General features: G+C 40.9%; 1 protein-coding gene across 2 annotated transcripts; it reads right to left on the minus strand.

Annotated features, from left to right (window-relative positions):
• Window positions 1-31,992: 31,992 nt before the first annotated feature.
• Window positions 31,993-60,059, minus strand: wnt7bb (wingless-type MMTV integration site family, member 7Bb). 2 transcript variants are annotated; one of them, XM_026175307.2, is made up of 4 exons: window positions 59,467-60,059; window positions 52,181-52,407; window positions 36,723-36,994; window positions 31,993-33,604 (listed from the first exon to the last, which is right to left on the minus strand). In XM_026175307.2, exons 1-4 carry the CDS (start codon window positions 59,535-59,537, stop codon window positions 33,125-33,127), a joined length of 1,050 nt encoding a protein of 349 aa, XP_026031092.1. In that variant the 5' UTR covers window positions 59,538-60,059; the 3' UTR covers window positions 31,993-33,124. The 2 variants fall into 2 exon arrangements, with proteins under 2 accessions (XP_026031092.1, XP_026031091.1); XM_026175306.2 differs by lacking the exon at window positions 59,467-60,059 and adding an exon at window positions 56,721-57,116.
• Between the last annotated feature and the right edge of the window lie 7,187 nt (window positions 60,060-67,246).

Consider the following 67,246-nt stretch of genomic DNA (forward strand, 5'->3'; position numbering starts at 1 on the left):
ATTGCCTCTCCTAGAATCTAATCTCCCTTCAGCACTTGAGGCCATGCAGGAGAGTGGGAGGATAGCATGGGTCTGGGCGTGAGTCCGTGTGTCTATTTGTAAGAGAATGAGCAAGGACCAGATGATGCATGCTAACAAGTGCGGCCATGGAATATTAATCACAGTCCTTAGTTTCTCCAGTGCCTTGGCTGAGGACTGTATCAGCATTCATGACACGTCTACACTTGAACAGCAGCACACTAACCGCTACTTTAACTCATTTCATTAGTTTGTTTTTAAGGCGGTCCAAAAACAGTTCTTCTGGATTTGTTTCTCAAAGACAAATTTGTCATCAAGGATCTTGTTATCATATTTTTTGTCCATTATGACTATTGCTTAGTAGATAGACAATGAAACTTTAATCACACTCTATGTCTTCTTCTGACATATGGAACTGAGAATTAAGAGTATTCCCTGAAAACCCCTCTTTTGTCTAATCATTTCTTAATACATTTTAATGTGCGATAATGAATTACGAATTGGGGAATACGTTTCATCACAGTGTTTTTCTGAAAATGCTGCAATGAAATGTGAGTAAAACTGACTTTATTTGAATTCAGATTCATTATTTTTATTTACACCAAAAATGTGGCACATATCTTAAATGATTTTTTCCCATTGAGATTTTATGTGTTTCCAAAGTGTTCCTTTAATTTTTTTTTTTTTTTTTTTTTTAGCAGTGTATGAATTTTAAATGTCTCACAATGCATCAAACCAGTAACATATAAATGTTGGTATTACACATTCTTTCTCATAATAATAAGGTTCATCAAAGCCATTTCTTTAGTGCTTTTATGTAAGAATATGAATACACTAAGAATATATCTGTGACAGACCCAGTTGTGTCATCAGAGCTGTTGTGTCACTGTTAAAAGCTGGTGGATGTCAGTGCTGACATTTCCTTAGGTATACAGTACAGAACAAACTTTGCCCAAGGAAGAAGACTTACAAAACTCAACTACTACTTTCCAGTGTGTGGTTCTTCCAGCCAGGTGGACTGAGTGGTTACCTGGTGCACAGTGCACAAAAACACACATGCGCATACACGAACATAGACATGCACTTCATGCTTAATGGTTTCTGTGGAAAGCTGCCAAACTCACTGAAGATCTTCCCCTCTACTCTTCTGTATTTCATCTATCCCTCCCACTTTCTTGGCCTTTTCACTCTCTTCTATCCCATCTCTCTCCATCCCTCTCTCTCTCCTTCTAAGAGCATATGCCCTTAAACCCTCCCTCCTTCCTCAACAATCTGCCACTAAGTTCCTTATGAATGACACAACCCAAGACAGAGAAAACAGACATACAAGATGTTTGTGAAATGACACTCTGTCGCAGTATATGTTTTGCCCAACACAGAACAAGCCTGGAGACAAAGTACCATATTATCATCCTTCCTGTTGCATAAAAGCACTTCAAGAGGATCTCCTTTTTATTTAGTTTCCCTTTTCTGATTTAAACACAGAGGTCATGAGTAAGGTTATTGCAACAGGCTTGCACAAAAAGCAATTGGGGGTTGGGTGCTGGTTGGGAATGTGGGAGATTTCTTTAAATTGATAAAAGTTGGTTCTTGGGCCATTCTACCCACGCATCAGATGGATCAGTACTTTACTGTGCTACATTTTGTTTTTCTGCAAAGGCATGTTTTAAGATACAGAAGATAACATACTGACATGTGGTGGATGTGTGATTCAGCATACCAATACTGGCCTCCAGCAGCACAGATGAGCATTTAAAAATTAGTAGTATAATGTCAATATTTCCATTAGGCTTAGTGTCAGTGCAAACAGTTCTAGTCCTTTAATGCTCTGCTAAGTGCTTTTCAAACATAACATAATTTTGAACCAGAGCAGAAGCAACTGCACACAATTATACACAGATTCCACAAGCAGATGTTGTAAAGAAACCTTAAATTAACCATGAATGAAAATGTCTGAATCATGAGATATTGTCATTCGCAATTTGAGAGCATTGTATTCTTTAAAGCTTGATTGTGTTTCTGATCCAACAAAACATGCCCAGAGTCTTGATCACAAAGCACTCACCAAGACGGCACATCACTAAGTTCATTCAAAGTCAATTATTCTGAAAACTGGATCACTGTGCTTAAAGGATTCCGTTTTTATGAATTGCAACAGATAGGAAGCTTTTCATTCACTACCCAATCCTTTTGAGCTTTTTAGTTTCTGTGATTATTCATTCAATGCTTAGATCTGCAGATTATAGATCTTAGCTTCAGGGTTTTTCAAACCTCAGTGTACATTCATAGGTACCCCATAGTAAAAGTCAGCAGTTGTGTTTCTTCACACAGGAGTCAAAAGTCCATGACATGGAGCAGGTTTTTTTTTTCAGAGAGATCAATTACATGGACAACTGTGGATGATTCAGGATAAACTCAATTGGTTGGTTAGCTTGTTATGGATCAAGAAGTGGAAGGTCAGCAACATGGAATATTTCCTCTTCACATGGTAATGCGTGGATCTTGCCCTTGTATAGTATTGTATAGTTAGTAATTAGTACTCTTTTATCCCTTAATTTTACCCAAATTTAGCATTTGTTTATTTATTTGTAATTCCTAGTTTTATATCTCTTGGAGATATATTTTTATATACTTATAAATCCACCATAGGGGGCTTGGGGTGAAACAGCATTTCGGTACGCTGTATACTGTGTATGCTGTTGTATTGACAATAAAGCTCTTCAATCTTGAATCTTTTGTAATAGATTGTTATCAGACACAATTAAAATAGACCATATTATAAAACCTTTGATGACATCATTAATTTTTTCTTCAAGTGTAAAGTTGTTGCATGCCATTGTTGGCTTATGTCTATTGCTTAAGAATAATCTTGTTCAATATTCTTGGAAAAAAGAAATTCACCAGTCTCTTAGGGAGATATTTGCTGAAATAACATTTCTGGTAGAAAGTAATGGTGTGAGAACACAGTGATTAAAGTGTTTTTCCATATATTTCAGTTCCATTCAGTCGATTCTGATTGAGTGATTCAATGTATTGTTCCTTTCTTAGTTTTATTCTTTCAGCTGCTAATGTTTCTGTTTTTGTGTACTATTTGGTTATGCCTCTCCATGAATGGTGTAGTTTGCGTCTTATATCCTGTTATTGTGTGCTGGACTATCTCAGTGGTGTCTTGTCACAGCTTGAAACTTAGGACCAGTATTGTAGACTCCTGCCTCTGTGGATCTGGTGCTTGAGACCTGTTCTTGTCCTGTTATGATCAGGACATGATCTCATAGCATTTCATCACAATGAATGAAATGAGGCTAGCTCCTCATTTCATTCTGTATTGTGGCTCTGACACTCACAAATCTTTGCACTATCGCCTTTTGTTGCTTCTAGAGTCTCATTGTGCTAGACTTTGGATGGAAACACCCCTTGCATTACAAGGAGGTTGCCGGTTTTGACATCAGTGGGATCGGTTTCTTTATTTGGTCAGGTTTCCTTCCATCTGGGTATCTGATGACTGGTATGTTTACTGGATAGTGGCTTGCATCGTATTTCTATCACTCTGCGTGTAAGTGCCTCTTTTCTTATTCTGGAGCCATTTGGCCGTGGTCAATCTCCTTGCACTCTCATCATGGTCCCCAGTGGCCTGTAGGATCCCAAGGTAGTTGTAGCTGCCCCATGTGGCCTTAAGTTAAAACACTTCAGTACAGATCAAATTCCTTTGCCAACATTTGACCACACCACTACAAATGAGATCCTGAAACCCCTATCTGGTGAGGGTTAACAGCAAAAGGAACATTTTATCATCTTGCTATGCTTGGTGGTAACTTGTGCACTGGTCTTGGAGTTGTTTTCTATAGTAGCATCAAGTTCTTGATGAACCTTACAAGTACACCAATGGGCCTGTATATTACTTAATATTCTAGTATCCATGTGAGTGGAATCATATTGTAAGCTTTCTCATAGAGAATTCAAGAAGTTCTCAGGTTGGTATGTCAAAACATTTTATATTGTTCAGTCATCCTTATCTGTTCTGGTATTTGACTCTCTGCAGGTATTTTCTGTGGCCTTAAGAGCTTTTTCACGGATGTTCTTATAGAAAAGGCTGTAAGACTAGAGATGGACCGATCCGATATTACGTATCGGTATCGGTCCGATACTGACCTAAATTACTGGATCGGATATCGGAGAAAAATAAAAAATGTAATCCGATCCATTAAATATCACGAAAGCACCTCACAAAACTTGCAACACGCCGTAACTCACCTCAGAACGTTAGCACTCGGAGCAGTATGCATCACGTGATAGAGGGGCTGTGGCATGGCCTGTCGGTGGTCTGGATAGCATTTGGAGCTTCGCTAGCAACCCGGCATTTCATCTCCGACAAAGTTATCCCAGAGAGAAGTAAAGCAAGTGTGTAAGTCCATCTCTGAATGTTTGTAAAGCATTCCTGCGTTAAGCTTAACAAGCGACTGCCTCTCGCTCTCCGGCTGCTACTTCAATCATGAAACTGCTTAATGATCAGCTGATCGGCTTTTCTGTCGCGAGTCCGTGTCTCTAGTTTGCTTTTGGCCCACTTTGCACCAGAAAGAGGAAACCAGCGGCTGAACAACAGCAGCACGTTTAAGCTTGATAAGCTGTTGTTAGGATTTATTTAATATTACTTTCTACTCGATGATCTTTTTTTTACGTAGCTGACGCTGGTAACAGTGCAGGGGCGGATCTAGCAAAGTTTAGCCAGGGGGGCCGATAGGGCATGAACAGGGAAAAGGGGGCACAAAGACATACTTTTCTTTCTTACTCTCATTTAAAATGTCGAGCTTTTAATAAATAATTATCTGACACCCAAAGTTTTAATTTGATGTAAAATGAATAGAAGTCCATTACTGTATATAGTAACTATTAAGTCTAATATATATATATACCCTAGTAAGCTATAGTACTTTTTCCTTTGGGAAGGTACCATCTGTGCAGTCTGCAATTTTGTTGAAGAAAGATGTTGAATCTATTTAATATTTCTTGAAAAATAATTGATTTCTGTGCATTTTTTTTTTTACACTGCATCAAATTAAGGTTGATTACGTCGATTAAGCATCATGAGGTGGAGCGTGAGGGGTGGTTCCCTATTTTTTATTTATTTATTTTTGTTGTTGCTGGGAGTTGGAACCCTATTAGTTAGGTTGCTTAATATTTACGCTAAGTACTCTTTAAAATACCAGAATAGGGAGGATGGAGTAGGTTTAAGTTTATTAGATTGATCAGTGTTGCTGAACTATGAAATATTTTTTTTTTGCATACAGGTATAACAGAATAGCTTTAGTGTAGTTGTTGTTTTAAACTTGAGTATGAACTTATACAAAATGCAGCAAGATATTTTTAAAAAATAGTTTTGTTGATTAAAAAACACTATATCGGATTCATATCGGTATCTGCAGATATCCAAATTTATGATATCGGTATCGGACATAAAAAAGCGGTATCGTGCCATCTCCATGTAAGACTAATTAATTCTGGCACTGTATTTGTAAAATGTATACACAAGCACGAGGTTACAGTTCTACTAGCTATAACAACTTTGAATTTTAAATTTTTGGCATTTCAATTTAAGAAAAATATAAATCCTAAGAAGTTTGCTAAAAGCATTCAGATCTGGTGCTATTCCTGTTTTGTTTTTGTTTTTTACTTAGTGTTTATTACTCACTGGTTTTATCTTCCATCTCTTTTATTCAGCATATATTTCTATTTCGTCTTTGTTTTATCTTATATGTTCTGATGTGTGCATTATTATTATTGCTACTTTTGCCCACTAATTCGCATAAATAGTGAAAAAGTAAAGTATTGCTTGGTACCTAAAGAATTTTTTCCCTTTTTTGCAAATAGTATGTGAAAAGAATGTCTTGTAAATGTGTAAATGAATAGTGAGATCATGAATTTTATCTTTCGTTAAAAAGGAATAAAACAAATCTAGATTTATTATATCATAGCAGCCTTCAACATTTTTCAAACAAGATACAAGGGATATAACTCAGGTCTGTTTCTTGGTCAGTTCATGGATTTTTTTTTTCTTACCGATCTGTGTGGAATGGACACTTCTTCACCTTCACCCCCCTGTTTCATAGAGCCCCAGAACCCCAACAACACATAGGATTAATGCATATAATAAAGCATGTGGCTGAATGGGTTTTGTATAGAGCAGAAAAGAGGTAATGCTCTGTGTTTTCTAAATGGGGGAGCAGAGGGCCTTTCAGAGGGAAAACATGCTGATTACTGTATTGTAAAATGGCTTTTGATTCCCCTTGCCTGCTTTAATCCCAGGACACAACAGTAGCCCTGTCTCCCACCAATGCCAATTGAAACTCTAAGAAGACTTGCATTACCAGCAAGCAGGGTTTAATTGTGAACTCACTCAGTTATTAAAGAAGCCAGGGCCTACTGAATTGGAGACCGGTGGGCCAGTCCTTCACTGCTTTTGACTATTATGGCTCTTTCTTTCTAGACTGTGGTTCGCAGTTTGTTGTTTGCTGTGCATAGGCCCTGGATGAATACAGGCTCCTCACTATAGAAATCTTTCTTTTTCTTCCTCTAAGTTTTTCCTCCTCTTCTACTACTGGCTTCCAGGGAACGCAATTATAGTGTGGAATTTTATGGGAGGATAGAGCAGTAGTGGGGAGTGAAGGGTGAGCAGGCCAGTGAGGCTATTATCTGTCACATAGGGTTGATTGTCCCCCCTCACCCTCCCAGCAAACACAAAAGGAGTGGTCAGAGCTGAACTGGAGAGCGGCCCCATCTTAAGAATGGCAACAATCAGGGGTGGCTGGTTCCTGCTGGCTTTATGCCGGAGGATGTTCACCCTGCAAAAACGTTTGGTCTCAATAATGGCTTACTCCAAAACTTCACCTTGAAAAAATTCCTGAAGAACAGGAAATTGTCTGTCTATAATTGATAAACAATTTTCAACTGTTTAACTGTAAATTGTAAAATGAATGCCTTTCACTTTTGCAAGTTCATGGGGCCAAACGGGGATATTATTGATGTTGGGGTTAACTATTTGTTACTTTGTAATAAACTTAACTGATGATTGGCTCAATCAGGGGGCCATGATGACCTCAGTGGATTCCACAAGTACTCTAGATGCAAATTTGTTTTTTTAATCTTTTGATTTGTTGTTTGCTCTCTTGCTTGTTGTTCGCTTAAAGTTCCATTTGCAAATCTACAAATGAAACATGTGTTTGGTAAAACGTTTGGGAAACTCTAAAAATTTAGACATACAATAATGCTTTATTCAAGGTGTGATCAGCCATAGCTTGCGAGCTATAGCACAGTTTGAACCCCTTCCACATTGAAGCAGTAAAAGTGACATGAAGTCCATTTCACCCTCAAAAATAACAAGGGACAAACACAGGGGCTGTATGCAATGCTCAAAAGTTAAACAAAAATTAAACAGATTAAACAATTTAACAGAACTCCAATCCAGTTCAGTTTTACCTCAGCATTCCTTCCCATCCAGCCGGCTAGTTCTCCATCGGACAATAGTGGATTGAGGACACCCTGAGCAGGCCAGCCTCTCTGGGGCCTTTGCACTGTTTGCCAGCATGGGTAAATAGAGGTTTTTTAATATCCGCCAGGGGGTTGAGAGGTGGGAGAGGGGTCAGGGTATAGAGCTCACTGAACTGGCAGCCATACAGGCCATTGTTGGTGTTTGTTAACAGGTGTGTGTGCTTAAATGGGAGTCTTTCACTGGAGCTGCTACACGAGCCCGTGGGGCCCGACCACCTCTCACTCCCTCACAGTGTTCTCATCAATGACAGCTTTTCAGCGGCCCAGGGAAAAGGAGGAGGAGGAAAGGAGGATGATGAGGCTGGCTGAGAGATTAAAAGTGAGAGGAAAGACTGCACAAGAGTGCATAATTTTTAGAAGGTACATTACAATCTGGAAAACTGAATTTCAAGATGCATAGGAGGAATGGAAATACAGAGATGAATACATCATGATGCACTTGTACTCTTTTTTTGCAAATTCACAATATGCATACAATCCAGTGATACAACGGTTGATCGAGGAAAATTTACAGTGGCCTGAAAAAATATGTGGGCCCTTCGTTATTTTTTAGTTGTTGTTGTTGTTTAGCATATTTGTCACACTTAAACATTTCTGATCATCAAACAAACTCACAAAGATAACACAAGTAAATGCAAATGATGACTTGTATTTCCCAAGTTCAAGAAAATCAAGAAAATAGTTAAATAGAGCCTGTCTGACAAGGTGAAGTCGGCTAAAAGACTTCAAATAGCAAGACATCATACCGCAATCTAAAGAAACAGCTAAGAAACAAAGTCATTGACATCTATCAGCCTGGAAAGGGTTACAAAGTTGTTTCTAAAGCTTTGGAACTCCAGTGAACCATGGCGAGAACCACTATCCACAAGTGGAAAATGACTCCAAGAACCCGTCAATGACAAAAGAACCTCGAGCAACTTCTTAAGAACTGCAGGCCTTGCTTGCCTCAGTTAAGGTCAGTGTAAATGATTCAACAATAAGATAGAGCCTGGGAAAAAATGGCATCCATGGGAGCGTTCCAAGGAAAAAAACCCGCTGCTGACCAAAAAGAACACAAAGGCTCGTCTCACATTTGCCTATAAACATCTTGGGAAAATATTATGTCGACTGATGAGAGAAAAGCTGAATCTTTTGGAAGATTTTAGTTTGGAAGATTTACCACCCAGTCAACCATGGTGGTGGTAGCGTGATGGAATATCTGTCCATCGGTTTGTGCAATGGAACTCATGTACAATGGGGTTATGCAGCAAGACATTTATCTAAAACACACCAGGAAGTCCATATCTGGATGGCTTAGCAAACAAATAAAAACAAAAAGGTTCTGGCGTTGCCTCAACATCTGGACTTAAATCTATGGAATAAAACGTCCCGCTTTAGCTTAAATAGGTCATTTATGCTTGAAAAACCCCCAATGTGGCAGAATTAAGACAATTCTGCAAAGGAGGGTGGACTAAAATTCCTCCACTGTGATGTGAAGGATGGCACAATTATCAGGTTTAAGGTGGAATTACTTTTTTACCATAGGACCAGGTAGGTTTGGATAACTTTTTTCCCTTAATAAATTAAATCATCACTGAAAAACTGTATTTTGTATTTACTCGTTATTTTTGTCTTATATCAAGAATTAAGTTGGTAAGAAACAAATTCAAGAATAAATGAATTCTTTGTAAGAAATCTGGAAGGAAGTAAAGACTTTCTCACAACACTGTTCCTACATTTGTTTCTTGGCTATATTTGAAGTACAGATCTGTATTTGGGGTATTAGCTTAAAGCCAAGCACAAAATAGTTGCTTCAAATGTCCAAATTTTTACACAAAAAACAAACAAATGTACCAGTGGACATGTGATCCGGGTACATACTACATAGATAAAAATGCTCTTAGCAACTGATCCCCTGTTTGGGTCTTTATCAGCAAAACTCTCTCCTGTTTTCTTTCCTTACACTTCTTGTCTATCTGTAGGCTACTGTATGTCACCAATTAAATAACAGTCACAAGACAATCTTAAACATATCTCTTTCTAGGAGCAAACATACGTCTTAAAATGTTGTCTGTCCTGCAAACTCTAAGTTGTCTGTTTACAAAGGATTCCTTTGGGTCTTTACATTTCTCCTCGGTTGACACTGCAAAACTGTTTTACAGTTGGTTGGCCATCACATTTTCCTTCCCATGTCACCCCTGTCTGTGACACACCAAGGCTCAAGAAAAAAAGGTCAAGTCTTACGCATTTTCACCACGCGTGTATCAGGAAAAATCGTTATCCTGTGGCTGTGGAGGTCTAAAAACAGAGGGCAATGAGTCTCCCCCCGCTATATTGGGTTGTGTGCTGAGGATTACTGTGCTAAGAGTAAAAGAGAGCAAGAGAGAGAGAGAGCAAAGGAAAGCTGTGTGAATGATAACCTAGCCACACTGCTCCATGGAACCCTGCCCTATTAATAGTTTCCACCATGGGCAAGTGAGGAGGAGACTGCACGTAAAAGAAGGGAAATGAGGAGAGAGAGAAAAGAGTGGAAGCAGTAGAAGATGCTTCCTGTGTGGCTAGATGGGTGCTGGCCACACCACAGAGAAGGAACCTGCCTTGGGCACTGTGGAAGAACTGATGAAAGCTGCACTTTTCTCCTTTTGCAAATAAAAACAGATTTATTGTCTTGTCAACATACTGCAACTAGCAGGCTTTATTACTTAATGTCATTATGATAATACTTTTCAGTGAGCATGCCGAAAAAAGCAGTATTTTTGCGCAGGGAAGAAAGTTCCTTTTGACTAACACTTTTCTTTCAAGCATTATATTTGGACTGGCGACTTGAACTAATGATTGTTTTTTCTTCATTCTCAATTGGATCACACTACTTCGGACTGGTTTGGTCTGGCCTAGTCTGAGTAAACCTGATTGGTTTCCAGGTTCTGTATCTCACCACATGTCAATATAGGCCCAGTCTTTTAACATGGCCCTGAGGACTTCCAATCCCTCCTCAAAGTGCACTTTATGTGTGGAAATAAATCCACAAATATTCTGTTAGACGCTCAAATGTGTTAACAGATTACAAATAGATGACAGACTATTTTGTGGAGTCTCAGTATTGTGCTCTGCCAGCTGTCTTGAGCTGTCTTGACGAGATGATGAGATTTTGTTCTTTGTATTTGGTCTTTCATCTATTTCCTTTCTTTGTTGAGATGTAGGCTTCATTTAATGTATAGGACTGATCGAAAATGGCATAATTAGGTAGATTTATGGCACATTCAGTTTTCTGCTTATCATAACTGTGACACACTGTGCATGAATTACAGTGAGCTACACGGATAAATGAATCTTGGAACCAAGTACTCCTGTCCTCAGGTGGTGAAATATGACTTTAGTGCCCATGAACAAGATAAAAACAAACTGCAAGGCCTGCAACGCCCAAGTCACCACAGGCCTTGGCACTGTCAGGCTTCAGTGGTATAACAGCAGCATGCAGTAAAAGGCAGCTTCGCATTGCAGATTATACATGTTGGTGGAGCCCCGCTGATAGGACGGGTTAAGGGAGCAGTCCACTCTGTCCCTTGGGGAGATCCTTAGTCCAGGCAACAGTCAAGTATAGCAGTGTTTTCCTCTATAGGGTAGAGGAGCATAACATGTTAAATGCTTCAAAGTATATTTAGGGCGAGTCCGGTAAAGAGCCTCCCATGCTTGACTTAGCAAACCGCACACGTCTTTAACATATTTACCATAACTGGACAGAACAGATCTAATTCCAAAAAAATCTAGAGAAAATAAATATGATTACATTTTCTCTAAACTGCACTGCAGAAACTTCAAATTGTTTCGGTATAAGTAGAGTTAATACTGTCATTCAACTGTTAGAACAATGCAATATGTGAATTCATTGCTTAATAGAAATCTGACTATTTTGCACATGTGACTGTCACTCTAGCTGAGGAATGTATTCTCAGTTAATTTTGTCAGCTTTATTTTTTAATTGCATTGGTGTGCAAAACATATATTTCTTTGCTTTTTATGTTTCATGTTGCATTATGTTTTTTTTTATGAGTTGGTTATCGAACATAGTACTTTTTAGGGTACTGAATTACATCAGAACCACCAAGTACTAACTCACAGTAAATCAGAGTACATATGCATAAGAGTGAGAAAATCTGATGTCACTCCTGTGATGTGTTGAAGAACAACACACACGTGGAAAGCCAAAAGCAGTGTCAGGTGTGGTTACACTTGACTCAACCCATATGGAAAAGAAATAGAAAAAACTTATAAAAAACTTGCATAAGATGTGGCCTACTTCCAGTGTTGGGGAGTAACGGAATACATGTACCGCCGTTACGTATTTAAAATACAAAATATGAGTAACTGTATTCCGTTACAGTTACCGTTTAAAAAGGTGGTATTCAGAATACAGTTACTTTGTTGAAATAAATGGATTACACTGCGGTACTTTCCTGTTTCATTTTGTCGAGGGTCAGGACTGTTTGGGTTTTGTTTGACAGCTACGTTCTGTTGTTCCAGGCAGCAGCGTTACGGTTGCCATGGTTACAGGGCGACGCTCTCTCTCTCTCTCTCTCTCTCTGCGACTGTGTGTTTCCTGGGTGAGAGAGCGCCTTTTCGTTGTTGTTGTTGTTGTTGTGCTAAGCTAACAGGCAGAATGCTACAAGCATAGCTCTAAAGAATGTAGCCTCATGGGCAGTGTAGTTCGTGTTGCAGGGAGAATGGACTGCCATACACGTTATGGGTCTGTGAGCGCGAGGAGGGAGAAAAAGGGGAGTGGAAAGGTACGAGTTGTCATCGAGGAAAAACGGGAGCTGGAAACATGTAAATATAATAATAACCACTGCAGCCAAGAAGAGTGCCTGACGAGCCCAGTTGTAAGTAAGCTATTAAGACTCGACTGTACACCGTGTTCGTGTTTTCCTCCGAAAACAATAAGTTCCGTTGGAGCAGCCTTTCAACGCCTCTCTGTCTCTCACAAGAAAAGTTGACCCACACAACAAAGTAAAGCTATTTTTCGGCTACGAGCCGACAGCGACCCCGCCGTATTAGTCAGAGGTCCCTTTACTACAGTTCGGAGTCGCGGACCTTCAGTAATAGTAATAAATCATACAGCAATAGTACATTCACGTTGTTGTAAAAAGCATGATAATATATTAAGTAATCCAAAGTATTCAGAATACGTTACTGTCATTGAGTAACATAACGGAATACGTTACAGAATACATTTTGGGGCATGTATTCTGTATTCTGTAATGGAATACATTTTAAAAGTAACCTTCCCAACACTGCCTACTTCATATACTGAATCATATAAGGCTTATACGATTTACTCATGAAAGTGGCCACTTTCTCATTACTTTCATTATATTGTTTTAGTAAGTATCCAAAACATACAAGTTTAATTTATATAATTTTTCAAGGGATCTTATTTCTGTTTTCACTCTTGTATGCTTTTCATACAAGTTTCACACAAGACAGATACAAACTTTATAAGATTTATATATATCTTTTCCATATGGGAATCATTGCTCTCTCTGACATTTGTGGTGCAAAATGCAAAGCTGGTCATGCTGACACATAATCTGATTCTAATCAAACACAAAGGGTATCTAAAACTGGTGAAGTCAAATTTGCCAAAGGATCTGCAGCCCTTATTATGTCTGTTGCACGTGTGTGAATTTATGGATGATGTTGATGAAAAAGCTGTCAGAGAAACAAGGCATTCTTTTCACTGTGTTGGTTGATTTTTATAATTTTTAAACTGTCTGCACTAACTAAACTTTCTTATCACTGTACTATTTAGGATTTTTTTTTTTTTAAACAAAACTCAAAAACATTCACATTGACACACATCCATGAACCTCCTCTGCGGTCTTTGTATCTTCTTCCTACCTGGCAGCTCCAAATTAAACATCCTTTGTCCAATATACCCACTCCTCTACACATGTCCATTCATCTCAGCCTTGAGACAAAGTTCTCTCTTGAACTTTGTCCCCAAATCACTGAATCTTAACTGTCCCCATGCTTTACTCATTTCTGATCCTGTCCTTTCTGGTCACTTAACATCTCACAACATCTTCAGCTCTGCCACCTCCAGCTCATCCTCCTGTCTTTTTGTTAGTGCCACCTTCTTCTGGCAGGCGTATCTAAAGTTCCTACCTTCACCTCCACACTCTGGCCTTTTCTTCTCTTGTGCTGCCTCCTAACATGCCTTTTCCCTTGTCTTTAGCCATCAGTAAGAGTTCCTCTGGCATCCTGTTGGCCATCAGCACTGGGGGTGCTTTTTGTTATCCCAACCAATCCAATGTGGAAATCTCAGTTTTTTTAGGATCCAGATGCTGAATTTGACTAAGATTTTATGCCAGATGTTCTTCTTGACACAACCCTCCCCATTTATCCACTTGGGACGGGCACTAGTCGTACACTGACTCGTGGAATCCTGTGGCTAGGTTGTGGAAATGAATTCACATCTTTAGTTAATTCTTGACCATATTCTATTTCTGACACCACCATTTGCTTAAGGATGCATCAAGAGTTTAGAGCAGGACAGTAAAACATCCCAATTTGATGTTGCCCCACAACATGATGCGGTGGGATTTATGTGGCTTATGAACTAAAACTACTATGATGCACCTGGTTTAGAGCACTGAACCGAAAGTTACAGTTTCTGTGCATTGTACTTTAAAAAAAGTTAGTTATGATAAATAAGGGAGGCTGTGATACATAATAAATATCAGTGTCAGTCACTTTTAGTTTCACACAGCATATTTTCAACTGGATAGCAGTTCCATTTCTTAGGAAAGACAAGTCACATTATTTTTAAATTAGTCTCACATCATTTGTCAGTGAGCAAATCATTTGAACACAATAATATAATGACAGAGATTTGTTGGATGGAGTAGCCACATGGAAAGGGGTCATAAAGACCTTGCAGTGACCTCTGTTACTGGTCTCCATGTGCGTCCCAAACCTTCATATGTGGAAAACGTGCAACAATTTGTGATTCTGAATAACAAGTCTTTGAACTGCTGGTTGCTCTGATGCACATGCTGAAAACAAGTAGAGCTTCCAAAAAAGAGATGAGCAGTTGAGAAGTTGCGGGAAGTCTTCGTTTTTTCTGTGCGTTTTTCTAGAGCATCTGTCTTCCTGCTCTGACTCAAAGAGACAAGCTGGAGGCAGCGTTTTGCTGCCCTCCAAGGCCTTGTATGTGGGGAGTAAATCATCCGCACATTGCGTGAGACCATGCTGTTGTTCACTGGTGTCTGTGACAGGGCTCATCAACACAGCATTAATTAGGGATAAATACAAAGCATAAACAATAAACATCTGACCACAGAAGCCACAACTACCTCCCATACCATTTCAAAGCTTTGCCAAAAAAAGTAAATATAATAATCTTTTCAAGATTAGTTTCCTCCCACATAGCCAGCTAAGTGAACCCAGCTAAGTGAAATATATTATTCAGCTGATATTAGTTAAAATATGTCATTCCACAGGATCTAGGAAGCCGGACTAGATTGTGTTTTACGTGGCAGTTTTGCTGGATCTCACTATCTTGGCATATGTTGCGTCTAAAATAACCTTTTCTTGTGTGTTGTGAATCTGGACTATGTTGTTGTTTCCTGAAATCAACAGTGATTGTGTGATACTTGTATTCATCCTAATGGCCAAAAGCAGGGATCTCCCATGGTTTCAGAAATAAGATGTACGATATAGGAGTCTATGGGAAAACAACCCTGTGATCCACAGAGTGTATAGTTAGAGTTAAATAGATGATAAAGCAGGGTGTGCTGTAGGACATTATGGCGGGTTTAACAAAAGCATGACGTTGCTACTGAATGAACGTGCAGTGTTGTCTGTTAATTTAACCTTTACATGAACACCAAGATGGCAAAGGCCACAACAGTCAGCCAGGACTTCACTGGCAGCCATTCTGCAACTGCATATTAAATCAATGCACACTGCTCTAAATAAAACCATTTTGCCATGTCTGTGACTGGATGTAGATGGGTGGCCATTTCATTGGACAAGAAGTCCGTTTTATTGCTGGAAATTAAATAACATTTTCCTTCTAAAATGAGGGGTGAAAAATGACAGACTCTAGCATTACTTGCAGTGTAAAAATTGTTTATGGTGAAAATGCTGTCAACACCTGAAGGCTTCATACGAAACATCTACAGCCTTCACGGGACATTTCTGTGTTATTGACCAATTTAAAATACTGGTAAGAAAAGTAATCCAAAAAAATTGAAATGTTACTATTGGAATTAGTTTGGTTAGAGCTTGAAATTGTTACATTTCTTCTCACATTTTAGCCTACAATCTGTAACCTTTTATAATTCAAAAGAAACCTTCCCAAAGTTCTTTATGGAGAACTGTGTTTAAATAGTTCTGCCTCTGTGTGTGTGTGTGTGTGTGTGTGCGTGTGCGTGTGCGTGTGTGTGTGTGTGTGTGTGTGTGGTTGAATGGGAGTAAGTGAGTGCATGCAGAAGGGGGGATGGTTGAGGGGACAGCTGTAACGGAATCACTTCATAAGTGAAATACCACTCCCCGTACAATAGCCAGCCACAAACCAGAGCTGTGGTGCAAATGTTTTTCCAACATGGCATGGATTTATCCCTGCATACTGGGATTAAAAAATGCATTTTTCACTTACTTCAAATGAGCTACCAGAGAAGGTTATGACTGGTACACTCTGGCTTTGGGATCTCAGATACGTTTCATTCAAACAGTTTTGTACGATGTTTTTGTCCGTCTTTAAACAGTCCTGTGCTTCCAGTTGTATTGTTCAGATTTCTGGAGCTTCAGCTGATGATCACATATGTCTTCCCTGCTGTTTCACCTTTTCATTTTGGAGACACGTTTACTGAGACGGGCTTTAGAGTGCCCACGTCAATGAAGACAGTCTATTGAAGGCCAAATAAAGGGTGCTAAAATGCATTCGTTCTACATAGTTTCACATGCTGAGCGCTACTTTGCATCCATCGGCCTGGAGGGTTAAGATTCAATAGACCCTCACCCTGAATTTGTAGAATGGTCTTATTGAGGAGACCAAGGGGATGAACTACATTCCAGAGGCCTGTTGGGAGAAAACAAGATGGCCGTGTGTGACATGCGGCTTTGTTGGCGGGCAAGGGATGTCTCTCATGGCCATCAGGGTGTCAGAAAGAGTTACCTCTAATCGCTCCTGATAGGCAGAGAGGGCCCGGCCACAGCCACAGGGCCTCGTGATTCAAATCACAATCACTTACAAAAACGCACCATGACCACACATTGACAGATTAACATTCCGCATGTTTAACTCATATCTCAGGAGCTGTGAAAAAGCAGTGACAAACTCCCTCCCAGATTCCAGATCGCATTGTTCCAGCTTTTTTCCCTTGCACTCTCCATGATGTGAACCTGAGGGAACAGGAGCGTTGGAATTTCCAAGATGGAATTCCTCTGAATGTCCATTTGACCTGACTCAACACTTAGTGTCAGCATGGGGAACACAATCATTAACAACTGGACCATGGTGATTGCTGACTTGAATAGCTGTTGTGACCCAGGACTAATGACTGCAATGGGCACTTAAGGCAGGGAAATGCTACGACCATGACTCCACATTTGGTATTTTTTTCCAACTGTCATAGACTACTTAACGTATACGTTATCCCCGTGGTAGTGATTGTGTTTTTGAGTGCTTGAAGAGAAGGCAACTGATCTTCTTTAGGTTTGTGAAGATGTTTTGCCTAAAATGCTGGTTTAGCTCTAAAACAACTTATCAAGAGTCCAAGGTGATCAAGTCTAGCTTTAGATGAGAAGCCCTGGACCCTTACCCTGAATTTGTAGAATGGTTTTATTGTTTCCCTCAGTTGTTTTAGAACTGGGAGTCCCAGTTAAACTAGATTACCTAGGACTCTGGACCTTGATTACGTGGGCAGAGAGTTTTTAAGTAATTAAGTTAAATTTATTACCTGGGACTCTTCATCAGTTGTTTTAGAAGTCAAAAAACCTCTTCAATGAGAGGTGAAATATTTCCCCAAACCTAAAGTCCAGTTGTTTTCTTTTCAAGCTCTAAAGACCTTCAGTAACCTGGTAGACTCTAAGTCTTCATAGTCACAGTCAAAGTTGTATGAATTGTGCTTGTTACTGAGATCTATAGTTTGTTGTTGTCTGGTTTAATTGTGACACAAGTGCATCTAGAGACAAATAATATCTTCAGGGGTTGGTTGGTATTGTAAGAGGTCGAACCACCATATTCCTTCTGTTTCAGTGTACCTTGACACAGGCAGTATCAGGCATTGACTATAGTCTATTTCCTAATTTGATGTTTTCAAAAGGGTGGCAAAAAGTGCTGTCTAAATTAAAATATAAGAAAAAACTCAGATAGATGTTCAGCTGGGTTGAGATCTGGGGACTTTAAGGGCCATAGCACAATTCACATCACTTTTGCATATATAAAACTACTTCATGACTCCTTGTGCCCCGTGGATAGTAGGATTGTCCTTCCAGAAGAGACCATTCCAGTCAAAATAGATTTTATTCTTCATAGGATAAACGTAATCAATGAACAACTTTGTCATGATTTATTATAAACCTTCCCTGGTAATGGCCAAAAACAAACAACCAGAACTTACCTGTACAATTCTCTGTAATGTGTAACTAACAAAGAGATAATATCCAAAAGTTCTGGGAAACAACTTTCCCTTTTGCTAGAAAGTCAAAGAATCGTGTTTGGCAGACGTTTTTGTAGGATGGCCACAAGATGGACAGGTTACACTGGCACAACTTTGATTTTGGCATTACATATTTTAATGGTTAAAATATGAATGGTCTTTTAAACAATGTCATTTATTGTCACATTGTTAGCTTTGTGGTGGCACGGTCAGATCATATCATCTATTGATGTTTTGAATCTATCTATCTATTGTCCATCCATTCTCTTCCGATTCTCTTTATCTGGGTCGCAGTGGAGCAAACTGAACTGAACTGATATCTTTAAATTGAAAATCAGTATAACCTATTGAATTTAAAAACTAACTAATTATCACTAACTAGTGATAATCTGTCAAATGATAGATTAATGCTTCTTTGAATGTTTATTTTATTTTTACCTTTTTTGCCTGTGGAAAGGGGTCTGTAAAACATCTATTAAAACAGGTTTATACAGCAACTAATTATATATCAACCACTAAAAGCATTCCTTAGGAATGTCCAAATATAAAATATATGGCAACTGGAAAATCTTCAAATGAATAGTCCAGCTAAGACATTAGTAATATTTATTCAGTCCAAAAGCACTTCGTTAGCTAATAAGTGTTTTTCTTTGTAATGACGGATTCAACTTGTGATATATTTTTATTATAAATTTAAACAGATCAAAGTTGCACTGATATCAAATCACACCAAAGTGTCACTGTTACACAGTACACAATGATACACAAGTGTCAGTATGGTTTAAATGCAAGCAGGTAAACACTCAAATCTGCAATTACCTAACACAAGTGATCATAAACCAGCATCTGGTGCAGTATAGCGCACGTGCCTGCCAACACTGTGAGGCCTCCCCTTGCCACTCTGACCGCACATGGCTCTCCTAGCTCCTTTGGCACAGAACCATAGTAGTATGCCGTATCACTTTTCCACGTGATATATCTACCACTGTCCTCCTGTGCAATCCACAAGGTCTTTATGTGGGTTGGGAGTGATGGAGGGTTAGTTCTAAACTCTTTCCACGAGATTCGCGGTGGTGCACCTGTTTATCGAAAGCTAGGGAAAATGTCAGAGCTGCTGTGGCAGATGATTCCTAGTCTTTTTGAGTCAGAGCAAAGTGTCAGTGAGCATCTCAGACATCTCATTGCTTCGCCAAAATTGTAGAGTGGAGTTTTGCTCTCCACACGAAAACATGCCACGTTGGTTTCATTTGATATCTGATCACAGATTATGTTCCCCAGTCATAATTAGGAAATATTTCTTTCGGACATTTTGTGCCAGCAACATTATATTATGGTTAAAGGAAACCATTCATGCAATGTTGAAACGGCAGAGCTGAAAAAATATGTCACATTTGAAAAATGTATTCAAGTGTTCAGTCTTATTGGAGGCCTTTTTTTTTTTCTCTGAGCAGCCAAATGAGTTTAACCAACACTTGTCAACAGCCAAACCATCAAATAACTGACATGCAACATATTTTAAACCAAAGAGTGAGCAAGCTACCGCAACAGCCCTGACAAAACCAAGCTCTTCAGGCAGGGGGCTGTAAATGAATCCAAATAAGACCCAGCGCCACCCTGTAACAACTTTTCAGTGCAGGGGAGGAGGAACCTGTGAAAGAGGCAACCATAGGCCAGAAAGGAGTCTCTCACGGTCACTGCTTATAAATGTACCAACCCTTTAGACCGGCCTGCTTCTGCCCTACTCTTACTCACTCTCTCTTTTTCTGCTCTCATCCAGTATTATCACTTTTTTATCATCTATAATATGTCTTGCTTGATGTTACACAGATATTTTTATTACCTTGTGTTACTTTATGGTAAATGGCCTGTATTTATATAGCACTTTACTAGTCCCTAAGGACCCCAAAGCGCTTTACATATCCAGTCATCCACCCATTCACACACACATTCACACACTGGTGATGGCAAGCTGCATTGTAGCCACAGCCACCCTGGGGCGCACTGACAGATGTGTGACTGCCGGACACTGGCGCCACTGGACCCTCTGACCAACACCAGTAGGCAACGGGTGAAGTGTCTTGCCCAAGGACCCAACGACCGAGACTGTCCAAGCCGGGGCTCGAACCGGCAACCTTCCGATTACAAGGCAAACTCCCAACTCTTGAGCCACGATCGCCCATTATGCTCATATTCTGTGTTTGCATTATGCATAAATATGTGCATGTAAAACAGCTCAAGTGACAGTTCTGATTTAAATAATTCTAGATCTTTGCTCATAATTTCAGTAATAACACTCTACTTAATGATAAATGTCTTTAATGTCTTTAAATGCAGCAACACCTTGAACAGATATTAGACTTTAATCAACAATAAACAGTTAAAATACCTTATGTCACTGTTTGCTGTACAAGTTCACTGCAAGTTCAGTATAATCTGTAATCAGTAACTCTGTTGGCACTATAATTGAGTTAGAAAAGAAGGCCACCGCTCTCATGTCTTCATTAATATGTAGTCACCAACACTAACTCATATGTTTGTGTACTGTTTTATGGATTTTGCCTTTGTTTTAATATGGTCTACTCCCATCTTATCTTAAGAGTAGTTGAGTTGGCAGCAAGACGTCAATCTGATTGTGTTGTCGCTAAAGCTTGCCACTAACCTTTTTTGACATATTCAAGTGGGTAGTCATGAAAATGCTGGACATGGAATAAGTCACAACCTTAAATATCAGTGAATAATTATTAACAACACTCACAGAGAAAATAATTAACTGATTATTGACAACTCACGTTGCAGAACAATATATATACCTGTAAGATTAGGAAGGATGAATTGATTTTAGAAAGTGGTAGAAATAAGACCAAAACATGTTTTAAAAACTTTAATAGGACCTTAGCTCTATATCTAATTTACCTAAGCTAGGACACTTTCGTTCAGTACTACTGTGAAGAACTCTTAGCAAACCTAAACCTAAAAGTCTACAACAAGCAACACATAGTCCGATAGAGCAGTCGGCGACACACTGGAAATCCCAAATGCCCGGGAGAGCCAGCAAGTGCTACATACGACTGAATTTTCATTAGCTAGCTGGTTGATGTTGGAGTACAGATTTTTCCCTGGGGGAGGGTGGCTGTCAGGAGGTTAACAACCAGTCTGTGTGACTGGAACTTTAGATGGAAATCTGTTCCCATGACAGGGCTTTCCTTTTGAGACATTGATATGAATGTAGTTATTTCATATAACTCAAGGTATTCAGAAATGTAAATGTCAGCTTTTCTTCCACTTTGCCTTTCATGTCCCAAGAGAGGATGCATGGTGCTGGCACAAAAATAACTCCAACTGCAATACATTAATTTCTAAGAGCCATGAGAGTGGGCTGCACAGTCTCACTAGCCAGGAAAAAATTGTGCCTCATATGCCATAGAATCAGACCCAAAAAATACCCATACCCTGCTCCCATCCTTCAACGAATACACACAGACACACATGCATTTATTGTGTTTATGATATACTTGTTTTACTGTATTGCCATTTTGTTAAAAATATTTCCATGATATGTAAAATCATAGCTGCGAAGAGAAAATACCCCCCCCCCCCCCCCCCACCACCACCACCACCACCACCACATATTTAGATAACTAAAGTTGTAAACTTTAACCATCTTTGGGTTAAGCTTGTGTTAAGCCTGAGTCCTCTGCCACTATGTCAGCACTTTTTAATAAAAAATTAATTGATCTGAGGTCACATAACATGTGGAAAGATTTCAATGCAACATGGAAAGCATGGAATGAGGCACAGTGGTTCTTTCGTTGCATTTGGCTGATCCCTTAGTATTTCATAAACCTGCATTCATCGGCTTCATTTTCATGACTTTGATAAGTAATTCTTTCATGCCATGTCTTGGCATTGTGGTTGTCCAATTCTGCCATCATGGGGCCTGTAAAGTCCCCGTGACAGTGTGTTTAAGTTTACAGATAGTTTGCTACATCCAGCCTCTAATCTGCAAGATTTACTGCATACCTTATTCACCCCCTGTAATTATCAAACTTCCTAATAACTCACCTCATACATGTAGAACAGCTTCTAACCCCACATATCAGGACACAACAGGACCTACTGAGATGTCAGTTTCAAACTGAAAACATGAGGACGTTGCCATAGTGACAGTCACCACTTAAGCCAACTCTGGTTTAAGATGTGTTCACTACTCTTTTGCCAAATCTGAAGATCTTACGGAGGGAACTTCGAGTAGTATATTTAAGGAAAGAGAAAAGAAGGGATATGACTCAAGAACAGGATTACTGTGGGTCACAAATCACTGTTTGTTTAGCTGTGAAGTTACTCAGGCTGTGCATAAAAGATTAATAGAAAAAAAAAATTCAAAAGATAAACACACATGTAAAGGAAGCCCAGACATCTTCTGTCAGAATTAGCCAATCCTGACGTGACCACTGGAAGGTCGGGTCATCCACTCGGCTGTGATTCACCAATGCTATCATGGACCCCGACAACCACAGTACGTCAACCAGTAGTCTGAGGGAAGGCTTTGGGGTCAACTTTCTGCTAATGGCTCAGCGCAGCAGCACAAGTGTCTGGTCAGACCTGCTAGTCAGGCACCACACCCTGCCAACAACCACCATCTGACAGCTGCCGTTGGCTCGACAACCTGTGCGCTTGGGAAAAGTCCACTGAAGGCCAAGCAGACATTATGGACATGAGAGGACAGGAGCACGTTTGGTGTCTGTGCACCCCATCACTTCAGCTGCATGTAAAGCAGGTCATATTCTTTAATGGTCCGAGTGATGAGAGGTGTAACTGCAGGTTGCAGGCCAGAGAACTGGCAGGGATTTAAAATGGATTTTACTGCTGCTCCAAGACCTAATAGCACTTCCCAATGAGGTCTAATGCGTTTATGTATTTGCGGATCACATTTTACTGCAATTCAGCTCAATAAAACAGAAAAATATCAGGGTAGAAGTTTTCTTTGGAAGGATGATATGCAGGTCTAAATGCAGAAACCATGACACTTAAAATTAGAACCATATTAATTTTTCCTCTGCCTTCTGTCCAAGTCTGCTAATTGATAGAACATATCCGAAATCTGGTAAGGTGATCCTAAGATGAACATACTGAGCAACTATTCTTTCAAACCGCAGTTTCAGTCTGTATGTGGTCAGAGACTAATTAAAATCATCAAGGAGGGAATTCAAAGTCCAATAAATATTTTCCTAATCTTTCGCAGCTTTCAACAAAATGTGTGGGATTATTATGTACAGACATAAATTTGATTTGTTGTGTTTACAGAACTCAAAGCAGAATATCTGAAATGATAATTCAATGAGCCATCTCATTTCTTTATCCTCTAATTAGATTTATAACGCATATGGCACTTCACAGCCATATTAAAGTGTCACAGAAGATGGATTACAAAACAAGTATCATACATAGACTCGCATGGAAATAAATATTGTTCAGATTTTCTGTAAATAACGACCATATAATCACCAAGTTCTGGCTTTAAGCAAAATCTGTACTCGGTTTCTAAGAGGCCTCGTTAAATTCAATTACTTTGTGGTATCACAAAAAGAAGTTTAACAAACACACTGTTGTTTTGATGGCTGTGTGGTTCTGCTCAACAAGTTGACACCTGCTACACAAAAACCGACTTATGGAACACATTTAAAGTGTATTCTCCAATACACCGAGCAGCATTCAAACAAACAGAGATATCCGCAGCAGTAGTAAAGCCTTTTAAAATATAAAGAAACTCCTAAAGGTTCATTCCAAATAACAGAAGTTAGTTTGAATATTAGAATAGAGCATTGCCAGGCTAAATAAACGTTTTATTAATCTTCTGTTAATCTTCTCATTCAAGCTGGTTTCCAAGAAAATCAAAATTGCTGTCGACTGGTTTACCAGTGTGGTTGACTCAGTAAAAAACTGCCGATTTTTCTTATGAACTCTCTTTCAGACTTTCTCCCTGGTAACTTTGGTGGAGCGTTATAGAAGCACGGGGATTTAGAAGAAGACTGTCAGTGCCAGAGCCTTGCCTTAAACAAAGACATGTGTTACCAAAGGGATGTCAGCCTGCCCACTACCCAGCACGGTGTAACTCAATCTCCCCACATTCTCATCCACTGAGGGTAGGGGGATGGCTTCTTAGGAAGAAAGGGTTAAGTATGTTGATCAAAGACTCAATGATGGACCAGAGGACTTGTCTAGATCATCACTCTGACCTCTGCACATCCATCAGCCATTAGGAGGCCACGGCTGAGGCAAGGCCCAGTTGGTGTGGATGCAGCGATGGGGGTGGTGGCGAGGAGATGACGGTCTTTGGGACCTGGGGTGCTTATGGGTCTGTGTGGTAAAGGGGAGTCAGTGGTGAGGGTGAGGTGGGGATGAGGGGGTGGGGGTTGAGACCCACAGAGACAAGAAAAAGAGGGGAAAACTGGGAGGAGGGTTGCTGGATTAAAGCCCCAACCAGCCTTTAACTTCTCCCAAACCACATGAAGTTGGTGTCCAATGCCCTACATATTCAAAGGCATGTACACTAGCCCACTTCCAGCCCTTGACACAGATGGAGATAGAAATATACAAGTGCTGGGCAACCAGTTTCTCTAATGTTACTTTCTCTGTGGTGCACTTTGCTGACAGACTGAGTTAGCCATCGACTCTGAGCAGGAGATGGACAAGTTCACTGGCGTTAAGCAAACTTTCTCTACATGCTGCTCCTCGTTGTCTGCCAGAAATGCTTAAACCTCTGCTTAAACCTCCGCTACTCGCTGGGTTTAACACAGCTGAGAAAGCCATTAAATGTCATAATGTCACGAGATAATTTGTTTGAACAACAGGGCCCAGTGTTTCATGCAGCACGCTTAGCTACAGGTTGAGCTGGAGCCGTTTGTGTGTTGTTCCGGTGACCTTCCATCCCCATGGAAAAGCAATGGATTCAGCAGAATTTTCCATGTATGTGACCCACATCATGGAACCTCCTCACCACCACCACTGCTCTTTCCACAGGCTAGACGGGGAAGGATGATACACTGGCACTGAATTCCACTGGCCCTGGCTGTCTAGTGGGGTTGGCTACTCCCGAATTATCCTCTGAAACTGACTCAAAAGTGTTGCTGTTTAGTGGAGGAAAGAGCTAAAACCTTGTTGCAGATGCAGCAATGTGACAGTTTACAGTAGGCACAAGGTGCACAAATAACTGTGGATTTTTTGGGTGTAGTTGCTGAGAATACTCGATGAGAATACTCGATGCTGTATAAGTTAACAAAGAACTAAAAAAATAATAATAATAAAATAAAATTACAAATCACAGCTGTGGAGTGTCAAGTTCTGTGGTTTCAGCTGCATAGTGCATTGATGTTGTTTTATCAGAACAGATCATGAAGTCCAGCACTTGAAGCCTTTCTGGTTTTCTATGGTTTGGACTGAGCTAGTTTGCTGTAATTTCAGTCAGTTCGGTTTATTATTTGCATGCTGGGATATGCCAAATTCCATTTTATAAAAAATAATGGTTTATAAAAAAAAAAAATGAATTGCTAAATAATGAGTCAGCTTTTGTCCTAGGAAATAACATGTGCTTAAGGCCTGGAAAATGAATTACCAAGTTACAGTTTTTGTTGTGAAATTCATTATTCGCTTCCTTCAGGACGCTTGTCTCTCTGCTTTGCTTGACAGATGCCGGGGGGGGGGGGGTTGAAGTGCTAAGATAATCTCCCTAAAGTGGCCTGTAGTTTTTCCCCCAGGTGGAGTCTGCTTATAGAACCCCAACCTCACTTCACGAAAAACAAAACATGAGGAGAAAAATAACCTCAAGGAGAAGTCGTGGGCTAGCCAACCACTGGACACTGAGCAGCACAAAAGCGCGTGTGGGCCGTCCTCGAACTCCCTTCACCAAATGTGTCCACATAGAAACCCACTTCCCATAGAGATGTGTCGGTCTTCTCACACACACACACACACACACACACACACACACACACACACACACATGCATGCAGACAGAAACACAAAGTACCCGACAAATAAATCCGCCGAATGAGCTTCGCACACGCATGAACACATACAGCAGCGCCTGGGGTTAGACCCATCCCATCATCTCAGACTGCTGATGCTGTCCTTAATGTAGCTGTGAGGCCCGAGGGCGTCACCACATAAGTATTAACCTTGCACATATTTTACAAGCACTGCTTAGTGCCCCAGTCCAATATAAACAGGTGTGCATGCCAAATTGGGCGTCATTACTCCCCAGGCTGTCTTGTCTGCTTATTAAGATATAGCTCATTTTGATACCTGTGACTCTAAAGGTACTTGAAGTTCTTTAACTGGACATTTTTAATGTTCCTTTTGGTTTGTTTTTATATATAGGTAAAAAAGTCTGTGGGACTTGGCCATATTCTTCTTTTTCCTTCAGTCGTCATGCACAAAGTTCTCCATTGTCTTTGCAGAAAGGACGAGAGACAGTTCGGCAAAAAAGCCCAAAGACACATCAGAAGCCGAGACCAACGATGGTCCGTTTTATTTTCTTTTTTTTAACAATATAGATAAAGATGGATGAAGGCAGTCAGGTAGTGTTCAGAGTCCTCAGTCTGGGGTCTTGATGATCCCCACTTTGCCTTGCGGTTTATGATGTCACACAGGGTTTTGCCTTTGAATGGCCATGTGTTCCTCACCACTAATATCAAACAGATGATGAGAAACCTCCAAATGATGGTCTTTCACAAAGACAAGCAGTCAAAACAAAGTTATAGGAACACAGAAAAACACCACTCCAACTGATCACATGACAAAGAAAGACTATGTGTTCTTAATTACAGCAGGCTGTGCTGTGGGCGGCCTTATGCTGTATTGTCTGCTCCTCTGCTTTGTTGAAAATTTAATTTGAAACCTGCATCATCATGGCACTGGCTGCATTTCTGTTCTGTTCGCACGGGCTGCTAAGAGATGCCCTTTGCACAGTAGCACTTTTATGATTTCATCCAGAATCCAGACTATATCCCAGAATAACAAACAAAAAGGTTCAAAGGAATGCCCCAAAATAATCTGTCATCCACGGGGCTGTTAAACATCCCCTGCCTCTACTTAGGAGAAGTCTGTAATTGAAGTGCGGTGTCTGGAAGACAACAATCCTTCTCACTTGGTGTCTGGCTAATCTCAAGAATCAGCTCAGTAGATCTTTCACTCCTTGATCTTAGATTTCATCCCTTCATTTGGGTCATTTTCTTTCTTTCTTTTTTTTTGCCACCCCTTTTTGTCTCTTCACATATCATCACGTGTCGTATCTGTAAAGGGCCAAGCTGTTAACCTGAATGTCCATTACGAAAGTTACAAGTTAGCGAAGGAGGCAGGATACTGGAGAGATTTCAAAGAAATTTCAGAACACCCTTCTAACATCACAATAACAGAAACAAAGGCTGGATTTAACTTTACTATCCTATCAAATTTAAATTAAAAGCTGGTTTGTACACCTTTGGCTTAGATCCATTAAATTACTTAGACACCCTAAAATCTCTTTGCAGCACCGGATTTGAGAATTGGACTGTGTTGAGTCATTTTATTGGTTCAAAGGACAAGAAAGTAAATGACCCCATAGGACTATGATTTTTTCTGTCTTCCCTCTTCTCTTCAGCTTTCATGAATGGAAGCCGGCAGTCTTGTTACTCCTTCACCTAAATTAAAAGCTTCCCATGGCTCACAAAGCTCTCATGTCCCTGACACATTTCGCCATACAGTGAACTCTGAACAGTATGATAATGTGTTAAATTTACATAAGGTAAATGCTTGGCCTTAACACAGGCAAGGTTCATCCATTCCAGCAGTTATGTTACCTCATAACTAATTTTCCATGAATTGGAAAAGTGGGCACACTGCTCCCAGAAGTGAGATGGACCAGAAGCATTAGCTTGCAGAATATATCCCAATGAACTAATGATCCTGACACCCAAACAATAGCAGATTTAGAAGAAGGCACACACAGCAGACTCTGTTTTTCTATCTCATATTTTTAATGACAAAATGTTTGTCGGAAACAAATGGATTTATTTTTCTCAATCCAGGGAATAATATGGGGAGCTTATATGGTTCCGGTCCCCTGGGCTTCAGACAACTAACAAAACACATCTTACTTCTGCTCTGCTGCCCGTCCACAATGCTTTTCACATACAGGAGGATGAGCGCGAGCCTCCGTTTAATTGACAAAGTAGCATGGGTCTCATACATATATCCATTACATAGCAATAGACGAAAGCCGACAAAAGTCTGGAAAGGTCATTTGTTAAATATGTAAAGTTATGAATGATTTGAACATTTAATAATAATAAATATAAATTAAACATTGGATTTAATCGTTTATACAATACACAGAATATCTTCTTTTTTTACTAGCTTTGCTCTAGTTTGTCGCCAACTTGCACCGGCAGCTGCTCCTTCTTATACAGTGTACCCACTATTTCTCCAATGCATTCTCAGTCAGGCCCTCTCTTAAATACCCACCCTTTTCACTTGCTGTTTCCGGCTTCACATGCACCTCCTTTCATCAAGCCATCCCATCCATCTCAAAAACACCCTCACAAAAGAACTACACTCTTGTTTGTGTGTCCAAAAACAAAGAGGCACACTGAGTAACTTCCTATTCACATCAGGTGATTTGCATGAGGGATCTCTCCCCATTTAGTGACTCCAAAACGCTTTTGCCAACACAGAGTGGACGAGGAGGCTTGAGGGTGGAGACAGCTATCCTTTCACTCTGCATGCTAAAATCCTCAGTTCGACTCTTCTTATCAGCCACATCGGATTTTGAGAGTAATATCATCCACACTTGGAAACATAATAGAAAACAGGGAAAGTAAAAGCCCTAATAATTCCATTTAATAATGTTGAGCTTTAACTGTGTGTAGAATTAAAATATTAGTGGTACAGATTTTACTATTTTTCCCCTCTTCTTTCTGTGTTGTGATCACTGACACAGACAAGAAGCTCCTTTCCATACTGGAGCGAGATAATTGACTTCTGTTCCATGCGTGCCACAATCAAGACAGCAGACCACAGCATATTACGAACATGTGCTGTGTACAAAATAATGTCAAAGTCAGCAGAGTGCTTGATTTATTTATTTTTGATTTTTAATGATTTATGCTTCCTAATGCACTTGCCAGTTACTATATTAAGCGTGGTTGGAATGTTTGAATAACAGACTTTGGCATAAAGTTTGGCTTCAAACCTGGACACACATACACGCACACACACACACGCACACACACACAATCAACAAATTTAATGTGTGTGTTTTCCTTCGAAGGGAGAAAATTTATGAAAATAATAGCTTTGGATGTTTGTTGGAACAACCGATACGGGCAACTGAACACCAGGCAGGAACACTCTTGTACCAACAGGCAGTGAGCAATAAAGTGAAGAATGTGTGTTTAGGGTTCAGCTTTCTTTTATATTTCAGAATGCAATTCATCATTGAATCAAAGACGCATCAGATTTTTATGTGTGGAAATGTGTTTGCATCTGAGTCTATTTCTTTTAATGGCTCTAACTGGAGTTATTTTAGGCACTATTTCAGGAACAATGAAAACATGGCAGTGTAAAAATACACGCTAGAAACTTTTTGTTATAATAAGCTATTTAATTGAGTAAATGTGCACAGTTATGGATGTAATTGCTTTGTTTAATCCATCTGAGTTGCGCCTTTGCTGAAATGAAAAAGAAAAGCTAATACTACATTTTAAATGACTAGGCTACATGGTTTTATGTGTAATCATAAATGTGCAAAAGTCATTCTACATCTCAAATATATTAATTAACATGTAAATGAAGATAAACTGGCCTAGACGCTCTTTCACTGTCACATGATTTTAACGTGGTGTTGTAGATTAAATGTACCAAACAAACAAAAAGCAAAAAATGGTTAAAAGAATCTGCTAGGATAGATCGACTTTTTACCTTTCTCATACTGCATGTATTAAAGGAATAATTTGACATTTTAATGTATGTATACTTTATTGATCCCCATGGGGAAATTCCTCTCTGCATTTAACCCATTCACTCAGTGAAGCAGTGGGCAGCCATTGGGTGCACTGTGTAGGGATGGTACCTTGCTCAGGGGTACCTCAGGGTAGTCGTCCAGTGGATTCCAACCCTTGACCTTCCGATCATGGGGCCACCACTCTACCTAGTGTGTGAATGCGAGAGTGAATGAATAGTGGTATTGTAAAGCGTTTTGGGTGTCTTGAAAAGCGCTATATAAATCCAATCTATTATTATTATTATTATTATTACTGAGCTATCCCTGACAATAACCCCGATTCATTTACTTCACAACAGTTAAATTGTTAGAGAAGACTGGCAGATTCTACTCTCATTATCTATGCGTCAAGTCTGGAGCTAGAGCCGGGAGGTGTAAAAGCTTAGCTTAGCATAAAGATTGAGAGCAGGTCTAAACAGCAACCTTGACATCCTCTAAATTTAAACATGTCATCATCTCTAAAAGCGATCAATTAAAGAAATGCTACTACTTCTGCCAAAACTGAATACAGGTTGTGAAACCAAATATTTATGGTCTTAAAGGGGTTTGGATGTGCTAACACCTTCAGGCGCAATGTAGATTCTCTTTGTACTTTATAGCAACACCTTTCTATTGGTTTCATTTGTGACATTTTACTTAAAAAGTTGGGTATGAGAATGCTGAAACATCTCAAATTTGTCTCAAGTTGAATTTATCTGGAAAGAAAAACAAATACTGCCCCATCTTTCTGCTGTAAACATCTGTCATTGAAAAAAATAATAATAATTGAACTTCAACAAACTTCAGCAAGCAGCTTTCTGTGTACTCTGTGAAACAACATATTATAAGATATACGCTATATGGGCAAACCTCCACATTATAGCTACAGGAGCTGCTCAGCCATGGAAAGCAATGCCATTAAGCTCCCGGTACACTGAGCTTTGGAGCTCTGCAATTATTGAGTCCACAGAGAGTTTTTTGCTTTTATGCAAAGTACGCGTCCACATTCAGCAATTACGTTGTCTGACACTTTGTGGGTGAGTTACTGTGGTTCTTTGAAAAACAAACAAACAAACAGTTTCATCATGAACTGTCGAAGAAGGAAGAAATTTCACTAACTGACTTTTGCAGTGGTGGCATCCCATTACAGTAATAGACTTGAATTCATTGAGCTTCACTGAGATGACCCATTCTTTCACAAATGCTTTTAAAGGCAGGCTGAATAACTAGAAATAAGTCTAGGTGCTTGACTTTATACACATGTAGCAGTGGGACTGAAAAGACCTGAATTAAAGATGAAGAAATGTGTCCCAATACTTTTATCCATATAGTATACTTTGGGTGCCCTTACCAATAAAGTACTTTTTTTTTTTTTTACAATTGCTTATTTCTATTTTCTGCCACCATGTTATCATCTCTCAGCCATTACCATAGTGAGCACAATGTGATCATGAATCCTCAAGTAAGATCCAAGTTGTAATAAAGTGGAAATATCCTTTATTATTGTTACAGAGGAGAGCTTATTTAGCCAGAAGTAAAATGCCCCTATAGCCAAAATGGGAATAAGCAAAAGAAAATCAACAGTTCCAAGTTAGTCTTTGGTTGAATTTGAAAAAATTATCAATAAAAAAAAGAATTAAGATGAACTGCAGGTTAAACTTCAGTTGATATTTTAGCATTGAACCATCAAACTGAGTAAAATGGGAGCCATTTAGTTCTCATAGATTAAAATAGAAAATATAGGTGCAGCACTTAACACATCCACATCCAGCACAGTTTTAATGTTCATGTTTAATGAATTTAGGAAGGATCTCTGCAGTGTTTTCATGCTACTGTCTTTGAAATTGCACAACCATTGAAATAGTTGTTACTGCTCAGGGAGCGAAAAAGGACTGCAAACAAGCTAAACTACAACATAGTAGAGCCCAGGTGTCTGAAACATGTGAAACATGCTGTAAAGATCTCTTCTGTTGTCAACACACCAGTAGCTATGACTTTTTTTTCTTTTCTTCTTCCTTTTTTTTAAAGAAAAGATTAGGTTTTGTAGGGGTTTGGGGGGGGGGGGGGGGGGGGGGGTCATGTTCTAATAGACACACATTTTTTCCAGTCAGTTTCTAAAAAGTATTTTTCTTTACACTTAGTACAAAAAAAAAAAGACATGTCTACCCGTTAGTGTTTTGTTTTAAGATACTATAACATAAATAGACAATTTATTTTCAGTGTTCAGAACAGACAGTTCCAGTGTGACTGGAAAACTAACATACTCCACCATATTCCAGTTGGCAGCAGAGGGTTTTAACAGAGTTCTCCACTCAGATATTGGCGCAGCGTGATGCACCACACTTACAAAATGTTCTTCATTTCTACAGACCTCCACCATTAGCCCCAGCCAAGCTAGGGGTATCATTCATGTCAAGATTCACTTATGCCCCCACCCGTTAGTGAAAAAATGACAAAACCCACAAAGAGTTTCTCATCAAAGACTTAACAATGGCTGTCACTTCGATCAACTCCCAGGTTACTGTGAGTTCCTCTCCATGCAAGTCTGGTTATATTGCAATCGAACCATCACAAATCCCAGAGTGCAAAGCACAGTTCCCACCGAGGGTCTCATTCTTTACACGTAGTCCCAACTTCACTGCGGATACATCAGTACATAAGCACAACCTCAATGTGACAGTAAAGTTTTGGGGGTATTACCTACTGATAATTAGAATTTACTTTCGGAAAAGCAATTAGATAGATTCTGCTGTGCAAAACGATGCCTCGAAGAGCTGATAGTGTAAATTCCATTTCTTCGCTTCAAAATCTCGAAGACACACCTTCCTGCTCGTTCTCCCGCTTCTTCCTCATTTAGCTAGTCCTTTGCGCGTCAACTTTTTCTGGCACTGAGCTCTTCATGTCCTTATTTGCAGGTAAACACCTCCGTCCTCTCACTGCATGTGTTGCATTTGACGAAGCAGCACCACTGGAACTTACAATTGCACTGCCACACCTTTGTGTACTGGTGTGTATTGTATCCCCGACCGCAGCACATAAGGTCGCAGCCGTCCGTATGTGGTGAGGTGCGGTTGCACAGGCGTCCCTGGGTTCCCACGCTCCCTGTGGCTGCGTCCTCCTCGCAGTAGTTGGGCGACCTCTCAATGTATACGAGGTCTGTCTCCATGGGCTTACGGTAGCCCTGAGTCTGCTTTACCTTGAGGTGGGTGGGCTGGCGCAGTCGGCTGGCCCGGACTACCTCCACATGCACAGCTTTATTGTACTTGTCCTTGAGTACGTAGCCAATCTCGCGGAATTTCGGAAGAGTAGTCCAACATGTTTTAGTGGTACAGGATCCCGAGACGCCGTGGCACTTGCACTCTAGCTTCATCCTTTCTTCTAAAACCTGGGGAGTGGTAGAGACAACAGGTCAGCTGTAGAGCTCTAGCAGTTATAGGACTTTCAGGTAATAGAACCCCTAGATGAAGATTTCAATTTTCCTTCTCTCTATGGATTTCCAGTGTGCTGGGAAAAAGGTAGAAATGTTTAAAGCGTCTAATTATTATTATTATTATTATTATTATTATTATTATTATTATTGTTGTTGTTATTATTGTTTCTATTTCTATTTCACATGAGTGCAAAGCTCAAGACATCTGCATAGTTTGACTAGAGTGGAAGTCCATAAGAAAATCATTGATATCCAATCGACCAATATATAGATCTTTGAACACCTTTTGTTTTGATGTGGATACTTTATTTTAGTCATTAGTTATTATAAGTCTCTTGCTCTCATTTATATTGTGCATGTCATCGCATCTCCCTTCCCTCACCCTCAACCAGTCATGGCAGATGGCTGCCCCTCTGTGTTTCTTCCTGTTAAAAGGGAGTTTTTTCTTCCCACTGTTGCCGAGTGTTTGCTCACAGGGGCTCATCTGATTGTTGGTGTTTTCTCTCCTTTCCTTACAATATAAAGCGTTTTTCTAGCTTTTACAAGAAATATCCTATAGTAGTAATTTTGCCTGTGGTTTTCATAAAACATATCACTGATTCAGAAACAAAAATATCTCATATGTTTTTGATCGCCATTGAAAATTTGAATCCATTGTGCAATTAAATGTGTTACACATGCAGTGTACAAACAGGCAAACTCAATTAATCGTTTACAGCTGGACAACACACATGGTTTAAGTGGGTTCTTAACCAATATTATGACAAAAAAATACAGCATTATTCCCATATGGGTAAGATTTTGATGTATTATGTTATATTACAATCATAAGACGGGACTATATGACAGTTTATTTTGTGTAACTCCCTTTCTTAGGTTTGGTCTTAAGATTTGTTGGTTTATCTCCAACATATGGTACACACAGGGCAGAAAGTCTTCTCTTTGCTCCCTAATCCCGCGGCATGTGGTAAATATTGCGTGCTGTTGTCAGTATTCAAGTGTCAATCCTTTGTCCCTTGAGAGTAAGAAAGAACAAAAAACAAAAACAAAAAAAGTATTTTTTTCCTAAAAGACAAAGGGACAGAGAAATCACGGGGGTGTCGTTTAGTTGAGTCCTATTAACCCGCTGCTAACAAATCTGCCATGACTCTAAAAACTCTTCGTTTGCTTGAGCAAAGCGGGCGTCTCTGTTGTTGCTGGGTGGCTGTGCAGCTTTTTCCTGGAATGACGCCTTGCCAACAGCACAAGTCATCACTTCTATCACACACTTATGAAATGTACACAAGTGATGTTATATAGCTCTCTCTGTCTTGTCTACGCACTCATGTGGTTTGAGGAAATTTGATTTTTTTTTTTAAAAACTGAGCCTTCCCGACTACATAAAAGCTGGGATCAGATGTCAAGCCTGCCTCCAGTATTAATTCAGAGTGAGGATTTCCAAAAATGCACTGTACAAAAACCACAAGAAATGTCTGGCATAAGGAGTCTGACATATGTATGGAAACATTTACTTAAAGTGTGTCCATCAAAGCCTCTGATCTGTTACTGATTAGTCCAATATGACCAGATACACATCACCGCATACAGATGCACTGAGATGCCCTGAGATGGCTTGTCAAACACACATCTGCATGTAGACTTCTTTTGGTTTGTTTTTCCATTAATAAGAGTAATAGTAACAATCAACAAAGCCCTCTTACACTCATCATTTTAAAGGCTTCACATCTGAACAAAATCCAGATGTAACTACATAAAATCCAGTTTACATATATAGCGATGCATATGTGTGTGCCTTCATCTGGCAAATTGCAGATGGACTGATCGGATCAGTGTTGGTTTTCCAATAAGACTCCTATCTGTCTTTAACTTTTGGATGTTGTTTTTTTTTTTAAATATTTAATACCTATGTGATGCAGTTGACACTCTTGGAGTAACTGTGCATGCATCATCAAACAAAGTGAGGTACAATCAGAGAAGGCCCAAATCTCTGTGTCCTTATAAGTTCTTAAACTTTTAGCTTTCCTTCAGTATGCACACAAAAAAAGAATCTGACACTTCCTCATAGCATTTAATTTTTTTGAGCTACAAAGAGCAAAGCGGCAATAGTGCCAGCTCTAATCGAGAGAGCTGCCAGTACCATGGCATGCAGCGTAGACCATATCAGTCTGCTGTGTTAACACTAGCATTGTCGGCCTGCTTTCACACCCTGAATAGATGCAGTCAAATGGCAGTGACATGTTTTGGTATTGTGCAGACAACTGCAATAATATCCTGTTCCTGACTTTACACTTCATAATTCCATGAAAGGAACTGGAAAGGATAAATGGCAGTCCTCCATCTGGCAACCACTTGGGAAGGCTCCATTTTCCCAGTGAACATTATACAGCTGAAGTTATTAATTAGATCCATTTTTCAACTAAGTATTGTCTTTTTTCTTTTTTTCACCTCCCACACTCTCTCTGTCTTTTTTTTCCTGGTCGTTAAAGTTCTTCATGACTTTCTGCTATCTGTTCTCTAAGAAATAAACTGCTGATCTGTTGATTGATCGCAGCTTTTTGTCACAAGTCTGCGACTTTGAGCTCTTTATCTGGGAGAGCTCCGCTTGTCTGGGACACATCTCTGCATCTATGGATAAACACGTTTGCCATTAAATCCATTCATCCAGTTGTTTGTATCTTTGGCTGGCAGATATGCCATGCTATCAACTGCTATCAAGTGACTTAAAGAATAAATAACAATTGTTCTTTGTAACTACTTCCATAGTGCTGCTAGCTCTATTTAGTTGCTCCAGACGTCCATTTATTCGTTGCGGTATCATTTATCAGCGTGATCACCAAACGCAAGCTTAATCCAATGAGTAACCTTCTTTGTTTGGAGGTAAAAACAAAAGTTAGGTCATCAAGATAATGCAAAAATTCACTTCACAGTAAGTATGCTCTCTTGAGGATAGACATTTATTGTGCACAGTTTACATAATATTTAAGTAATTAATTTAAGTAAGATTTGTTTAAGCATTTTCTGGGGTTTTTGTGACTTCAAGGCTAAAAGAAAAGTATATGACATCTTTCTTTACCTTTCTGCCTGCCTCATTGTTGTGCAAGTTCATCAGACGACGTGGGGTCTTTCTAATCTCGCGGGCATCCACGAAGCGGCGAGAGAACTCTATGCCGTACTTGATGTCTGCCGAGCATCCTCCCCATTTCCAGCCTTCCTCCTGATTATAATAACCCTGCTTCTCCCTGTCACATCCACACTGACTGAGGTTGCCTTGGCTGCATGCTGCGGTGATAGCATGGGCCACCCCAGCCGCTGTGATGGCATAGGTAAAAGCTGCTTCCCGGCTGCCTGAAAAAGAAAAACAGATAAATGCTCCACTCACAGCATTTTACAGCGCAAAGAATTTGATTTTTGACAACACCACAGATATTCAGAATCTTTCCCATCATTCGATAAGCCACCATTTTGCTTTCCTCTCATGAACAGCTTGCCTTCTGTACCTTGGTAGAAATGTGGTCATACTTCCCACCACAAATTCCTTGGACCTAGCCTGCAAGAGTGCAGTGTTGGAATTCCAGTGTGGGGAGAGCTGGGGTAGGTGCTGTCCAAAGTGCTGAATTCCTCCACAGGAGCACCTTGTACTGCTGCCCACACTGCAGACAGTTGGGGTCTGCAGGTCTCGCTGACTCTGATACTGATCACTGACAAGAAAGGAAGCCCTGTGGTGCCTAGATCAGGTAATACCAGGACCTCAGAAGATAAGACCAGCTGCTAAACCTAACAAGATTAATTCTACCTATGTTTCATAGTCTGACTTCAGGCTTTAAAGACAGTGCATGCTTACTGGCCATGAAAGCACTCAAACTGAAGGTTTAGATTAGTTGTTATTGGCTTTAAAAAGTTCTACTTCGGCTTATGTCACTAGATAAAATACTATGTGCACTGTCATCACTTAAAAACCAAAAAATAGATTCAATGTCTTGGGAAAAAAATTGAGAATGCCAATGCCCGAGGTATAGACTTCTTGTTGTGTCAATAAGAGAAAAAAAATTATATATATATACAATAAACAACATGTAAAGGACCTGGGTACACTTTAGCTAAAAGGACGGTGACAATAACCATACCATACAAGTCCACTCACTTCCTGCATATCTGAAATAACTGTACTATTCCCCTAATGGCTACAAAGGGATCTGACTTAAAAGACATCGTCTCTGGGTATAGGAAGGACTGCGGGTTATTACAACCCTGGTCTCCCTCCAAGTGGCAGTAATCTAGAAGGAGGCAATCCTCAGAAACAAGGCTAGCCAAAGAGTGTTTTAAGGGGCCTTTCAGCCTGTGGAGAAGAATGTTTTGTAAGTCTTTGATGTGTGTTGTGTAATGTACTCAGTCGCAATTATTGGAATCACTCTAGGTAAAATGTGTTCTGTTGTTCTGCACTTCAGAGGGCCAAAAGCTCCATGTCAGTTTATCATTTTCTTTTTTCAGCGGTTCTCAGAGGTTCATCGTGTTCGGTAGTTTGCAAACGTCACAGTACATGACCTATCAAAAAGAATCATCCGGTTTCAGCAGGCTAGTGAACATAAAAGCTTGATGTAAATTTTCAAATGAGTGGCCGAATATAAAGTTGTACATACAGAACTTGTCACAAGTGTTCAATATACCGCCTCCAAGCTAACAGATATGATAGTCAAACTTATCCTATACTTTTGCAAGCATGTCGCTGCAACCACTGTTTTTCTTATGCTTCTTGCAGGCAACCACATGAACTCAAGAATCCCCTCTTTACTGTATTTCTGCTGGATGTCAAAACACATCTGTAGAAACCTATTTATTTATGAGTAAATTCTGGTAGCATCCTTGTAGGCTTTGGAGAGAATTCTATTTTTTTATGTATTATTTTTTGTACATTGTAGACAGTTTCAGTGTATTTGACTATATGTTCTAAACACTGATTAGCCTTTAAATACAAAAATACAGCAAATGAAGTGAAAATTATAAGGAAACAAGACAAAAACGACTTTATGGATGCCAAGCAAACACTCGATAGCTTGTGTTATCCGCTAAAGCTTATGTGTACAAATTTTTATTCAACTTTTTTTTCATTTCAAAAGCAATGTGCTTTATGTACTCCTAAATATACTGCTAAAATGCAGCCATTTGCAGCTGTTTTCCATTTCATTTCCTCTTCTTTTTTTAGAGGGACTTTTTACACCTCCTATTCTGGTCTCGGGGGCATTTTTGAACTCTCAGAGATGTTTTCACCCAAAGCCACTGTTAATTTCCTACCCTGGCACTGGTGCTGTAGACTTAATACCATAGCCACAGGTTTGCCTGGTGGGCACTGACTCACAACCACTTGCTTCTTTGGTTAGCAGCAGAGCTGTGCCCCACCAGCTTGTGGTGACATTCTGCTGCCCCCACCTCATACACAAATGCAGTCACACAGCTGCAATGTAGCTCTGTTCACATGCACACACACACACATGCAAACGCTCCCTGACCGGCCACATAATAAAATAATACGACACACTTCCACTTCCCTCCACCCTTGCGCGCATACACTGTTAAAAGCTCGTTTACACATAGATGCACAAACAGAGCATCACTGTAATGTTTAAAACAGGATAAAGGCAGTTTCCAGAGAAAGGGTGGTACTTAATGAGTTATGCTATTAGTGGGGCAATGATGACAATCAGAATAGAGAATGCTTTCATTCTGTTTCCCTGAAAGTGACTGACTCATAAATCAAAGATGGAAAGGTTACGAACAAAATAAGTGGAATGAAGCCAGTTCAGACAGGCAACTCCAGCCACACTGTGTTTTGCACGCTAACATGCTTCAGTTTCCACATGTCATATCCCAAACACCCCTCCTCTCAGTTTGGTGGTCTACTTGCAGAATTTCCCATTTCTCCCTCCGACATGTCAGTGCACTACCCTGATATGTCAACCCCCTTCACCAACCCAACCTGTAGGCTCTGTGTGGATGTTTACTCATCACTCCCAATTTCTGTATCATATTTAGAGTGGGTGATGAGTCAGAGTCTAGACACCAAAGATTATATTCTGCTGTTGAACTGCCTAGCTCAGTTACATTAATTTAGCAATGCAAAGGTGTAGCATGTGCATCCTGCGTGTGCAACATCTTTTTTTTAAAACGCCTGTGTTCTGGAGAAAGAAAGAGGCCCCCGAACAGATGTGCATCTGATGAAATTTTGAAGGAGAAAATGCACCCATAACAGCAGCAAAAAGCCCCAAAAGAGGCTGGCCCCAGAGTCCTGACAGCACTCCAGGAGGAACCACCCTGGGATAGCCTTGCTAGCTGCCAGTGGAAAATTGGAGTGACCAGAAAAACCTCAATGAACTTGGAAACATCCAGGAGAGAAGAATGGGGGAATATTAAACCAGATGTCTAATGGAGTTTAGTGGCAAGTGTCTGCTGTAGCAGCCAAGAAAGCAGGCAAGAAGATCAGGCTTGTTTCACTGAGAACAGGTAAGGGAGCTCATATGCAGACATTTGTTTTGTTTTCTTTTGTTACGGCCCTGCGTTGGGGGCTAAAACCAGAAATACTGACTCAGTATGCTTTGGCCTTCACATTACCTGACCACACCACTTTGGACAGCGGCTCCCGCTGCGATGGCCCGCCGTGTCTTTTGACCATCTGCCGAAACTAGGACATAAAAAGAAGTCTCTGGATGTAGTGGCTTGCCGCTAAAACTGCAATCTGTGTTTAGAGACGGAGGCAGGCACACCGCTAGCCAGAATTCACATGACACAGCATAGAAGATTTACAACCGGGGATACTATACAGGCAGCACTTGTGTACTATAGACAAGCTGATGTAGTAACATTGCCGCTGACCTCAACGGGCCTTGCTTTCTTCTCTGTTCACAGGCCATAGTAAAGATATGTTGTTGACAGGAGAGGAAAGGGAAAAGATATACTGAAGGGACTTGGATACAGAATTGGCTGTAGAGCGCCCTTTTCTCTCCAAAAACCAGGCCAAGGTCAGTCATGTTGTGTGTCTGCCCCATCATGGGACAAATGGTTAAAATATACAAAAAAAAAGGTCAAGTGAGGGCAGAAATGGCCTGACAACCTTGACTTGCTAAAGGTTATCGCATTCATCTGTTATTATTATGACTGACCTGATGTTTTACAAAGCAGCTAGTGGAGATGCTGAGCTAATTTTCTTTACTAATCCTGCCAGCCAGAAACAAATTCCTTCTGTCCTCGTCAGCACGCTTCCCCATAAAACACGTCTGGGATTCTGAGAATTCCGATTGCACAATGTGATACATACGGACGGTGTACAGCCTAAGAAAGATGTAGCGAAACATGCAGACATCAAGCTTTACAGAACATCACAGCAAAGGTATGATTCGGTTACGGTAAAGGTGAGGTGAGCCAGAGGATGGGTAAAGACATTCAGTAGACTAAAAGGACTGGAGAGAAGTAGTTTAGGCTGGATTCCTGGTAGGGAAGGGGTGGGGAGGGGGTGCCAAACAACAGCAAAACACACACACATACATACACAGAAGTACACACAGAAACCGGCAGGTTTCCAGCAGAGTGGCTGAATTGCCTCTCCACACAGGCCAAGCCTGCTGTTGCTGGAGCAGTGAAGGGGAAAGCCTTTTAAAGACCCCTCATCCCAGACATGCACTCACTCCCACAGGGGACACAAGGGAGTGGGGTGGGATTGGGGGTGGGGGGTGGAGAGTAGACTGCATAAAAAATAAAATCTCCACAACACAGCGACACACTCGAAGTTCAAGTTTCACATCACATTCACACATTACCTGTAAGAACATCTTGTCACACACAAATGGCCCACAGTGAACAAAGGGAAAAGTGTCACCTGCTGGTGGCCAAGAGTCTTTACACATATTGTGGGATTTTCACAAGATACAAAATAATAATAACAATAATGATAATAATAATGATAAAAAACACGATGCCAAACCTTTTTTAAAGCATATATGGAAGTTGCAGAGTGCTGTTTCTCAAGTAACATTTAGATCATTTGGTTTTTTTCTCTTACTTTTCCCCCGTCTTGCAGCAAAACTATAGAAATTGAATCAAAACACTAAAACCCAGAAATAAAAGCTCCAGGTCATCATTTTCAAAAGCAAAAACAAAGCATCGTGCAACACACTCTGCAGCTCCGGTGAATCAAATGGAAACATGATATCGCTTTTAAAACATTGTGAGCACATGCAAGTTCATGGATACTACATAACAAAGTTATTTTACGTCACTGTGCACAATAAAGTTATGACACCAAAAAATACTGAGAATAAGCTCTAACCAAAGCCATACTGGTGCTGGAATCCTGTCTCCAGGGCCCCATGGAAGGGGAAGAAAGTTGGAGGAAAACCCCTTGCTTTGTGTACCACTCGCTGAACTGACTACTGCGCTCTCTACTACTGTTTTCCGTTCCGCTTTATGTACCGTTGCTATGAACATATGCTCCCAGCAAATTATAGACAAAGTTGTGGTCCGTGAGGTTTGCAGCTTGAGGAATTAGCACAGCCGTGTTCCTGTACAATAAAATAATATTGTTTTACCAGAACTAGGCTCCACATTCTCAGAGAACTCACATCAGAGAGCCGAGGAAGTGACACGCTTTGGCACGGCCGCTCACTGTAGGTCCTCCAGTTTGATTCATATAATGAGGAGGGCTTTGAGAAGAAAAGCTAAAAACAATTATGAGGGTGTTTAACTTTGCCGGTGCACTATTAAATTCTGAGAATTTAGGTAAGCTGCCTCCCAGGCACAGAAAATTGGGGTGGCACAAAACCGTTTCAAAAGCATCCTTTCTCTCCTCTGATCTGCCTGAGGTGAAGATAAAGCTTTTTGACTGAATGCTGAGGCTTGCTAAAACAAGCACAAATCCTTCTTCCCACCCTTTCATCCTAATAATGAGCCCAAATCAGGACCTCACCTGCACACATCTACAAACGTAGGCCGCTGCGCGCTCTACGAAGCATTCATCAAGTTCACGGGAGGACAATGTCGAGGATTTTCCTCAATTTCAATCTTTACTTGAATTTGTTTCATCTTCAGCGGAAACATATTTACCGAGATGTGTGCGGATCCCACAGCGCATCAACGAAGATATCATTATCCTCACCACTATAATCAACGAGTCAAATATGCCACTGATGACATGTTTCTCCTTCTCATTACAAAAGAAACCTCCAGACTTGACATTTTCATATTTGGTGATACTCATCATCACACAGTCAAAATAAAGCCCCACGTCTCTTAGCATCTTCTCCCTCCAAACCGGTGTCTCTGCCTTAAAAACCCACTAAGACTCTCTCCCTCTCGCTGTTTCTCTCTCTCTGAACTCTCACCTAAGTGGGCCAGTAGCGATGTGATTGTTGGCACATGTAAATGTCCAGTGGTGGGCCAGCAAGTAGAGAATACAGTGATGGGCCTGGGATAGTGTGGAACAAAGCACAGAGTGAGATTACAGTTGATCCTCTTGCATCCTGCTTCCTCCTGCGTCTAGCTGCACTGGCAGACACAGACAGACGCAGATCCCACCGATAACGCGAGGCTACGGGGAGCCCCGTGTGCAGGGGGCCACAAGGGTCGGGTCTCTGAACAGCTCAGACAGACTGTGGGTGGGCGGGGGAGAGAGAAATGGGGTGAGGAAAAGGTGAGGGACCCCAGCAAACGGACACACCCACACACTCTGAGACAGAGACAGAGCTGATGAATGAACAAGCAGAAAAGCGGACCCGGCAATGATAGTGCTGTTTGGTTGCGTAGGACGACAAGCCACACCCTAGATACAGACACATGCTGTGGGCAGAGGATGTGAGGCAAGACGCTGGGAAGAAAAAGCGTAAGACATGACCTTTTACTGCCGATGATGACCACAGCCCACACGCTGCAGAACAACAAAGCAACGGACTCTCCTGCTATCTGATAAAGTTAGTGAAAGATCCTACGCGCGGGATGCGCACGCGCGCACGTCGGACCGCTCCAGCTTCTCTGGGCTCACATGGAGGAAGGCAGAGAGGATTAGCGCAACCCACATGATGACGGGCTGAAAAATAGGCCTTTTATCCACCACCGTTCCACCATAACACAATGCACGCGTCATTTCCACGCTGTTATCCGCTCGGTGCCAACTGCTTGGCTGCCTGGGAGTGGATCTGCTGTTTTGCTGGCAGATCAGCACTGGTGGTGCATCAGATCTTTTATCGGCTTTAATATTCCGTCCTTTAATGATAACAATATTTATTTTTCTTTATCTCTGTGGGATAGCGAGATTTGGGTGAATGATTAAGTAGTCGAGCTGCAGTATGCCTGAAGGGCGTAGAACCAACAAAAAAGTAATCCCCACAAAGGGGAAAAATCCTCAGTGGCAGTGAGATGATTGATGGCATTTTGGGAGAGTTCACCAGTGTCAAAGTATCCACTTGTGGTGATAAAAAAAAAAAAGGAGCAGGAAAAAACAGTTTGAAGAATGGCTTTTTTGACTGCCTTTGTTAAGCTAGTCCTGGGCATGACACCTTCTTGCCAGCTGAGTAAGCTTGTGTGTTTTTTTTCTGCCAAGCTTCACTCCCAGCCAATCACAGCCTTGAAAACATGAGATGTAAGTTTACACAGTTATGCCATGTTATTTCTTCTTTGAATTTTGAATAATTGTGGGGTTGACAGTGTGGATGGCTGAAATTACAATGCTGACTGATTCCCTTTGCCTTGCTTTGTTTATACTGTCCTTGAATGTCTGCTCTCGAGACACAATCGCCATGTGATTTAAAGGGGACTTTTCTGGAAATCTTCATCTGGCCAGAGTGAATATTTCAGCTTGTATTAGCTCTCGCTTTGTCAGAATGAGCAAAACAAAGCAATAACCGAACCGCGTGGTCATTTTAAACAGATTTTTTCATCCATTCATTATTACCCTTAGGTTAGACTGATGCTGTGCCTCCATTCTGCGGAGATATGATTTCACCACAAAACGACCATCAGCTGATTCCGAGAAAAGGAAGGAGCTCCACCAAAGAATTTATAATCTGCAAGTATTCTGTTGTCCTCGGCCCAGGAGCTTGTAGTGCGGTGTGTCGGATGAATTGTAGACGTGTGGGGGGGAAAGCAAATTAATGGCTACTTCAAGTCTTGACAACAGCAAATAAAATGTTGGCATAATAATTATTAATTATGAGTGTTCAGGAAATTTAAGGACACCGCAGGGATTCTCAAATCACACCAAAGTCATTTTTAACATCTATATATATATTTAAGATATATATATATATATATATATATATATATATATGAGCAACAATGTGGAAAAGATGGTCCCACACAGTTTGTTTTTCTCTGATTATTGTATTCGGAGTGGGAAAAGACACCAAAAATGGTTCATCTGTTGCTTCTGGCACACTCCATTCTCTGTGAATTCAGGTTTTCTATAAAAACGGGAATGGTGTATATAACACTAAGCCAAAATTCCCAAACTTTTGTCAACCACATCCTCTTTGCACTTACTTATCCAACTCCACTGTGGATAAAAAAAACAGCCTCCCTCAGTTATGTCTGGCTCTTGGTGTCTGCAGTGACCTTTCCCCTCCTCCGAGAGGTAGCCCTGCCATCTCCAGCTCCCGATCAAGTATGTGCCTGTCCGGGGAGTTCTTTCCACACAAATGGTTTTCAATAAGCCTGCTGACTTAAACATCCTTTCTAGTGACTGGATGCTAGTTTGGTCCCTGCAGCCCTGTAGGTTCTAGCAGGTGGACTGACCACTACCTTCACCACAATGTTGATCCTGTGAGAGGAAATAGGTGAAAGAGAAAGAAGGAGGATGGCATGAACACACCTTTAATTCCCTGACACCTCTACACTACTCCCATTTCTTTTTTTCTCTTTCTCTCTTTTTTGTTTTTCCTGTAACCCACAGCTTGGGGCAACTTCTCTGCACCTGACAAAAAAAAATAGAGAGAGACAGGGAGACAAAATGGGAAAAAAAATAATAAAAGGAGCACAGTGAAAAAGCAAAGGGGGGGGGGGGGGGGGGGGGTCATGAAAGAAAAAAGACTTGCTTACATCTTTTCTTAAAAAGGTCTGATTGTTTCACTGTTCACTGTAGCAGTTGTGCACAGTTATACCTAGGTATGCTTAAATTTAAATTGTCGTAACAATAAAAAACTGTCGTGTTTCCTCGGCTCACCTGCTCAAGTGCTCCATCCATTCTTGTGCAATGAGCCAAAGGCAGAATGATTGAACTTTTGCAATAATTCACTAGCAGCACAATACAAGAAACCTCTTTCATGTGAAAAAGCGTGGATCAGGATGGTGACAAACTGGTTGGAAAGTCAAACAAAGAGTAACCAGAGCAGGCCATTTTATGACAAGGGGGCCAGTGTTGGCCTTTGATGCTGAGTGTAGCTGTTGAAAGGTGTCCATTTTCAGGCTCTAATCACTGACTTCAAGTGCATTGCAATTTGAACAGAGCTGTAAGGTATTCATAGGCATTTCTTTTTTTGTTTAAGTGAAGGGCATCTCTATTACAGGTAGTTAGCCAAAGGAATGTCTGATTGCACACAGGATGAGGCTTTACCAAGTCAAAACATGTCATTAAAAACAAGGGGAGAAGTTCAAATATGCTTTGATAGGGAGATCAATAACCAAAAGCTGCATTGATCACGGCTGATGAGCAGCATAAATGCAATAGAAAAATAAAGCCAGTTCACGCAGAATATGCATGCTAAGGCTGATTTATGTGGCACAGAACAACGAGATTTAACTTTTATGTGAAATCTGTAGCACGGCACTTAATTATGCACAGTAAATTGAAATCAACAAATCACGGCTACGGGATCGAGTCTTGACAGGAGTGTTTAAAATAGAATGATTCATTCAGAAAGCAGGCCAGATCGGAGCGGAGGGCAGACCACATTTGCCATTCTTATCCTGAAACCCCCTCTTTTTCCTCCTAAGCTGCTGATGGATGTGTTTCTAATTTTATTATTGGTTCTTAATAGACTGCAACAAGTCACTCAATAACACCCATTTCTGTTAGCACGGGATAATTCATTCCACATTTCTGAGGGCTGATGGCACTGGCTCATGCCAACGCTGTTAGCGGGGCACGGGGAAGAATGCTAAATCTGCTTTTGCAGAGGAAACAGAGACACACTCAAATTGCTGGTTTCAAATCTCCGCGCTGAGTTTACGGCGTTGTACTCCAATTTGTCAGTTGGTGCGTAATAAGCAAGCTCACACTTTTTGCAAAACAGTGGAAATGCTGAGTGGCAGAGCTGCAGGAGATATGTGGGTTCATTTTTTTGTTTTTTGTTTCAGTGCATCTACTGTAGAGTCTCGTGTCAGCAACAAAAGAGATGCCGGCAGCAGCCAACCTTGAAAACTTGAAATAAAAGTGAAGTAAATATCAAATAGACCATTTTTGAACCATCTCTGCTAAATGACGATATCTCAAGTCCTAAAAATCCACAATAGCCCAGTTATTAATGTGTGCTCCCTTGGAAAGCGAATGTAATATCTTGGACCAGCTCCAGAAGAGAAAGACTGCCTCCAAGAGAAGGCAGTACAGAGAGAGAATGCATAAGACTTGCGGTCGGTTGATCTTTACTTCTTGAAAAACTGCCGACATCTCCTCCCTTCAGTCCAGAACTAAGACTGCATCACTGAGCACGGGGGTGGGTGGGAGGTTTGGCGTTCATAATTTGGGGGGATTTGAACAAGGAACCTAAACAGGAGCAGAACGCGAACAGCTTTTCCCTCTACATTTGATTATGATGATGTTGGAATTTGCAGATTTGAAGCAGGGATCGGAACATTTTCTCCGAGGGGTGTATTCCATGATTTCATATGCCATGCTAAAGAATTCCATAATACATACGGACGCGGTTAGAAAACATGGTTACATCTTCAATCAAGGGCAATAGTCACTGGAAAAGATCACAATCGCGAAGGTTGCATGCAGGCTGCTGGCAGCTTGAAATTCAGGTGTTGAGAAAAAATACAGTCACCCGCTTCTCCCCTGTGTGTGCATGTGTGTGTGTGAGAGAGACAGGAGAGTAGCTGCGGTGTCGGTGGTTTCCTACGATGACCTAGTGGGACGCTACTAAACTAAAACAGAGCACTTAGATCGAATCCAGCAGCGTGCTTGATCTCATTTATTCAAAACGTAGTAATCACACACCTCTGTCTAGCAGTCGCTAGATTTAGGTTTAAAAACATAAATATTATTATATTAATACTCTGAGGTCTAAGTCATCATATACCCTAACCCTAACCCGCGCTTTGGAAGAGCAGTGCCAACCATTGCTAGCAAACGGTGCTATGCAATATCAAACTAATGCAAATACATGAATCCCAAATATCTACTGAAATGATCTTACATATAACACTAAATGTGATTCACAGCTTACTCAGTATCATCGTCACATCTTTAAGTATCTAAAAGGCTTCTATGTTAGCTGTGTCCACAACATAGAAAACAAAAAGCATGGTTATTTTGTTGGGTTCTATCTATTTTTGTGGTGCAGGACTTCTATGCATTAAACATCAAATAGGTTATAGTATGAAGTCCGCACTTTTAACACAACTTGAAATGGAGACTCGGCGAGGCTGTATCTCCCTGCTAGACCATCTTAAATCAGTCCAGAGAGTTAAACCTATGAATAGAGAGGAGCTATCCTACTCCTTATGTACACACAGCAAGAAATTTTTACTGACAGGGATACCGAACTGGGGTTAAAATACATTACCGCTCAACACTGACACACAAACTCTTTGTGTATGACTCTAATTCTATTGTGATAATGTTTGGCACACGGGTTATAGGCTCACCTCACATAGCCAGCATGTTTCTATGAACGAAGGTGCAACATATGCTACCTTTTATGGTGCAAACACAGACCCGGAGGGAGAGATTTGGGTGATTCACAAGGTCATGATCAGAAGTAAAAACAGCATATTGCCAGACTTCAAGCTACACAGTTGCGGTCAGTCAGCATCGCATGACTAACTACTGGCCAATAAGTTTGCAGCAACAAGTTGTGGTTTAGATGCTACAATAGAGAGATGACCAGATGTTTTCCACACAGATTGCAACCATTTCCCAGTCCAAATGCTGACTTTAAGTAATCTGATTACATCTAAATTTTCCATGTTTTTTTTTAATGGAGGTACAATGTGAAATGTTCAATTCAATGGAATATACTTACTCTTTTTTTCACACTTGGATCAATGATAGTAAGAAATAACTGTTAAACAATTTCTTATTAAGTCTTTTGAGCTAGTTTCGCCTTCTAAAGTTTCAAAGGGATAAACTAGCAGCCTGCACAGACTTTTCTTTGAGGCATCAGCTCCTCGAAATGTGCAGCGTTTTCTCTGAACAAGAATCGATTTGGAACGATTACTATCCGGGTTCGCATGTCATGGTCCTCCAGTCCTCCTGTGTGCCTCCACCGTCTCTCTCTCTCTCTCTCTCTCTCTCTCTCTCTGTTGTGTCCTTGCTGCTCTGTGTGAGGGTGTGTTTACTTGCCTTACAGGGGCGGGATCCTCCTGGGATCCCCGCCCTCTCCTGGACACACCTGACTCAATCAGCACCAGTGGATCATCTGGCAATCAGCTGTTTGCTATTTAAGCTGGGACCTGACCTTCAGTCTTTGCCTTGGTGTTGTCTAACTGCAGTAGTGTTCATGTTGCCTCTCTGTTTCAGTTTATTTGCTGAAGCTTTCTAATGCGTCTTTTCCTGTGCCTAGGACGGCCCAGCGGAGTTCCAAAGAGTGTTTGTTACTTGGCAGAGTGAGGAGATCGGGGACTTGGATTCATGCAACCTTCCATCCATTGGATTTTGTACATATTGGACTTTTGAACTAAGCACTTCAAAGACTTTGTATATAGCACTATCACCAACACTGTAAATATACTCACTGAACTTTCATTCCTGAGTCCTGCGTTTGAGCCCAGCCAGACAAACCATGACATTGCATCATTTGCAGAGATGCAGACTGAGAGGATTTGGTGTCACTGTACTGACACGCAGGGTGCCTTATAATATGTCCTCTTGCAGTTTACAAATGTGACGCAATCGAGCAAGCTGAAGCTCTACTGTCATGTGTTCTTTTGATGCGCCACTCTGTTCGCATAAATCTGCACAGTTCGGCCTGTTTTACTGCTCATTAACTTTGTGTGTGGTTCAAATATGACAATAGAAGATGGGGTGGGTAGGTGGGGGATTTTTATGGGGTTTATTTTCTAACATAAATGAGGGAAAATAAGTTGAAAAATAAGCCCCTGTTGGCTGGTTATTTTATTTATTCATTGAAAAACCCCAAATCTGCCTTGGGAATCCTAACTTAAATCAAGTTCCATGTTGGTCTAGAGGAAGACGTCATTGTAGGGATACTTTATTGAGAAGGCCACCAAGTCCCATCATTATAGAACAATCATGACAGGCCCAGCAGTCATCGGTCTCTGACTATAACTGGACGACCAACAGTGATGTGCTCAGTGCGGGCGCACGGAGCATTTATTTGTGCAGATCTACTATGGAAACCAAACAAGTTAACACCAAATTCAAATGGCGCCATTGCTAAATATATAATATAACATATAATAAACCAGAGAAGACCCCCTATTGGGTTGAATATATGTTTTAATAGTAAAATTTACTTTGGGTGAGCAGCATAATGCATGAAAACATTAATAGCCGTCACACAGAAATACACATGAGATGCGTCCAAAGAACCACTGCCGAATGCCATGTATAAATCTCCGAGTGCTTCAAAAGGCCATAAAAGACAAGAACAAAAGAAAGCGAAAAGGGGATGTTGTTGAGGAAAACAACATGAGCTTCATTACCAAAGAAAGCGCCACATTCACAACAAAGAAAAAAAATGCTTTTGCTAAAAGGAGCTGGAGCTAATTCAGCTGCTGCTTAAGAGGAGGGATTGTGAACAGAGCCACTGGATTAAATGTGCAGCCCAACCGCAACGTAATAGCAACAAAGCATCTAAATGAAAGGAAATATATAAAAGTCCCTGTAAAACAAAAGCAGCGCAAAAGAGATTTGCAGAAGTTTGAGAAGTCCCTCAAGCAAAAGCATTTTAAAATGTAAACGTTTGCCCTCTTTTGGGGCTTTTTCTGCCTATATGAGAACACTCAAGTGAACCAGCCAGGCATGGACACAACCAATTTAGCCCAATTAACAACAGATGTGTCCATCTATTTCGGTTTGACATGAGTTCTCTGCAATAACACGATTAGCTGTCTCTTCATTCGCCGTCTCGTTTTCCATCCATACGCTTTCCCCATCAGAGCCGCACTTCTTTTCGGTAGCTTTTCCACAATTTTGGACACAGCCAGCTATGGCAGGCATGCTGCTAACCAACACCCCACACTGCACAAACTACATCAGCGAATCAGCTGCAGGGAACACTAGAGAAACAGCATTTTTTCAGCTGAGAATGAGGAGCAGCAAAAGATGGGGTGGAATCAGCGGTATGCGAGATCCTCTTGAGCAACATGAATGGTTATACAATAGAAAATCAAAAGAGACTGCGCATTACTGGTTTGAGTTTGAACTGACTGTGTGATGTGTGCAGCTTGGGTTTGGCTTGTTACGAGCCATATTTCATGGGGTTCAGAGGGTCAGGGCCTGGTACCACATTTTTGATGCTCTCGTGGCACTGTTTCATAAAACTGGGACAATAAAGATGCATTATGTAACTTCTTGTTTAATAAGAAAATTACTGGTATTATTGTTGTCAGCTACATTGCCATTACCAAATTAATAGTTGCGATTGCAGGCAGAGAAAGAAATTTACCACCATCTGCTCAGCATCGCACAACTTTGAGGCTACACAAAGCCTCAAAGCTGTAGTTCCCGTTTTGTATCATACTTTCATTGTTAAGTTGACTGGAAAGTCACAAATCCATAGTAGTGTACAACAGTGCCTCAAATGGTTTGTTCCTCTGTCTTATTAAGACGGTGTATCGCTCACCTTTAAGTTATATTCAAACCAGCGTCATACCAAATCCATAGTTATTATGAGTGAGTGCATTTTTGTAGTGAAGTACTATGTCTATAAATTTATTTGGGAAAGTGTGCCACTAATGTAAAATATCATTTAAGCTGTATTGTTAAGTATCTTTGTGTATCAAAATCCGATTATAAGATTTTGGCTGTTTTAGCTTTTCTTTCTAACTGGTGTACATTAGTGGGATGTCTAAGACTTTTATTTAATCTCTTCTGCATAGAATACGGTTATTATGATTTTTTCCACCAGAGTCCTGTAGGGTAGCAGACCGTAACACTGAACCTAACTTTAGCAAACAAAAACCTAACCCCAATCCAAAGGTCTTACACTGATTCAATTTGCTCATTAAAGACGTGATCAGTGGCAAAAGTTCCTTGCAGCGCCATAAGCAAAGCCTGTGTAAGTCTATCGCATGCACAGCCATACAGAGCACACAGATATGGATACAGGAACACACTATCCCGCTTCAATTTGTGAAAGAACGCAGACTAACCTACTCGCAGCTCCTGACCGAAGACTGTTCTTTCTCCCAGCGCCGAACAGTTCCAGCGTCCATATCGGAACTGGTATTGACACTCATTGATGCCCATCTGGGCCCCTTCGCCCACAACAATTATGGCGTCCGGGCGGCTCTGGCAGATGGCCCGCTGGCGAGGTGCCAGCCCTGGGATCTTGTTGCAGATGATGTTGGCACCCAGAGCCACCACTGAGGACAGGGCCCTGCCGAAGTAAGAAAAACACACCGCCACACACGCAGACATGCATTCATACGCAGAGGCATGGATGCATGCATGCGTTGTCGCACACACACACACACACACACACACACAAACAAACTCAGTTAGAGCCTCCAGAGGACGGTGAGATTTACTCACTTTCACGAGACTCTCCAGAACAGGATTCAATTCAGCCCGTGATTGATGCACATTCCATAGTAAAGTGAAAGCTGTACTGCACGAGAGTATTACTATTTAATGGATTAAAGGTAAATGAAAAACCTGAGAGCTTAATCCAACATAAGAAATATAAAAAATAAAAATAAAAAATGTTAAAAACAGCCCAGAGAGAGACAAGAAGATGCTTATTTGGCTGTTCACAACAGCATTCCCCAGTGGTTTGGAAGACGTGAGTTTAAGTAATTTGTTTGGATTTTTGTGTCAATTGTTAGGTAACATACTGGTGTGAATGGCTTCCAGACTTGTATACCCACTGTGCAGACCTCCTCGGTGCCTGATGGCACAGTTGCAGAAATCGCTTTTTTAACCAAATCTCATATAAAGTACGATTTGTATGATTTGTGTAATTACAGTATGCGTTTGAAGAATACTTGGGGTGTAAATTGCCCATAAATTTCATGAGAGGCTTTGCATTGAACACATGTAAGGTTTTCAGCACTGGTTTTCTCCAATCCTAAAGTGGTCGGTCTTGTATGACCCAGGACATGTCCTTATTGGTTCACCTCAAACACACAACAGCATATTTGATAGGTACAACGGCATATTTTCAAGATGGCTTTATGGCCACTGGGAACACCAAAACAGATTACAAAAAAAAAAGAAGAAGAAGAAGAAGAAAAAGAAAAACACAGACTTTCTCCAAGATTCTGTTTATAGCCCTTGAAACCATGTAGATACATACTTTTCAAACATGTCAGGGACAGGGAGCCATAAATGAGCGCGGAGGCAAACACCGCCTTTGAAGTATGACGTCGACCTCCGAAGTATTGACCACAAACGGGGCAAACTAACACAGGCGAGCTGTGTGTCAGCGAAAAGAAATGGCAACATATATAAGGGGTGAAATGGAAGAATGGATGAAGGAGACGAAGAGAGAGGGAGAGACTGGGAGAAACAGAGCTCTAGGAGATGTCGATTTTAGAGCTCGGAGCACACTCTCGTTCTGAGAAGCCCTGACTTAGAGCGTGGATTTGAGTCGGGATAGCTAAAAACCTCTCGGACGACTGTGTTCTCTTTTCTGATTGTTGTTTAAGTTCCTACGCAATGGAAGAACAACATAAATCTCAATTTCAAAGACAAACTTTAGAATAAATCCTAACTGCAGTGGGGCGAGTATCTGTTACCAAACACAGGGCTACACACATTGTCTTGGTGGAGTATAACATTGAAAAGGGACACGCAAAATGGGTATGCTTGTTGATTTTAGAAACGCTTCACTTGAACTCGCCATAAATCAATCAATGTCAACATGTTAGGATACACGTTTTCATATAGAATAGAAGCCCGATGTTTATTAGACAGAAGAAGAAAAAAAAGAAGAAGAATTAAATTTGGTCTGCGAAACGTGTGCATCACTACACTAGATGCAAACTTATCTAACAGGTATTTAACTTCTAAAAAATAATCATATAATTTTTTTTTTAAAATCCCCTGTTAGAAAGAAAAAAGGACATTCATCAGGTGCCTTCTGCATTCGCAGCGAACACTACAGCCTGCTGCTTCTTTCAATCCTGCTTTGCTTTCTCAGCTGTAAAGTAGCTCGAACTTCTCTGACCCTCTTTGACCCTCCGCTGCATACACGGTAGTTCATGGCAACGACGACATCCAGTTTGTCCAAAAGTGAAAGGTGGGCTCATTAAGTTTAATGTTCAACTAGAGAAATTTGCTTCCTTCCATAATGAACATTAGAGATGAATAAGGTCAGTTTGCGATAAAAATCCAACACAAGCGTCGAGGTGATAATTTTTAGCTCTGTCAAAGAAACCTCTTTTCAGCCTCCTTTGTTAGCTCTTTCTCATGTCCTTCACATGCTAATTTGCACAATCACAGTCTACCATGGGCAAACCCGACCAATAGACAACACCAAACAGAGAATTCCAGGGCTAAGCTTTTAAATCCCCGCATCATCAAAGTGCACAAATGCGAATCTGTTTGCTTAGTGTATGCTCTGTGTGTGCCAGCAGCTTGGGGGACAGCTCACCCACAGCCACACAGATCTCCAATAAGATAGACTGTCAACATGAACTTAAAAGTAAGCTGATGCATTTCAAAGCCCCGGCCTGTATAGCTTCCTCAGGTTTACAGGATGAGAGTCGATGCAAAAGTTGTGTCTTTTCATGCAAACTGTGTGCTGTTTAATCGACTAATGGCAGCGTCACTGGATTGTGGTTTAGCAGTGATGCTGCAGAGAGATGAGAGGAAAGGTGGGTTTTAATTTTAAAGCAGCAGGTGGAAAGTCTGATCATGTTACCACAAACCGTACAGAAACCTAAAACATTTAGAGTCCACCGTTAATTGCTCTTTCTATTCTGATTTTTAAGCTGGTAAAGCTGATTTTTCATTAATAATTTAACCTTAGCGCTGATAAAACATGATCATTTCCATGTTACATTGATCCCAAAAACTTCAAGACTAAAACAGTCACCAGGAAATGTAAATGAAACACTACTTTAGGTCAGTGTGAAGTCATTACTGTGGAAGAGCTTAAATCTTAACTGTGGTGAGGAGCTTAAAGATTCCATCACAGTGCAGTGTGGTGGCCTTAAGAGGAACTATCATCTGCGTCATGGCATTCAGTTTGCTTACAGCCACCTGCTTCATCACATTGAACACTTTGAACCTAACTGACAGGCTGTTACGTTCCCAGGCGTGTTTTCTACAAGAGGAAGGCCCTCGCAAAAATGCCCGAGGCACAACTTACTCAAGTCAAGTGAATAAATACTCTCCTTATTCCCCCCACCACACACACACAGACACATTAACAGCAAATCTAGCAGCATTTATAAATTTTAGCATTTTAGAGTGGTTTTACTTAAAACAAAATCCCTTACACGCCCACAGTTTTCAGACTGTTTCCACAGGCGAGGTGTGCAGTGACTCCAAAGGACTATATGGATATATACTTTGGCTCGGGGTGTATTTACTGCCCACAAAAAACTTGTTTTTACAGTTTTACATGCCAAAACATTTCCTGTATAGTTTTGATGAAGGGGTATTGTATTATTTTGAATCTATGTTTAAATGTTCTCCACGTGGCCTATCCTGCAGTTAATACACCGCTGAAAACATAGTTAAATAATCCAAACAAATAATGGTATGTAACTTTGATGTGCAAGCCATATACTTAGCAGCGTAGCCTACTTTTGTCTGAACCCCCCCAAGGAAAAAAAAAACACATCTATTCCAGCATCAGGTTTGGGGTCTCCGGGCAGCAAAGGATGGAGCAAAGGACCATGTAATTATTTTGGAAACTTTAAGAAAGCCGCCGTTCTGCGAAATACTTTTAATCCAGAGCTCAGCGCATTGCGGTGCCAATCACGTACGTGTTGCATAGGGGATAGCTTAAGATGTGGGCTCAAACGGTAACATCAAAATATTTGAAATCGGGGAGAGGTGAGGTAATGCGTGGTAGTCTTTCGCTCGCTCTGGCAGGTTAAAGGTGCTTCCATGCGTAAAAATGACCCACGTTGCGCGAAGTTTTTCTCACAAGGGGAAGAAAACAGAATCTCCGCATCTAATTGTCTTGAACATCTCTGCCACTCAGTGGCCAAAATGGACCAATGTTGCAGTTCCTACAGTATTATTTTTCCTCGATTTTGTAAAATGTTTTAAATCCAACAGCCTGACCCAAACGAGCCCTACTTACTCCGCAGACATGCTCGCTGAGGGGATGGCACATTAGAGCGTTGAGCTTTACGCCAAATTACTGCTTTCCCACGTGGACCCGGGTGTTTCTACTGATGAGTATTATCTTTTTTCTTCTTTTTTTTTAGTTTGGATAACATTAGTTCAGTTGAACAATCAAATATGCCGCCTGAGCTGCACTTCTGTTAGACCCGGTCCGTGTTCGATACAGTTTGATATCACGGTGTAAATAACTCTGACCTGAGGATGAGGGATGAGCGAAATAATCCACTTTTATCGGCTTTTGAATATTGGGGCGAAGAAAATATATCCCCTATTGAGAAGACTGAGGGTTGTGAGAGGAGGAAAGCCTAACCCGTGCATCTTTGTGTTGCTGAGGATGAGAGCGCGCACCCTGTGGAGTGAAGGACTCGTTAATTGGCTCGAACTTACAGGTAGCTGCCACTCGTCAGGATCAGGAAAATCTGCGGGTAGTAGACTGACAGCAGTACACTGCGCGACGAGAAGAGGATCATGATGACATTGAGCAAAACGGCCACGCTCGGTTTGAGTGAGACGAGACGGACTACGATGAGAGGAGGAGGGATAAAAAAAACCTTCTTTAATCCCGGGCTTTAAATCCCCTTTTCCGCACAAAAATAAAAAAATAAAACTCGCTCTGCGTCGCCTTGTGTTTGCGCAGCGACTCTACGCAGCTCCAAGCTCCCAGGGCCGTGTGTGCGCCGAGATTGGCTCTGTCATCTCTCAGCAGCGGAGGCTGTTACACAGTACTGTGGGTTCCCGAGCCGGAATGATGATGGTTTTAGGGATTTTGCATGGCAGAAAAGTGCCTCTCTCCGCTCTCATGAGAGTCGTGCCTGCCATTGGGCAGGGAGAGACACTGCTATCCGCCCACTTTGCCACAGTGGGACAATAGGGTGACACTCATCTGATTCCCGTTGGACAGCGCTAAAGGTTTCATTCATCATTATCACCCCCTCCCCACCTACCGACACAGCCACACAGCCCCGCAACCTCCACCCCCAACCCCACCATCCAGCCAAAAATAAACAAACACAGAGGCTGGCTGCTTCAGCCTCACACCATCAGCGAGGCTCCATGTGTAAGAAATCAGCGCACGTCTTGGCAGGATGTGTCATTTTGAATCAACAAGTTGGCATCACGTTAACGAAGTGACTCTATCTATCTATCTATCTATCTATCTATCTATCTATCTATCTATCTATCTATCTATCTATCTATCTATCTATCTATCTATCTATCTATCTATCTATCTATCTATCTATCTATCTATCTATCTGTCTGTCTGTCTGTCTGTCTGTCTGTCTGTCTGTATGTCTTTCTGTCTGTCTGTGAATGGCAGATATGATTCTAGCTATTTTTCCATGCTGCTGTAAAGAAATGTCTTTGTCTGCTGTGACATTTCCATGGAAACATAAAGCATAATTCCCAGAAGCCAAACAGGGGTTCAGTGACCTTATTCTATCCTGCGGCAACACTATAACATTTCTATAGGCGTCTATAATATTTCTGCTCTGCCTACCTGTCTGCTGCGCTCTGTTGGCTGTCATCCTATTTTGAGACCCTGCTCTGAGGCAGGGTTTTCTATGCTCAGGGTGCAGGATTGATGGAAGTAAAGGCTTAAAAACTGCACTATTGTTGCCATAAACTGAATTTTTCTTTTCTTTTTTTCTTTTTTCTTTTTTTTCTGACATGGTTTGGTGAGTGGAAGCTTTTTTTATCTTCTCAACATCGTGACTTTCACTCAACACCTGCAGGCTCCAGTTATTGTACACAAAGAGGGTACCATGAAAGACTTAGCCGGAGTAAAAGGATGGAAGGAATGAGCTAACTGCTCAGGATTAGTAAACAATAAGACAAGAGACCCCATAAAGGAGCTACTGTCATGTGACATGAACCCCGTGTGAAATCTGAAGTCAGTTCACGAGGTTCTGTCTATTTGATTCGTTTCGACCGCGCGAATCTCCGAGATTTGCGCAGTCGGAGCATTAACATCAAGCTGCAGGGGCCCAATCGTTCCATTTTACAGCTGAAAATGTGAGACAGGATAAGATCAGATCTACTTAACTGCCATTATAAGCACAAGCATACAACAAAGTTAGAAGCACTCCTGAACTTGATGTATATGACAAACATAAACAGTCTTACTATTAGAATAAAAGAGTCATAAATACATGTTCTATACTATTATGTGGTGTGGTCGTGTGTGACTGGTACCAGCTTTCATTTTTAATTATTAACTTTTATTTATTTCTTGGGCAATTGCTTAGAATTAACCCACTAAGCAAATGCAGAGTGGCTTAAAAACAACAGAACCTGTTATAAAGTCTACTTTTTATAACGTAGGTCCTGCTTTTGCTCTGATTCGGTTGGATCTGTCTCCTCTGCAGCGCAACGTTCCCGGTAGGCAGGGCTGCACAGGACCCCTGGGCCTTATTATGGCTATAGCAGCTAATTTATATTGGTTTCAGTGTATTGGATTCAGATGGGTTAGAACATGTACTCTTCGACTCACTGAGCATTTCACTAATAATTAATGTTTTATTAACAGTATGATGTTAAAAATGCGCAAAAAACCCCGAACTTCTGCTTATCTTCCTGGAGATCCTAACACGATCATGCCCGAGAGGCAGCAGAGAAGGAAGGCATGGACGTCCTTCTGTGTTTATGTATCAAGGTGAGGTATTGCAAAACAGGTAAAAACTCCGTCTGGGCAATGGAATGTGGAACTACAACTCAGTCTGCCGCTATTAATGAAGGTATGCAGGGCCGAGCTGAATCCGAGGCAGAGACAGCGGCTCAAATGATCCTCTGCAACAAAGCAGGAGTACCAGGAGGTGAATTAAATAAGCTTCTGTGGTAAACGCCGATCGATCGTACTGTCCGTTGGTACAAGAACAGACCTGCAATTTTTTTACGCATAACACCCCTCTCCAAGCTATAGCAGTGCACTTTGATGATGCAATGATTCTTACATGTTTAAACACACCTGGTTTTACTTTTTCATCCTCATACTTCACTCTAAGGTCAGAGGGCAGTCGAATCTTTCCTCTACAATGCTTTTCCCCTCTGAAGCGTGCCTGACTGTCGCAACGAATTTCACACCGAGGCTCGCGGGCTACAGTGTCTCGATAAGTAACAACGACAAAAAACTCACCCAAGTCTGAGGTATATGATGCCAAAACACAGGAACACGTAGAGACTCCGTCTTCGGAGGGTTTCGTGCATGATCGTTGCCACTTTGTCCGGAGGCCATGCACTATAACATAAAGTGGCCACGCTTTCCGTTCACATTGGCAGGTTTCTTAGCCCTTCCAGATGCACGTGTACCGTCTGTTTCCCGCGACATCTAGCATAAGCTCCTTGGAAATAATCGACCGTGCGAAATCCATGGTCCGCGAGTACAGGTGAGATGCTGATGACGACCTGAAAGGTGGCTAAGAACTCCAAAATGAAACTCGAGAGAGGTTCGGACTTGAAAGGTGAATGAGTTCTTGGAGGAAGTGCCTCCTATTCGTCCTTACTTTGACGGTAAAACCTAATTAACAATTCCTACTTGCTGTGCCTTGCAGGTAGAAAGAGAGCGAGGGAGGGGGGAATAGTTGCGCATACTGCAGTGTCCTAAAAGAAAAGGAAAAAAACGCGGATTTCGTGGTGTTTAAAGCTTTGGAACATCGCTGCTTCTATATTTTGAAGACATCTTAAACACAGACCACGTTACTAACTTGCAACCGCCAGGTAGTCTAATACAGGTAACAAAAGGGCTCCTTGCCTCCTCCTCCTCCTGCAGCATGGATATGCAGAGGATGGGACGGGCTTCAGTGCTGAGCTCAACACGTGCAGTTGTTGTATGGAAAACTAAAAGGAACGAAGTGAAATGGCCTTTTATAGGCCTGTAGCCCCGGCTAGGCGCTTGCAACATTAGGCATTGCCCCACAAGTGATGGGCTACACCACAACAGTAAGCCCCATAAAATGAAGCAGAGGAGGAATGGCTTTCCAGCTGTTTGAGTGAAAAAAAAATACCACTGCATGACTAATAATTAATAATAATGAACTGGTTCAGTAGGATTCTGTCAGTGATTTTGATTAACAGTGAAGTGCATGAACAAAAAAACATAAACAAAACCTCAATATTCGCATTTCTTGCCTATGAGCCAGGGTGATGTGAATTTTGAGCAGATATTCAGACTATGGAGTTAAATCCTTTGGGACTCCCTCTGGTGGCAAAAGGACACACACATACACACACACACACACACAGATAGATAGATAGATAGATAGATAGATAGATAGATAGATAGATAGATAGATAGATAGATAGATAGATAGATAGATAGATAGATAGATATGCCACTTTACATGTCCTGCTTGTTTTTGGTTACTGGAGAAAATGTAATAAAACTGATAATCTGACGAGGCCACTCCAGTCTTAGAATTTACCTTAGTTCACTTTCAGGCACAACTGATCATATTTGATCAGAGTGATTTATTTACTTACTTACTTTAGCTAGTCACAGTCCAAGGAACCCTTTTTCTCTTTACTCTTTAAATTTTATTGTCCCTGGTATGTTTCTCTAAAGAACGCATAAACCATCAGTTCAGTATATTTCCAAAGAAAGTACATGAAAAATAGCTAACGTGTTGTAATAATGATGCCATAAACTAAAATTACAGACATGAGCTATCTGAGCACAGAGACTGTCGGGCTGTTGTTCGCCACGAGAAACAGACAAAACCGCAGAGACCTTTGTTTCAAGACATCCCTGCATTGTGGTTTCAAGGCCTTTTCCTTCAAAACATGCCCATCAAAATTCCAGATGGAATTTAGAAATAATGAAAGTCAACATGCAGGCCCAGGGTGACATAAAAAAGACATGTTTTTGATGTCTGCCCTGTAAAAGATGGTCTTGTTTGTCTTCAAAATATACATAACTCATAGGCCTGGGTGGAGATGGTCCTGTTTAGTTTAATTAAAATGTTCAAAGGACTGACTCGTTTTGTTTTTTTTTGTTTTTTTATTGAAGCAAGGCTCAAGACCCAGGACAGTGTGCGTCAGCATTGTTTGTCACTCGCCATTGTCATCACAGACGTGTCACACGCATCCAAACCGGCGAACACATTCCCGTGCGCACTAACACACACTCCTCGTCCCTCTGCATCCATGCAGTAAATCTGCGTACGGAGCCACAAATTAAACCGTTAGACACAAGCACTGCGGACACACACAGAGAATCTCTCACACACTGAAGCACTTGGGTGGCATGTGGAAGATCTTGTGACACACTGTTTATTTAACTTCAAAAAGAGGAGGCAGGGATGACAGCATTTAGGTCAACGAGGACATATCAATCTGCGTAAGTCATACGCCACATCACTGCCTCCGCTTTGTGCTGGATTTCAGGGCCATTGTATTCGAAATATTTCCATTTGCAGCCTCTTGAAAGGCAGTCACTGTCTTTGCTCTGTGCTTGCCATTTTTCTCAGTCTGCTCTATTACTTTAATAAGTGCCAGCCAAACTTTGTCTAGATTGGAGCATTGTGTATCTGTTCCTTTTCATCTCCGTGCTCTCTTCCCAAACTGCAGAGGGGAAAATTGTTGGGAAGGGAGGGAGGGGAAAAAGAAAAGAAAAAAAAAAGCAGATCATATTTTGGCAAGCGTGGTATGATATGTCGCACTGTCTTTTTGAATATTATTAAGTACTCTTGACCGACAACTAAATAAGAAAACCCACCGGTTGCCCATGTGTTTGCATGGGAGCTGGTTCAGCTGGAAACAGTGAGAAGGCTGAAACGCACAGTGTGCCAAACCACGGAGTGGCGTCTGGGGCTGGGTCCACCACATCTACGCTGGGCCCCAGGCAAGAGGGGGGAAATGGCTATATTGTACTCGCAAAGTCCCCCCTTTCAATCTCCATCAGACGTCTCCCTCTGACTCTCTGTTCCTCTTAATTTTAACACTTCCTTCAATTAGCCAAGCTCAGCCTCACTTTGTGAATACAGTGATGGAGATTTGTAGAAGCATGCTGGGAGTAACTGAAGTGCATATAAAATGTCAACTCATACATGGAACTGTGAGGTCAAAGGTTAGACCAACCCCGTCATTCCACCTATCCTTTTGAATGGATTTGACCTATTCGTCTCTCCTGTTCAGGCACAGCTGCAGGTAGGGAAACAGGGTGTGTTTGATTAATTCCTCACCATGCTTACTGATATATCAGTTCCTTACAAGCTCATTTGTGTGCATATGTGTGCAATCATAGATCTGCTAGGCTGGGTCCGCATGAATCCCAGGCCCACTTCTTCCTGGAAGCTGAAATGCTGCACCATGCCCTCTTGATAGAAGGCAGCGGGGGTTTTTTTTCAACAGCTGGTTCCTCTCCACAGTGCCCAACACCACACTTGCTGAGATTGTATGAAGTTTGAACTGAAGCTTAAAGCGGGGAGAGTGTTTTTTTCTCATGTTAAAACCTTCAAACATTAATTTGTAATGTTGCTATTTTAAATAGGTTTCACTTCTTTGCAAGGCCACTAGCCAAACTGTCACGGGTGTTTTCCTGATCAGGCCAGGGTTCTTAAACAGTGCAGGGAGGCAGGATCAGTTTTCCCAAATCTGACAGTCTGGGACACCATGCCAAAGCTGTAGTCTATATTCAAGAACACACTCAGTAAAATGAATGAAATGACATAGAGGAAAGAAAAGAGTCCGGTTTCAACTTGGAGAGGTCTTAGAAAGACTGAAATTAAGATTTGTTGCTACTGTTCCATGTGTCTACGCGAGCGACTAGCTGAGGATGTATATTTGCACAAAAGTAATACAATATACACTTGATAATTACTGCATGCAGGAGTTCGGCAGGAATACATTTTATTGGAACAAACCTTAGCATGCTCATCAAACGACATGTGTCACATAAAAGACAGCATAATTCACGGTTTGTTTTTCAGATTTTACATTGTCTGCTCAAATACTTACTGATATTCCAGCTGATACTGCTAATGACCAAAAAACACAGTGAAGTCACATCAGTAAAATACATCTATCCCCTCCCTCAGTATTAAAGTTGGGGTCTTTTTGTTGTTGTTTTTTTAATCACGTGTTTTGATGACTCTCCAGAATCCTTCCCAAGTAAAAAATTCAAAATTATATGTCATCCAGGGATCATAATGTAATGAATGTCTATGCCCACAGACCTAGTATGTCAAACACAGTTTGACTCATACACGCACAATAATACACAAAGCCACACACTCGAAGAAACCTTCGGAAGGAAATGAAATGCTACCTTTTCACTCTTCAATAGTATTTGATTGGTCTGACTGCCCTGGGCAAACATTTTGCCTTCAGTTGTTTTCATTAAATCAGATGGGTAGGAAGCCCTTGTGTGCCACAGTCTAAGCATGGGCCTGTCACTTGGAATGAACACGGGATATATATCCATATATCTTGTTTATTTGTTGTTATTTTGATTTTTTTTACTTCACTGGATCAATATTATTGGGACTAAAATCCCTCTTACATTTAGCAACACTGAAAAAGCTATAATACAAATACAATTCAGTTCAAGTTTGTTTATATTGTGCCAAATCAATCAATCACAATAGTTGCCTCAAGGCGCTTTATATTACAAGGTACAGACCCAACAATTATACCGAGAAAACAATCAAATGACCTCCTTTGAGAAAGCACTTGGCGACAGACGGAAGGAAAAACTGCATTTTAACGGGAAGTGAGAGCAAAATTTCACACGTTCAAGGCAAACACAGGGACAATTTATTTCATGGCTTAAAAACACATAAATCTGACCAAAAACAAAGTATATCAATCACATTTTAGCTTCCTTGGTCAGAGAATGGAACCCTAGCATTTACATTCACAATAAAATCTGACAGACATGTGGCTTGTGTCTGTATCAAAGAACCCCCAGACACTGTGTGCAGTGGAGCGAATACAAGCAGTGCTCTTTGTTGCCCTCTAACAAGCCTGTGGATATGAGAAAAGCTCTGAAAAGACAGAGTCCACATCAATTTGGCACTTGAGACACAATTTCATCTGTAATATTAACATGACTTGTTCCCTGTGCCCAGAAGCAACAATTCAACTGCATAATTTCTGTTATATATATTTTTAAACCCAACACTATCAGAAAAAAACAACTCATCAATAAAGCATAAATCAAATATAACAAGTAAGCTTGAGGTTTGCTTGAGGACTTCAGTGTTTGTAATTCTGCAACATTCTCTGTAGTACTTTAAAATAAGCAGCTTATATAATTGATTCCAGTGCATGCTGGTCCACTGGCCAAGAGCTATTAGTGACTGTGCTTTGCCTCAATAGGCAGGAATATGAATGAGATAACATTGCAAAACTTCATTAGGTATTAACTTTCCTCCACTTTTCAGGTAAACTTTGCGGACACATCAAATGCACACTTTGGTGTTGGAGTTTACATACCTGTGAAGTCTAAATGGGCTGCATTGACTTAAGGTGTGGTGCTATATTTGTATCTGGCTGCAGTTATGGACAGGTACAAGTGCGTGGACATGTGCACACATATGCACACATATGCACACACACACACAAATGCAAACATCGATCTGAACAGCTGGGAGTGTTTGCAGTGCGAGCGGGTCTTTCGTTCTCCTCTCTGTCTCACACAATGACCCATGCACTGTCTGTGTTTGCACTTCTCCCAACTCAAACAGCGTGCGTTTCCGTCCCATGGCCGTTCAAGCACACTCTGAGGCTTGCTTTTGTGAAAGCTCACACGAACTGGGAAGGCTTGGCCTCGGGTCACACTGAGAAAACAAGGGCCAAGTTCATTGAGAAATCAAGCAGAATCTTAGAAATGTACCTGATACATTTCTCCCAGTGTTTTCTCCACACTTCTGATAATGTTTTGGCATTCCAGTCAGGTTCACAGAGATATTGTGGCCACACATCTTTTCAATCACAGTCACAAAGACAAACGTGCTTTGGGGAAGAAGCTGGTGGAAGCTCATCGTTCTCACTCGGTTACAGAGCAGTTCATAAAAATGTGGCTAACAATGAACTCCAGACTCCCTGTGCAAAATGAATAAAATATATTTTCACAAAAGCATTCTCCTTTATTGTCTTACATCATTCAGTTTTTGAAAATGAATTTACATTTAAGTCAAATTAGCTTCAAAGGAAATTTGTTATTATTTATTTTTGCTGACAAACCCAGCATAAATCACTAGATGTGAGTGCACAAGCTAAGTGTCCTTTTTTTTGAAAACCTTCTTGAAAATCTTTGACCGTTCTCACGCCGCTCCATCTCCTCAATCCATCCCCACTGTTTCTCCTCAGCACTGCGTTTGGCAGACTGAGGACTGACTGACTCTATACTGATGGCCTGATATGTTTGGATATAAGAATGTGGTTTTGCTTTTTTTTGGCACTGTATGTAAAAGGGTCTTTTCATATACTATCCCAGCACCAAACACAGCATATGTAAAATGTAAAGGCCATCTGCGGCATCCACTGCTCGCTGATGGCTTGGCAGTTGTATAGCGAGGCATAATAATAGTGGTCTGATGCACTGCAGTGTGTGATATTTGCTGTGCGCCTATTCAGGTTTGTTGACGTAAAGTGATATTTAAGCTAGATTTCTGTTGATATAAGAGAGCAATTAGCTTGACCAATCATCCTTAAAATTTCCTCTGTGGTGCATGCCAAGATTTCGTGTTATGCAATGGTTATATTTCTTCCTTGCGAGTTTAAAGTGCACATACAACAGCCGGTACATTTTGTTATAATTTTTTTAAGTTTCACAGTTACACAGGGCGGCAGTCACAGCCAGCTATTTTCCTTATTTTTTATGCGATTTAACCTTTCAGTTTAAAGAAAAAAAGGAGACGAAAAACAATTTGTGAAAATAATCTCGGTAAATATAGCAATAACAATTTTAAATAGTAGGCCACAGTAAACACATGACCCACGACTATTGTCATAAATGCTGTAAACCATCACCCGGTAACTTTACAAAAGCCAGTAAAAGATAACCAGTTATGAAGTCTGAATGTAGACGTTTTTTCACATTAGATGAAGTTTGATCAGTTATCATTGCCAAAGTCAGGAAGCACAGAAATACAGTCACACGGTAACATGTCACGTGACCCATGTGACCACATGTCCATCTGCAGTAAAAAAGAAAATACTGATAAAAGGTATAAAATGTTGAGTATGTGAACCACACCAGTCACAGCACTTTTTTGTGTTATTTGACAGTTTTATATAACAAATGTCTTTTTTAATAAGTTTCCTCACCCTATCATTGCTATTGAATAATATGAAATGTGGGCTTGGGGGCGTGAGAACATTTTTCATCTTCTGAATTGCAAAAGAAACTGTTTGAGAAACACTGAGTTAAACTGAATGGTGTGTAATTCATATGCCATTTCATGACAGCAGGCTCCACTGGTACGCATTACTGTAGGTTGCTTTTGCATGAGAGCTGGATGTAGAGTATGTGCAAGACAATAAAGTAGCATGTTGAGGCATGAGGCACTGGCCTCGAGGCAAGTCGGCATAACAGTATGGAGTAAGAAGCGGAATGGAGAAGAAGGAAAAGGACGAGAATGAAGAATCTCTGTCATAAATTAGAGGATTACGTTTACGCCTACGTTGCATCTAACCATTCTTCTTCTTTCTAAGCATGTTTTCCTTATTTGAAAGACTATGCAAAGCACACCTTTAAAACAACCTTTTAAATTCCTTTCATTATAGACTGTTAATTTATTATCCCAGTTAAAGATCTTTGAAGTGACAAGAAGTTAGCAACAAAAAACAATCACGCCGGAATCAAAGGTAAATAATTTCTATCAGTTGCCATGAAAACTCTGTCTGTATTGTGAGTTACTTAATGAAACTCCAGTCTCAGGTAGGTTGAGAGCATTAAGAGCTTCTCTGGCATC

The sequence above is a fragment of the Astatotilapia calliptera genome, chromosome 7 (assembly GCF_964374335.1).
Source record: "Astatotilapia calliptera chromosome 7, fAstCal68.1, whole genome shotgun sequence".
Taxonomy (NCBI): Eukaryota; Metazoa; Chordata; class Actinopteri; order Cichliformes; family Cichlidae; genus Astatotilapia; species Astatotilapia calliptera.

Bases quoted from the DNA above. Each gene is read 5' to 3' on its own strand.
- wnt7bb (XM_026175306.2), bottom strand. From the start codon at position 56,803: ATGATCCTCTTCTCGTCGCGCAGTGTACTGCTGTCAGTCTACTACCCG. The intron at 36,995-52,180 runs GTTAGTCTGCGT...TTTCTTTTTCAG, and splicing joins CGGTCAGGAGCTGCGAGTAG to GCAGCCGGGAAGCAGCTTTT. The intron at 33,605-36,722 runs GTAAAGAAAGAT...ACCACTCCCCAG, and splicing joins ACAATGAGGCAGGCAGAAAG to GTTTTAGAAGAAAGGATGAA.